This window comes from Onychostoma macrolepis, chromosome 21 (genome assembly GCF_012432095.1).
Source record: "Onychostoma macrolepis isolate SWU-2019 chromosome 21, ASM1243209v1, whole genome shotgun sequence".
Lineage (NCBI taxonomy): Eukaryota > Metazoa > Chordata > Actinopteri > Cypriniformes > Cyprinidae > Onychostoma > Onychostoma macrolepis.
This window is the reverse complement of record NC_081175.1, coordinates 28613105-28685193: the sequence shown is the minus strand read 5'-3', so window position 1 is coordinate 28685193 and position 72089 is coordinate 28613105. Positions and strand designations below refer to the sequence as shown.

Sequence of the window (72089 nt, the reverse complement as noted above, 5' to 3'; positions counted from 1 at the left end):
TCTGTGATCAACAGCCAGAGAAATGCCACGCGGAGCAGAAGGGATTATGGGTCCTGCGGTCATGATGCTCCACAGCTGACTGAGGCATGATGGGAAAGAATAACACCCACCCACTCACACACACACACACACATCTGAGCACTATTGATTATCTCCCAGGCTGATTCACACACACACACACACACACTGCACGTCACAGTATGGTGACTCAAGTTCTTTTCCATCGTTTCTAAATGTAAAACAAAAATAATTCTGCTCAGTAACCAGCAGCACTGCATTTCTCTCTTGCAATGTTTCATTTGTTTTACAGTATCGCCAGCAATCAAGTTGTGTATCCCATCTTTTCTGTCAGTTGTTAAGAATCAAAACATTTGAACTGATTCTTCGCAGCTGAGATTCTTTGAACAACAGACTTTATATGAAGTAGAATCTTTTGTAACATTATAAAATTTTGTTTTGTAACATTGACTTTATGCTGTTTTCTAACATTATAAATGACATCTTTTTTGTTTTGTAGCATTATAAATTACATTTTTTCATTCATGCATCTTTATTGAATATAAGTATCAGTTATTTAAAAAAAAAAAAAATTATTCTGCTTACAAGCAAATTTTTACATATTTACAATATGTCAACAATCAAGTTGTATTTCCTGTATCTTCTGTTATCCGTTTAGAATCTGTTTGATTCCTTAACGAATCACTCTTTTGAAGTGATTCTTTCAAGTGAATTGGTCAAACTGATTCTTTGAACAACAGCATTTATTTGAAATAGAATCTTTTGTAATATTATAAATGGTTAAAAAAAAAAAATTAATGTATTCTTACTAAATAAAAATATCAACTTTACAATCAGAACTATGTTTGATTCCTGAATGAATCATTCTTTTGAAGTGGTCAAACGGATTAGAAAGGGAGTCTGAATTGCTTTACAGTTTTTGTTTATGTCTGTCTGTTTATTTTATGTTAGGTTGGGCTTTTTCTTTCTTTCTGCTGCTTGGCCTTGTTGGTAATATTTTATTGTAATATATTATTTTAGATAGACTGTTATAGTTTTAGTTCATATTTTGAATTAGATTTGATTTGTCTAATTTTGTCTAGTTTCTTTTAATATATCTACATAGTTTTTATTCAATTAAAATTTTTAGTTTGTAGTTTTTTATATATTTAATTTTATTTCAGTTTTATAGTTAATGATAATAACCCAGAAACCCTGCTGATCATGTGTGAGTTTCCTCAGTGTGATTCATCTGATGTTTCTGAGTGTTTTTTTCAGCGTCTCACATTCGTGACTCACGGTTTCCCTCGACAAGACAGAAATTACCCTCAAACTGATGCTACGATCAATAACAACATGCCCACCAATCAAGAGCGCCGACCCGGGGTTAAGAACCAATCAGCAGCTCACACTCCTCCTGCTTCAAGAGTCTGAGCAAACGCAAACAAACCAGATGTTTACAGGTCAGAGGAGAGACTTTATACCGCTTTATACACACATGCAAACCAGACCTTATTCCCAGAGATTCAGTGAAGCTGTAAATGGATTTGAAATAAATATGATTCTGAGATTTATTTTTTTATGATTTTATTTACTTATAGCAAATGTATATGCTATAAATTAGATTTAAAAAATAGATATATGGCAGAACAACGGAAAATAGATCAGAAATGAATAATAGCTCAAATCAAGTCAGGCAATGAAGCCTATATATAAATATCCACTAGAGAATGACTGCTTATGCTATTAATAACATTGATGCAATGGTGTGATTTACAGCAGTGAGAATGAGGCCGTAAACACAAGATCCCACCGTCAGAAATGAAAGTGAATGTCTCTAACTGCCCGTGTGCAAAAGGTCACACTTGTTCCCGTGGAGACGGGCCTTTGGAATGCAGCTGTCAATCATAGCTGTTGCTACTGGAGACAGAAGAGAGCAATAGATCTAGAAAACAGAAGAAAGACACACTAGAGTGAGTCCAGTTTGGGCGGTGCTTGTTTTTCACTGCATTTAAAGCTGTAAGTCTCCTTTCCCAAAGTAAAATCACCAACACATGGCCTCAAAAGAGGCTTATTGCTTTCATAAAAATTGCACACAATATGCTTTTTTTTTTTTAACTGGATGAATGTAACTAGTTTTTTTTTTTGTTTTGTTTTTTCGTTATTTCGTGCTTTTGTCATCAAAGTTTAAATTATGACATTTCAATTAATTCATAATTATGGCATAAAACATTGAAGTTATGAAATAATGCATGATTGTATCGTGATTGTGATTCATGACAAAATCATGCCTTTTTAAACAAAAAATTTGCATAGAATTGGATAGTTGTAATCTTATCAGTTTTATAATTTCACATTTAAAGGCACTAATCTATGAATATTGGTTGTCATTGTCTTGTTTTTTTTGTTTTTGTTTTTTTGTTTTTTTTGTCAGACTTCACGGTTGTGTCATGATTTTGTTGTCAAATCTGAAATTACAAAATAAAAATATAACGAGATAAAAAGTCATGATTACAAGATAAGAAGTCATAATTATGGCATAAGAAGGATTATTATTATATATATAATTATGATTATATGACAATATGACAATTATAGCCTATGTTTTTTAAACTAAAAATTGCATTTTCACATATATATATTTATATATATATATATATATGATTTTTTTTTTGCTTTTGCTGTTGTTCAAAAGAAAAATGCCTAAATTTAATGAAAATAAAATAAATGAAAATTAAATTAAATTAATAAAAATTAACTTACTTTGTTTAAGCTATCATAGCAGCTTTTTTCATTTAGTTTAACTTTGGATGTACTAGAAATGAAAATACAAATGAATAAAAACTATAGCCTAATAGACATATTAAAAAAAAAAAAAAAAGACTAAAACTTCAACTTAATATATATATATATATATATATAAATCTAATTAAAAAACACTATACCGGTAATAGTATCTCAGTGCTGCCAGAATAACACTGAAGCAGATTTGCTCAGGCCTCTCTTTCTGTTTCTGAGCAGTAATAGAATCTCTTTGACTTTATCTCAGTTTTGTCCTGTAAAGAATAATAAGTTTCCTTTATGTCCACTTCATTTCTCTGTGTATCAGAGGTCTGATGGTTTTTACCTCATTTTCTTCCTAAGTGAATTCACCTTATTAGCGGCTGATCTCAGGAAATATGATTTGCTCTCTTGCACATGCTGCGATATTTCAGACCGGATCGGGCAGGTGGCTGTCAGACGGCGAAACTCGCAGATAGTTTGCCGTAAAATATGGGCCTCTTCACCGAGGACCCTAAACAAGGCAGGCACGCGCGGGCCGACCGGAGCAGCGAGGGGTTAATGAAACGCTGCTCCTTCTTTAATTGAAAAAAGAGAGCGAGGCGGTGTTATTGCCGGTAATAAGTGGCTCTCCGAGATGAACGGTTCACCTGCATGGAGGTTAATGAAGATCCACACGTGCTGCGCTCGGTCTGGACATGAGGGTTAACTATTTCCCCGCTACCTCTGCCCTGAACCCCGCCCCGTGTGATGAGGAGCGGCCCGTTCATCTCGGGAAGGACGGGACAGGACAAGATAAGGATGGACGGACTGGACTCCGGGTGACCAGCGGATTCTGGAACCGCGAGACTGTTAATGTCTCATGTTGTTATATTAACAATTAATGTCTCATGTTGTTATATGTTATATTAACATCTAAAATGAGTAAACATTTTTCTGAAACATTTACTTTATTGTAAATCTTTTTTCTGTTTTTTTTTTTTGGCCTGAACCTCATGCTGTTGACAGTCCAATTCAATTTTGGTGCACTGGTTCATTTGAATGGTTTGAATGAACAGATTCACTGGAATGAATCGAATAAACCAGAGGTCCCCAACCACCGGTTCGCGACCCACTACCGGGTCGCGAGAAAGTTCTTGGGAAAATGTGTATAGATATGACGCTCTGTTATTTATTGTGCATAAATGATTTTTCTAATTACTCTTTATTTTCGTTGTATGCGATTGATATCGAGTAGCAATTTGACGATGGTTAAATTAGTAAATAAAAGATTGCTCTGATCTGTCATAGGGCTTAAACGGAGTTGATCCGTGATATACTGACCAGGTCCAGACCCCACCGTTCGGCATGTGATTCGCAGATTAATATGCCAATTTACACGTTCAATCTATTTATAACCACAAGAAGAAACAAAACAGAACTCAATTCGTTACTTGCGCGCTGTACTCGCGCACACCCGAAGCATGCACAAGCTTAGAGACGTGTTTCAGACAGTGCTGCAAACCGAATTGATTCCTCTTTCATGTATTTATGTAGTTTATACAGTAGAAGCCGAGCCAATGGATATCACACAAGCAACGTGCAAACTTTGCGCAATAGTTATGCCGGTGAACGTCTTAACTTCAGTCATACAGAAAGTGAAAGTAAAAAAACTGACGGAGCATTAACAGCGCAGATTATCTCAGAGACAAGAGACGAATCTACTTCAACATGTGCTGATAACAGTATAAATGAATAGAGCTGTTTTAAAGACCCTATATTTACATTTACATTTATGCATTTGGCAGACGCTTTTATCCAAAGCGACTTACATTGCATTCAAGTTACAGTTTTTACATTTTATCAGCTCTTGCTTTCCCTGGGAATCGAACCCATGATCTTGGCGTTGCTAGCGCCATGCTCTACTATTTGAGCTACAGGAAAACTTTATATGATGAGTATCTTGTATTTTGCTTCAGTTCAGTTTGTATGGAGAGTACAGAGACAGATGTTCAGTACAGATTTCTTCCACTGATTGGTTTGTATTGTGGTCGGTTGCCAATCTCTGATGACTGTGTGCCAAAAATCTTTAATGTTTCCCTTTTATCCATTGGCATTGCAGCTGAATGAGATGCTTTACAGCCAAACAGATGCTGCAGCTCAAGACTTGAGGCCAAAAGAACAATCAAGTTTTTTGCTGAAAAAACAAGAAAAACACGTTTATTAATTAATTGCATTGGGATCGCCTGAAATGGAGCTGCTCCGAGACTCATTTGGGCGATTACGCCACACTCCCATTTATTTTTACTCATCTAAAAAGTTGATTTGATGGCGAGAGGAGGGAAAAAAGGTACTAATATCACACCATCCCATCTACTGGCATCATTTATTCATGGGCAGGAATGCACTCGAGACATTAGTAATTACGATGCGTGGGTCGTGCTTTATTTTCTGGCGTATAAAACCACTCCAGAGGAGGAAACACTTCCTCATTAGCCGCTGGCTCTATTTCCTCCGGTGGATTCCGCACACGATCATTTATTCATGCAGAAGCCCTCATCATCTCCTCATCAGCAGGACACACACCTTAAAACACTTCAGGGGGAGCGCAGAGGAGCTGCTGGTGATGAAGATGATGAGGAGGTGACAGAGAGATGGTGGGTGTGAAAACCACTCAGATGGACACCAGGGAAGGCCAGCACTTTAGTCCTGCTGCAGTGACACTATTGAAATGATAATGGAGAGGAGAATAGGGTTTATGAACCGACCTGAGACTGCTGTGTCTTTCTTAAAGGAATAGATCACCAGAAACGAGCATTATATATTCATACGTTCTGTCTTCCAGAAAATTCATGCTGTAATCTTTTGTACAGTGCAAGTGAATGGTGATCAGGTAGAAGGTAGAAGGTGTCCGACTTATATGTGATATTTACATGTATTCATTTAACAGATGCTTTTTTACCTGAAGCAACTTACAAATGAGGAACATCAAAAGAAATAATTGGTAAATTCTAATTTTGGATAAACAGCTTCTACATGTTTTCCATTAATTTGCCATTATTTGAATAAACTTCATGTGATGGTTTTTGATCAGCTTCAAACTTGACTGGACTTAAAAAAAAAAAGTCTTATTCTGTGGTTGGATTGGTTGTGACGTAAATAAATTGTATTATTATTATTATTATAGTTTATATAATGTTTTATAATATAATGTGGAGTATATAATTTTTTATTTGTTTATTTTAAAATTTATTCTGTGAGACTGCATCCAGGATGTGGATTATTCTTTGTCATTTTTTATTTTATTTTAATTATTACTATTATAGTTTATATAATGTCTTAAAATATGATCTGTAGTATGTCATTTTTATTTATTTTTTATTTTAAAATTCATTCTATGAGACTGCATGCAGAATGTGTTTACTTTATTACTGTATTACTTTTCGTTATTATTATTGTTATTATTGTTATAGAAGAAGAAGAAGATAATAACACAATTATCATATTTTATGTGTGTATTTATTTATTTAGAGACTACATGTAGGATGTGGATTATTTTTACTATTATTATATATTTTATTTATTTTATTTATTAATACTAGTGTAGTCTATGTGTTTTATAATATTATTTATTAATTTATTTCCTTCCTTTCTTGTGTATGTTGTGTTATGGCTGCTGTACTTGGAGTCCAAAGACACTTTCCCTGAGCAGGATGATAAAGTATAAAGTCAATAGATGGCGAATGACTTCTGTTGAGGTTTTTAAATCTCTCCGAGACTCGTATCATTATCCACCTGCGTTTCTTGATTTGAGGACAGACAGAAGCACCAGTGCGGTGATGTACAGCACACTATTAAAAGTGTTTGGGGGCTCTGGGTAGATCCTAACACTATCCTGCAGTTCCTCAGAGAGGAGAGAGAAACTAACAGGTTTTTATCTGACCTCATCTGGGATGAGCTTCTCAATTAAACATGAATGGAAGTGTGAAATTCCCCCGGTGTGTTGGAAGCGTGAGTGTTCTGGAAGACGGTTGCTGTTTTTGCCATTGAGTATCACACTTTTTCTATTAAGTGTTTTGTGTGTTTGTAGGTTAACGTTCACCCAGCCGAATCAACAGAGACGATCAGCGCCAACATGTGAACTCTTCCAGATCAGCAGAGGATCAGCTCAATCAGCTCAGTTTTCCTGATTAACAGTAAGGATCAGCTCATCACATTTTCATTTCTTTTCTAGATTGATTTTAAATGAACTTTACCAAAAATATGAAATTATGTCATACTAAGTCATCATTTTGAGATTAAATGACAAAATTATGAGATAAGAAGTCATAATGTTATAAAAAGTTAAATAATGACAAAAGGTCATTATGATATGAAAAATAAATCAATTATGAGTTTATAAAACACAAATTATGAGATAAAAGGTCAAATATTAAATAAAAAGTCAAATCATGACATAAATTCATAATTATGAGATTATATGTCAATTATGAGATAAGCCATAATTAGGATATAAAGTTGAAATAATTACAAAAAGTCAAGGTTTCGAGAGAAAGTCATTGTGACATTTAGAAAAGTAAATTATGAGACATTAAGTCATAGTTATATGAAAGTTAAATTATGAAATAAAAAGACAAAAATATAACATTATGAGATCCTTATGATCTGAGTGGTCTGTTAGGTTATATTCAATGAGCATATCTTCAATGTATTTAGGTCCTAGGCCATTGAGTGATTTATAAACGAGTAAAAGTACTTTAAAATCAATCCTAAATGTAACTGGAAGCCAGTGTAAGGACCTGAGGACTGGTGTGATATGCTCAGATTTTCTGGTTCTAGTCAGAATCCTGGCAGCAGCGTTCTGGATGAGCTGCAGCTGTCTAGTGGTCTTCTTTGGAAGGAGACCATTACAATAATCCACCCTGCTGGTGATAAAGGCATGAACAAGTTTCTCCAAGTCTTGACTGGAAACAAAACATCTAATTCTTGCAATGTTTTTGAGATGATAGTATGCTGATTTAGTTACTGCTTTGACATGAATACTAAAACTAAAACCCAAGAGTTTTGACTTGATTTTTAGTTGTTTGACCCCTAGAGTCAAGGTATGCATTCACCTTGAGAACTTCATCTTTGTTTCCAAATGCAATGACTTCAGTTTTCTCCTTGTTTAACTGAAGAAAGTTCTGGCACATTCAACTGTTAATTTCATCAGTGCATTGGCAGAGGGAGTCAATGGGGCTGTAGTCATTTGGAGATAAGGCTAGATAAATCTGGATATCATCAGCATAGCTGTGATAGGCAGTTTGGTTCTTTCTCATTATTTGACTTAGTGGGAGCATATACAGGCTAAACAAGAGCGGTTGTGGGACTCTGCATGTCATGGATGTCCATGTAGACTTATGCTGTCCTATACTCACATAATAACCTCTCCCTTCTAAGTATGAGCTGAACCATTCGAGTGCCATCCCAAAAAGCCCGACCCAGTTTTCCAGTCTCTAGAAGTATGTTATGATCAACAGTGTCAAACACAGCACTAAGATCTTGTAGTACCAGCACTGATATTTTGCCAGAATCAGAATTAAAGCGAATATCATTTATTATCTTTATGAGCGCTATCTCTGTGCTGTGATGCGGTCGGAAACCAGATTGAAAATTGTCCAGGTATCCTTTTGAGTTTAAGTAGTTGTTCAGCTGATTAAAAACAACCTTTTCAATAATCTTGCCTATAAAAGGAAGATTGATATTAGCCTATAGTTGCTCAATATGGTGTTATCAAGATTGCTCTTTTTCAGAAAGGGCTTAACAACTGCAGTTTTCAGGGATTTTGGAAACGTCCCAGAAAGAAGTGAGGCATTCACCACTTATAAGAGATCTGCTTCTAAACAGTTAAGCACAATTTTTAAAAAGATGTGGGAAGTGTGTCAAGAAAGCAGGTTGACGATTTAAGGTGCTGTACCATTTCTTCCAAAATTTTGCTATCAATTGCTTCAAAAACAGACATACTGTAGTAGCTTCTTTTTGAAATTGCGGTCAAATTTGTCTTACCTCTGCATAACTTGAGGATGTGCTAATCACCTTTCTGATATTATTGAACTTCTCAGAAAAGAAGGAAGAAAACTCATTGCATTTGCTGTCGGAAAGCATTTCACTGGGAATCTGACTTGGAGGGTTTGTCAGTCTCTCTCTCTCAGTTTAAGTTACTGTTTATAAGGTTTGAGAAGAAGGTCTGTCTAGCTGTGGCTAGTTCCATAATGAAAGCATGAAGGCTGTCTTTACAGATGCTATAGTGAATTTCAAGTTTCGTCTTCCGCCACATCCGCTCAGCTTTTCTGCATTGTCTTTTCATACTCTGTACTGCTGTTGATTTTCTCCAAGGTGATTTTTGTCTGCCGTTCTTCTTGCTGACTTTCACAGGAGCAATATCATCAATAACATTCTTAACTTTTGAGTTAAAGGAATCAAGGAGAAGATCAACAGAGTCTGCAGAAATGCTTTAAAAAAAATTAATAGAATTTAATAGAAAATTTTAGGGGGAAAAAAAGTGAGCATGACGGTTCACCCCTAAAACTAACAATTGTACAAAGATTGTACATTTACTAAACGTAAATATTTTACATAGTGGCATTTTTCGTATAAATTTGTATGCTGTGATTTGTATGAAAAAGTATGCATGAAGGTCCCTTAAACCTAACTATCAGTGGGGCATAAGCAGATCATGCAAAAACGTTCTAGTGAGATTCGTACAAATTGTCCACCAATTCGGCAAAACATAAAATAGTAGTGAATTGCCATAAGATTGTGTTGGGGTTTCAAATCTGCTTTTGTGTCATTCCAACTTGGGTTTGATCCTGCAACCTCTTATTTTGCTCTCTAGATTACTAGTTACTAATATACCAACAACCCTCACCACACTAGAATTACTTTGCCGTTGTTTCATTACAAACGTTAAATTTCTTACCACATCAGGTCAACATACACACGTGATTGGCTCATTATCTCATCCTCTATTCAAGCCTGCACTGAAATCTCTGTTTCTCTCATTTGGTAATGAGTCTTGAATAAATATATGACTGTTCAGTGCGTTTACTCTGCCGTGCCAGAGAGGAGCACCCGTTAACCTGGATAGTTAATAAGAAACCAGAGACTGAGATTACAGGATCAGAAAAGACTCTTCCTTAAACACGAGTTTATCAGCGTTACTGACACTCACAAACGAAGCATGACTTATTATCTGTAGAGTCTCCATGCCTGTCTGCTGCTGATACACAGGTTAAATGTATTTTCAAAGAAAAAAATTACCCAGCATTCCAGACCTCACTTATCTGATTGCTGTTTTCTTGCTGATGTCAGCCAAAGCAACGGATCCTCTCTGATGGTCTAGAAAGTTTTCATTAGTTGAGCTGATTGCCTGTACTTATCTTTGTCATAATTTTTATTGTTTACATAATTGACTTTTTATCTTTTATTTTGACTTGAATTCTCAAAATTATGACTTAGTATCTCATATTTTAGACTTTTCATAATAATGACTACATAATGAATATTTTGAGAAAATATTCTCAAAATTTTGAATTAGTACCTCACATTTTCAACTTTTCATCATAATGACTTTTTCTCTCATTACTTTTTGTTATTATTTTGACGTTATATCATAATTTCAACTTTTTATATAATAATTATGATTTCTTATTTCATCATTTTGGCATATAATCTTATAATTATGAATTTTTACCTCACAATTTTGACTCATGTCATATTTATGACTTTATCTCATAATTTGTCTTTTAGTCTTGAAATTATGACTTAAATGTCTCATAATTTACTTTTTAATGTCATAAGTTTTCCTCTCATAACTTTGACTTTTTTATTATGTGGACTGTCATTATGTGGAATTATATCTTAATTATAATTTTTATTTAATTTATGACTTGACTTATAATTATGACTTAATGTCTCATAATTTACTTTTTTATTGTTGTAACTTTTCATCTCATAACTTTTGACTTTTTGTCATTATTTTGACTTTTTATATCATCTTTATGACTTTTATCTCATAATTTGACTTTCATTCTCATAATTATGACTTAATGTCGCATCATTTACTTTTTTAATGTCATAATGAATTTTTCTCTCATAATTTTGACATTTGTATTATATTGACTTTTTATATCATAATTATGACTTTTTATTTAATATTTATGACATTTTATCTCATAATTTGACTTTTATTTTCATAATTATGACTTAATGTCTCAGGGAATGTGTGAAGAGGAATTTCTCTGGGAGGAATAGTATATTTGATTTGAAAACATCTACAGGGAATTTTACAGATCCACTAGCATGTTGTAAAGACATGGACTAAAAGCTACAAAAAAAGCACTGTATAATACAGGGCAAGTTACACACTGATGTTTATCACTAACCATAATTATGATCAGTAGTGATAGTGATGCTCAGCTAAACAAATACCACTAAAAATCTAAAAATATATCTTCGTTCCTGCATTAGAAATGTAATTTGATTGAAATGCATTTGACAAAAAACATTAGGAGAGATTGGTGTTTTATGGGAGGAGATTGTCTCTGAATGAGGTCTCGACCTGTTAATCTTCTTTCTGCTGGCCTTAGCTCAGACCATGTTGTTTAATTTATATTTCAGCTGCTAATTGCTCTGCAGAAGATTGCAATTACTACCTCTGACATCTACTGTCTGCCTGTCAAATATTTGTCAGGAACAAGTCAATATTTTATCATTTTTCCATTTTATTTGGTGTCAGGTCAAAAGCGTTAAAGAAATAGTTTCGCTTGATGAAGAGCTTCGTGAAATTTTTCTAAATATCTTCTTTGGTGTTCTACAGGAGAAAAGAAAATGATGATGGGGGGCGGGGGAGGTGACGTGAATTATTCCTTTTAAGACAGAAAGTTGTTTATCATTCATAGTCGTTTACATTGTACGTCATTTTGAATATTAATTACATCACAACAAACAGTATGAAGCGATCAGGATGTAAAATTCAACAAATGTGAGGCGAGCAGATCAGTGTTTAATGTTTCACAGTGGCAGAAAGCTGCTACAGACCCTCATTATTCTCACGTTATCTCAGTGTTATCTTAATGTTGCCGGCTGTCTTATCTGTGCTAATCATGTAAGTGCATGCTGATGACATCATTAAACTGATTTGCTTCTTGTGCTTCATCAATGAAGCTACACATAGGAAAGACAAATCTCAGATCTTTCTCCACAGTGAGGTCACATGTAGAAGTTTCTCAGATGTTTCTCCTAAGAAAAAGACAGCAGTATGTATCTCAAATGTGTCTTTAGGATTTCATAAGAAATCTTAATAATGTCTCAAACTTCACTTTGCCTTTCATAATAAGTCTGAAATATCAAAGTTCCCCAAACCTTTATCTCAGATGTTTCTCATAAAATACCTTCCAATAAATAAAATATGTCTCAAATGAGTCACTACTTTGGTATTTATTTTTCTGACATAAAAGCCAAAATGGTGATGTAAAAAGTCAAATTGAGATTAAAAGTCATAAATATGATAAAGATGAAACCATGACATAGGTCAAAAAATGTGAAATAAAAAGTCAAAACTGAAAAAAAAAAAAAAAAACTGTGACAAGCAAATTTGACATAAAAGTCATCATGATATAAAAAGTAAAAATTCTGACATCAAAATTTCTATTTTATTTATGTATCAGTTTTGCCAGATTTTCCTCCTAAAACACATTCAATGAAATATGACTCAAAAGAATCCCTATTTGTTATTTTTCTGACATAAGTCAAAATTGACGTGAAGTCAAAATTCTGAAAAAAAAGTCAAAATTGAGATTAAATCATGACATAAAAAGATGAAATCATGACGTAAGCCAAAATTATTAAATAAAAAGTCAAAATTGACAAACAATTAAGGCATAAAAAAGTTCAAATTGAGATGAAAAGTCATGATGATGACACAAAAAGATGAAATTCTGATGCTAAAAAATTGTTTTATTTGTGTATCAACTTTGTCTCAGAACTTTCGCCTAAAATACCTTCAAAGAAATAAAATATGGCTCTGATGACTGACTATTTGTAATTAATTTTTCTGACATAAAAGTCAAAATTGTGAGATAAAAATATGAAATTGATCAAAAGTCAAAACTTAAAATCCATAAATATGACAAAAAAAGATCAAATCAAGTCAAAATTATGAAATAAAAAGTCAAATTTAACAAACAACTATGACTTAAAATGTGACAAAAAATGGATAAAGATTCATTTCTGTAAAGGTCTGATGACATGTTTTCTTACAAGGAAGTATTTGTGATTGTCATGAGAAGTAGATAAAATGTGTCCAAAAAGAGTTTAAACTCAGAATATGAGCCGCACACTTTGTTTTATGTGCTGAAGGTTGAACATTTGCTGTCTGTGTGTTTGTCAAAGGTCTGAATGCTGTGTCATTTCTCCTGCCATTGTTTCCAGGTGTGTTTTAATGTTATCAGTGAAGCCATTAATGTGAAGACAGCAGCAGATCTTATCGGACACACACACACACACACACACACACACACAGAAGCAGCGCAGGAATGTGATAAGACATAAAACACACACAGAGCTGCTGAATCAATCATCTATTAGAGACTGTACACACACACACACACACACACAATAACAGTCTTTGTCCGGCTGGATTTGTCTGTGTCTACAGAGGTTATAAAAGATCATCAGTTTTAACATAAAACTAATATTTGTCCAGGAACATTTTGAGTTAATTTCAGAGAGGCGTGAGCTGCTTTCTCACTTTGCACTGTTTGATTATGCCATTAACTCATGGCTATTTTTTAGTTTGAATAATTTCTAAATATTTTAAAGTGATTAAAAATTACTATTTGCTTTAGAAATACTACATTCCTAATTTACATTAGATGTTTCTGCAGTCACGATTAACAGCAGCAATAAAGCCCTTAAAGGGACAGTTCATGCAAAAATAAAAATAGACATCATTTACTCTCCCCTAAATTTATAAGACACTATGTAATAATTATGAAATAAAAAGTCAAAATTGACAAAAGGTTATGACATAGGTCATTTACTCTGCCTCAAATTGAAACTCATTTCTGCCACATAAGATAAAGAAATATTGTTTGGTAAGGCATAATTTTGACATAAACATTCATAATTACACTGTAAAAAAAATAATTTAAAAAAGTAGTAAAATTAGTAAATTATTTGAGAAATCTTTTATGAAAAATTTTCTACTTCTGAATTTCTTGTTTAATTCAGTGTGTTACTTGCTGTAATTTTTGTGAAATTTACTAGTAATTTCTGAGTGAAATTTGTTTCCACACCAAATTTGGTAAGCGTATAGCATAAAAATCGAAATCATTAGATAAAAAGTCATAATTATACAAATAAAGAGTCAAAATGATACCAAGTCATAATAATAAAATGAAATGTTAAAATTGGCAAAATTATAAAGTAAAATGCCATTATGACATATGATTAATTCACACATAAAAATTTAGATTTTTTGTCATAATTATGAAATAAAATGTAAAAATTTACTTAAAAACATTAAATTAAAAAGTTTATCACATAAAAAGTCATAACTATGACAGAAAAATTAACAGAGGTCGAAGTTGAGAAGAACTGAGAAAGAAAAAAGACAAAATCGACATGAAAGTGATAATTCTGACAAAAACATTATGACAATAATAATTATTGCTTTGTAATAATTATGCTTTCATATCTGAATGATACTACTTAAATAGTTTTTAAAGATACATTAAAGATATGATTTGGGACATGCTTTATTCTTGTGCTTTTTAAGATTGATAATATGTGAGTTGGGAGCAGCACTGATCTTTGTGTTCACCAGTGAAGGGGTTTATGGGTAAAAAGTCCTGCTGTCATATACCTGTCCCTCTTTTTTATGTGAGAAAATGGATAATGTTGAAAGATGGATTTTAAGATATACCGTGTGTGTGTGTGTGTGTGTGTGTGTGTGTGTCAGTCAGTGTGATGCATGAGTACATGTCCACCAGGTTAGATGAGAGACAGAGATCAGAGAACAGATGCTGTATCACAGTTTCCACCAAAATATTCAGCAGCACAACTGTTTTCAACATTAATAATAATCAGAAATGTTTCTTGAGCAGCAAATCGGCATATTAGAATGATTTCTGAAGATCATGTGACACTGAAGACTGGAGCAATGATGCTGGAAATTCAGCTGCGCATCACAGAAATAAATTACAGTTTAAAAGATATTCACATAGAAAGCAGCTGTTTTCGATTATAATAATATTTCACTGTTTTTTTGTGTATTTTTGATCAAATAAATATAGCCTTGGCGAGCAGAAGAGACTTTAAAATTCTTACTGACCACAAATTATTGAATGATAGTGTAGTGTACATATACACATTGGTAGTTAAAGTCAAAGTAATACTTTTATTTCAGATTGTCAGAGTAAAAAAAGATTTGAAAACATCCTACTGCAGTTGAGCTGAACTCCACCACTAATGCATCGTTTCTCTTGGGCTGACAGCAGCACATGGATGAGTGTTTAGTGGGTGTTTAGCCACTGTTTCTGTGCTCTGATGAACGAGCGTGGCTGTGATTGACGCTGCTCATCTTCTGCACGTGGAAATTAATCCCAGGGAACGCGCTGGTCAGACTGTTGCTTAGCAACCGCATCCCTCCCTGGCCATCACACACACACACACACACACACACAGGTCTCACACCCGCTGACCTCTGAGCCATACATCAAACACACAGCGGCCGTCTCCACATATAATGTCCCCATTCATCTGACCCACGCTTCAGCCGTACAGTTCTGCTCATTTTCACCTCAACATCCCACAACCACGTCTGGACTTCCTCACTCTTCTCCTCTTTCTTTCACTTCAAACCTAAAATACACATTTTCTTCATTGTCTACTGACATTAAACAGTTGTCAACGTTTGCTAATTTTATATTATATAAATATAAAAAATATAAATATATTAAATATACATATATTGTTATATTTATGTTCATATTCACAAATATATTATATATGTGGCCTTGGACCACAAAACCAGTCATATGGGTCTTTTTTTTTCATCTGAAAGCTGAATAAATAAGCTTTCCATTAAAATATTGAGAAAATCACCTGTAAAGTTGTCCAAATGAAGTTCTTAGCAATGCATATTACTAATCAAAAATGAAGTTTTGATATATTTACGGTAGAAAATTTACAAAATATCTTCATGGAACATGATCTTTACTTAATATCCTAAAAATCTGTCATTTTGACCCGTACAGTGTATTGTTGGCTATTGCTACAAATATACCTGTGCTGCTTATGACTGCTTCTGTGCTCCAGGGTCATATACTGTATAATAATATATTCAATCGTTTATTGCTAATTCTATTCAGCTATTGTATTATAATGAATTGTGAATATATTGTTACATTTATATTTCACAAATATATGATGCAAATTTTTTTAAATTCACATATTGTTTTGTCTGTGTATATGTTGATGTACAGGATGTCAGAACAGGGTTATTATAATTGATGAAAAATAAAGCCAAACATTTTGCTGAATCTGAAATAAAACAAAAGTTACTTGCTGTGTGTAATTATTTGTGAAATTATTAGCACTTTTTGAGTGAAAATTGTTTCTACACTAAAAATGTTTTAGTGTATGGCATAAAAAGTTGAAATTAGGAGATAAAAATTCATAATTTTGAAATAAAAATTCTAAATTGACCAAAAAAGTTAAAAGTTACCATAAAAAGGTCATAATTGTGACAGTAAAAGATGTAATTATGACAAAAGTCATAACTATGACACAAGAAGTCATAATTCACATTTAAAAAATTCATATTTTTATGTCACAATTATGGAATAAAATGTAAAAAGTGACAAAACAAGACATTAATAAAGACATTAATCATATAAAAAGTAATAATTATGTTAAAAAAGTAATTAAAAAATAAAAATCAAACCTACGGCATAAAAAGTCAATTTTATTTATGTTGTAATTTTTTTTATTCACTGAAATTAAAACAATTATTAAAAAACTATATAAACATTAAAAAACACAACAGAAACTAATTCAAAATATTAATTAAAGTATTTAGAAGAGGGAACATTTATATGGTATATGTATATGACTTTGTATTATATATTGTGATAGACAAAAAACACACACACACACACACACAAATGGACTTGTAATCAAATATGAGTTTTACATGTTTTGTCTGTCATGTATCAGATTTCATATGGACAGAATGCGTTTCTACTGTGCAGTAAGAGTCGTTTGTCTGTTTGTTTTTGTGAATGTTGTTTTGCAGATGAAGTTCACTGTGATCTTTGATTTTTTTGGAAGATCATAACTCTCTCTGCTCCAGAAAGTCGTTTATTTTAAACTCGTTTGGTTTTGCTCCACTAAACTGATCTTTAATTCTCCCTGCTGCTGCTGAAATTGATGAGTTTTTCATAATTATTCCCTTTGCAGCCTTTTTAACTTTTCATGAGAGAAAGAGCAATTTCACAGCTTTTATTGTGTTCTGTAGAGAAGTGAGATATCAGATATTGATATTTGTGTGGTTTATATCCTGCGCTGCCTCTAATGTTTTATATAAAGTGCATTAGACATTCAGTGTGTTTACAAAAGGCCAGATTCATCACCGGCGTTCACTAATAGCTTTCTGTAGTTAAACTTTATACAGTTTAGTCTGTTTCTTTAGCAAGGGCCTGATTTGATCATAAAGGTTTGTGTGTTTGGTTGCATGCGTTATTTTAAAATGCTTTTTAAGTTTTGAGAACATGAGAGGCAGATATTGATGTTCATATTTCTAGTATATATTTTAATTTCCATAAATACAAACTCTCTATGAGTCATAAATCCCCCCAGTCTAAGTGAATGAGCTTTATTCTGTGTTCTGTCATAATAAAGCTCAGCATGATGTTGGGATTACAGTAATCTTTATCTCTGCAGATAACATCACTGCTCAGACATTGTGGGGGGCTGGGGTTTGCTGTTGTTTTTTTTTTGTTTTTGTACATTACGTTGGATGTTTGTTTTTTGTTTTTTTAGACTTTCTTGGTGTATATATTATTATATGACAACACAAATATAAAAATAATATTTTTTTATATTTAATATATATATATAAACATACTAACACTAGCTTTTCTAATCTTTTTGTATTCTATTTGTTTTCTTTTTATTTATTATACTGTTAACAAAAGTAAAAAAGGCCTCTAACACAGGCTTCTTTTTCTATTCTATCTGTTTTCTTTTTATTTATTATATAATAATAATAATAATAATAAAAACTTACTACATGTACTGCATTAAGCTAGCACTTGCATATCATTGCTCTTTTGTTAATTTTGATTGCTTCCGTTGTCCTCATTTGGATAAAAGAGTCTGCTAAATGACTAAATGTAAATATAATGATAAAAATAATCACACTGATGTAATTTAATGTTAATATTTTCATAAAATCGCAATATAAATGTATTTATTATATTAATTTAAAATTGTAAATTAACATGAGAACATAATATTGTGTGTTTTGTTATGAGGATATTGTAGGTGTGTGTGTGTGTGTGTGTGTGTGTGATCAGGATAATCCGAGTAACCCTTTCGTGTCCGCGGATCCTCCAGCGCTTCAGTCAGCGGCAGGGACTTGTTTAATTCTTGCATCTCTCTGAACAGGATCGAGTCTCCTTTAAATATCGCCTTCCGTTCCTGAACGCGAGCGGAGATGATGCTCCCCGTCGACTTTAGCCCGAGATCCGGCATGGCAGCGGCCGGTGCTGATGAGAGCCGCCGCGGACCCCTGCTCTTCCTCAGCATCAGCAGCATCATCATCGGCGTCTGACGCGGCGCGTCGCGTCCACCATGCTCGTTCTCCGTGTGTGAATCGCAGTGTTTCTGGGCTGAGATGGTTCGGGTCGTCAGTGTTCTGGGTCTGGTGATGTTCAGCGTCGCTTTGCTCATTTTATCGTTGATCAGTTACGTGTCCATCAAGAAAGACTTCATCTTCAGCGCTCCAAAATACGCCAACGCTGGCGGGCCGCGGATGTACATGTTCCACACGGGCTTTCGGTGAGTGAGTGATTTATCACTTACATTCATTAAATTGATCTCATAACGGGGGTGTTTATGTCTGGAATTCAAAAGGGGGGTGTTTCTAATGCGCATGTGTGCAGATATAGCCTACATGTAGATTAACAAAGCGTGTTTTAATCACATTTTGGAAAGGCCTCTCTTGTCCTTCTGTCATGATGCTCTGCGCGCATGCGCAGTTCGCTCCTGGATCATGAAGCTGGACTAACCTACATTCTCATATTTCGCAGAGTAGTGATTTCTGAACAGTCAGCTGCTGCATTCATATTCTATATGTGCATTCGATTCTAACAGACTTAAGAACTGAAGTTCTTGATTGGCATTTATATCCTTCAACATTCTTCATATCAAGATTTATTATTATAATTTTTTTTTTATAGGCAAATACGTTTATGGTCGATTTATTATACAACTGAAAGTAAAAATAACACCATAAAACAACTTTAAAAGAATGAAATTAAAATAAAATAAAATGTTAAACGTAGTTTAATTAATTTAGTTGCTAAGGAAACGTTTCTCATTTTGATATAGTTTAATAAAAAATAATAAAAACAATTTTTTTTTTCAAAAACTAATAAAAAATAACAAAAGCACAGCAAAATTAAATATAAAGATAAAAACCACAATAGTAATATCAATTTTACTACGCTTTTAACGCTAGTCTATGGCATTGCTGTGAAAACAGCATTTTAAAATCTTAATTTTTAAGAGTGATAAAATACTTATATACAGTATATACTGAATATGACCTATCAGAAAAGGGGACACAATATTGTGCATTTGATGGAATTAATTTAAAGGAATAGTTCACTCAGAAATGAACATTAGCTGTAAATGTACTCACTCAGGCCATTTGGAGAAATGTGTCACTGCATCAGTGTCTCAGCAAAGGATGCTCTGCAGTGAATGGGTGCCGTCAGAATAAGAGTCCAAACAGCTGATAAAAACATCACAATAATCCACAACCACTCCAGTCCATCAGTCAACATCTTCAGAAGACAAAAGCTGAAACAAATCCATCAGTAAAACATCCCTAATCCATAATAACACTTCATCCAGTCAAAAAGTCCATCTCCTGTTGTCTATCACATCAAAATCCAGCCACGTATTTGTTTAGAGCTGTTTTGGACTGTTTTATAACGCTTGATCTGTGAAGATTTCTCTCCTGATTCAGAGCAGACGATCTTATCACTGGAGAAAGTGTGATTGGATTATTATAAAATGTCTTGATGGATTTGTTTCTTGCAAACACACAGCTTTTGGCTTCTCAAGACACATTTTGCCAAAATGTGTTTGAAATGTAAACAGCTGCACAATTATTGTGGTTATCTCAAATATATAGTAGCATGAAGACTGTAAGGTGTAAGTACAGCGCTGTGTTTTATGTTGTTGTGGGTCTGTGAGACTGAAGGATGGTCTGAGACGGTGCCGCTGTCCTTGGTCCTGATTTACTCCTCTGGCAGTTTCATTTCCAGTCAGCAATCAGACGCTTCTGCTGCAGTCAAGGTTACATAGCAGGAGTCATTTTGATCCCGCACGTCTTGCGGAAGATATGACCATATGTTACTCAGCTTTACTGTGAGTCATTTGAACTTCAGCCAGTGAAGAGAGAGCCTACGCCAAGACTAGCAGAACTGCATTGAAATGTGTTGTTCCTGGTCAAAAATGAGCAGCCGTTTAAGAAAGTCCTTGTAAATTTCTCATTAGTCTTTATTATCACCAAATCTTGGATTCAATCTGTTCATCAACTTGTTTTCTTTTATTTAGAACAGGTTTTGTGTTTATTTTTGGATCTGACTGATTGTAGGCCTCGTTGATCTGAGCTCATGCGCCAAAATGGTCTATAAATAATGCTTTGAGCAAATAATGAGCTCAGATCAATGAAGCCTACAATCAGTCAGATCCAAAGAGAAATGCAAAACCTGTGCTAAATCAAAGAAAACAAGTTGATAAACACATTGAATACAATATTTGGTGATAATAAAGCATAATGAGAGATTTACAAGCCCATATTTTTGTAGGATGGTCGGTTTTGAATGGGAGCACCACAAATGTTAGGTGGGAAAAAATATAAAAAATGATGTTTTTGGGAAGTTGTCATATCTTGTCTGAGCAAAGTTGGTACATTTTGATTCAGTGCGATAAAATTAACTTGCATTTTCAGGAAACAGAAAATCCTCTCGGGGTCAAAATGACCAGAATACAACATGAGGGTAAAGTTCAAATCAAGTAATTAACTTTAATATCTATTGACATCTGTGGTTTTAGGTATTATTAATTTCACAGTATATACTTACAGTATAAAGCATATATTTTATTAACTGATGTACAGTAATGTTCATATACCAATCTACTGAAGTACTAAAATCAGTTTTGTGCATTTATAATAAAATGACAACCAACAAAGAAAGAAAGAAAGCCACATGAAGTTCGTCGCAAACTGTTTTTTTAATAATATTTTAAATATATGTATATTTATTATATATATTGAAAATATATATTTTAAAATCTGCTTCATTTCCATACAGTAGGAAAAATGAACTGAGTGCACAACATTTATTTTTCAATGATGAATATTTAAGCTAAAATGTGTAATTTTTGTGTAAAATATTGTAATGCCAAACAGAATTCGAACACTTCTGCTATTTTATGCATTAAGTTAATGCAAATTGGTTGAAATCGGTGTTAAATCTATAAAAATACATTTTTATAAAATTTAAAAAATATATATTATTTCAGTCTTTCTGCACTAAAAAAAGTATAGAAACCAATTTCACTTGGAATTGCTAGTAAATTTCACAATTAATTACAAAGAAATGGCAAGAAACACATTGAATTAAATGTGAAATTTTGAAGTAGACAAACCGAGATTCTATATTCTTGTAAAAAATCTTGTTGGATTTACAACAAAACGTTTTTTTATTTAGTTTACTTCAAAATTTCACATTTAATTCAATGTGTTACTTGCAATTCCTTTGTAATTAATTGTGAAATCTACTAGCAATTTCTAGTTTCTACACCAATTCTTTTGAAGCCGGTTTGATGTGTGACAGATGATGGGATATTGTGAGTGACTTGAGTCGTCCTGACCTCTGAGGCTGTAACCCAGACTCGAACAGCTCTGCTAATGAAACGGAACGAGCTTTAACAAACGAGAGTGAGCAAACGAGCAGGCGTGGAGTCTAAAAGCGGCTGTTTAATTAGAGCGGCCATCGACTGCCCCGGGCGCGAGCTGACTGACAGCGGCCTGGATGGCTCTCATTGATCCCAGCCGCGATCGGGCCGTCCTGTGAAGTGGAACAGAAACAGCGTTTCTCATTTCCTCTGTCTCTGCATCTCCTCATCAGATCCCAACTGGCCATGAAGTTCCTGGATCCCGCGTTCACGTCGCTGAATAATGCGCTCAACGAGAACCTGCAGGAGTCCAGCAGCTGGAGGTTCAACCAGAGCGCTTATTTACAGCAGAGGTGAACATCTCTCTCTCTCTCTCACGCACACACACACACACACACACACACACACACACACACTCTCCATAGGCGTAATGGTTTTTATACTGTACAAACCGTATTTTCTATTACCCTACACCAACCCTACACCTAAACCTACCCCTTACAGGAAACTTTCTGCATTTTTACTTTCTCAAAAAAAACTCACTCTGTTTGATTTATAAACCTTTTGAAATATGGGGACATGGGGAAATGTCCTCATAAGTCACCTTCTCCTTGTAATACCTGTCATACCCTTGTCATTATACAAATTTATGTCCTCGTTTGTCACAAAAACGCACATACTCTCACACGCACGCGCGCACACACAAACACACACACACACACACACACACTCTCTCTCACACACACACACAGTGGAGAGGATTTTAATATTACAGTTTTTTTAAACTGCTTACACACATTTTCAAAACTTTGCCTCTCTTTTTCAAAACTTTCAAAACACAAATCCAAGAATTGCACACACAAAATGCAAAATGCCTCACATCTCTTGCAAAATGAAGCACTGCATTCAAAATATCACAAACACATCTCAAAATCAAACATTTGTCTTATGTTGCAAACACTTTCGCCATAATATTATATTTTTGGATATATCATATACACACAGTTATTCAAAACATAAAGCTCTTCTTTCATGAGCTCCTGTGTACATTTCTGTACAAGATTGAAAGTAATTGGCAGAGAGATTAACAACTCCATGAAAAATTCATGGTAAACATGAACGTAAGATTGAAAACAAACTTTTTTTTTTAACTGTAAGCATTCGTGGTTCTGAATACAGTATTACACAGTAAGAAAGAAAGGAAATACATTGTTTGCATCCATTGTTCAAAACCTACAGCTTTTCTTCGTCACTTTGGTGCATTTATCGAATTATGCTTACTGTAATACTGGCAAAAAGAATGTGCATTTCTCAAAACAATTTGTGCAAACAGCACCACACACAATGGATTACCTGCAAAAGCCTGTCACTTACTCAAAATCTTTAGTTCATCTCTCAAAAGTATTTACGTCAATGAACATATTAGTGCCATCAGAACAAAAAGTCCTTGTTTCATTGTTCACAAACAAGATCATCAAACTGCTTAGTCATGTTGTCAATATAGCAGTGCTCTCTGTTAGTATTACCTGATGTAAACTATGGCAACAGTTTGGATGACAGTTACTGTATTGAAATGCAGAAGGCTGCACTTCTTATTATGCCATATATCCATTTCAAAAGTACAAATTTACACTACTGTATGTGTGATATTGATTGAAAGAGACTGGATCGAATTCACAGTTACACTTTTACTAGTGGTCTGACTTGCACAGAGTACTATAGAATACATTCTGAGCAACATGACATTAGCAACTGATAATGTAGGAAACCGCAGACAATCAGTTGCATGAATGTACCACAGCAGTCACAACTTGTTCAAAAGAATGAGAAACTGCTTTTATGATTTGCACAAGTGACTAGATGATTGAATAAAGGCTGAATAAAGTAGTTCTGAGAGTTTCATTTTTGATCTGAGAAATGCATCAAAGCGACGAAGCAAGAAAACCTGTATAACTTGACCTTGAACTAGGCCTATTCTGGTTTGGTGTTGATTGGTTGGTGTTAAATAAAGCAATGAGTGTTTGTGCGTGTGAGGAGTTAGTGTGAAGCACTGATGAATTAGTGTGGCATTTTAAATGGTTGTGTCTGAAAAAGGAAATCAAGATACTTCCTGTTAGATTTGTGTGTGTTACATAGAGAACTGTGTGTTGTGTTTTGCAAAAAAGTGTTTTCTGAAATTGAAAACTCAAAATTGAGTCAAATGTCGAGAATTAGTGTAAGGTTTTGCAGATTTGGTGTGTGCTTCTGCTTTTTGAGTGTCAGGTTTCAGAAATTGTGTGACAAGTAAAGATTTTGTGTGTAAGCAGTTGAAAAAAACTGTAAGGAATTCGGAATAATAATGATTATTAATCAATGTAGATGTCATATTTAATTTGACGCATATTTGTACAATATTTCTTAAAATATTAAAGTATGGAATCACATATTAGATGCATATGAAATATTAATATAAATGTTTTTAAATTCTTTTACATTTTTTTTTTTTTTTGTCTACAAATTAGAGAAGTTTGAATATTCAGTATATATATATATATATATATATATATATAAAGATTAGTGCTGGGCAACGATTAATCGCATCCAAAATAAAAGTTTTTGTGTACATAATATGTGTGTGTACTGTGTATATTTATAATGTATATATAAATACACACACGCATGTATATATCTAAGAAAAATATGTTGTTTATATTAATATATAACAATATGAATATACAGTGGGTACGGAAAGTATTCAGACCCCCTTAAATTTTTCACTCTTTGTTATATTGCAGCCATTTGCTAAAATCATTTAAGTTCATTTTTTTCCTCATTAATGTACACACAGCACCCCATATTGACAAAAAAAACACAGAATTGTTGACATTTTTGCAGATTTATTAAAAAAGAAAAACTGAAATATCACATGGTCCTAAGTATTCAGACCCTTTGCTGTGACACTCATATATTTAACTCAGGTGCTGTCCATTTCTTCTGATCATCCTTGAGATGGTTCTACACCTTCATTTGAGTCCAGCTGTGTTTGATTATACTGATTGGACTTGATTAGGAAAGCCACACACCTGTCTATATAAGACCTTACAGCTCACAGTGCATGTCAGAGCAAATGAGAATCATGAGGTCAAAGGAACTGCCTGAAGAGCTCAGAGACAGAATTGTGGCAAGGCACAGATCTGGCCAAGGTTACAAAAACATTTCTGCTGCACTTAAGGTTCCTAAGAGCACAGTGGCCTCCATAATCCTTAAATGGAAGACGTTTGGGACGACCAGAACCCTTCCTAGAGCTGGCCGTCCGGCCAAACTGAGCTATCGGGGGAGAAGAGCCTTGGTGAGAGAGGTAAAGAAGAACCCAAAGATCACTGTGGCTGAGCTCCAGAGATGCAGTCGGGAGATGGGAGAAAGTTGTAGAAAGTCAACCATCACTGCAGCCCTCCACCAGTCGGGGCTTTATGGCAGAGTGGCCCGGCGGAAGCCTCTCCTCAGTGCAAGACACATGAAAGCCCACATGGAGGACTCCAAGATGGTGAGAAATAAGATTCTCTGGTCTGATGAGACCAAGATAGAACTTTGGCCTTAATTCTAAGCGGTATGTGTGGAAAACCAGGCACTGCTCATCACCTGTCCAATACAGTCCCAACAGTGAAGCATGGTGGTGGCAGCATCATGCTGTGGGGTGTTTTCAGCTGCAGGGACAGGACGACTGGTTGCAATCGAGGGAAAGATGAATGCGGCCAAGTACAGGGATATCCTGGACGAAAACCTTCTCCAGAGTGCTTAGGACCTCAGACTGGGCTGAAGGTTTACCTTCCAACAAGACAATGACCCTAAGCACACAGCTAAAATAACGAAGGAGTGGCTTCACAACAACTCCGTGACTGTTCTTGAATGGCCCAGCCAGAGCCCTGACTTAAACCCAATTGAGCATCTCTGGAGAGACCTAAAATGGCTGTCCACCAACGTTTACCATCCAACCTGACAGAACTGGAGAGGATCTGCAAGGAGGAATGGCAGAGGATCCCCAAATCCAGGTGTGAAAAACGTGTTGCATCTTTCCCAAAAAGACTCCCGGCTGTATTAGATCAAAAGGGTGCTTCTACTAAATACTGAGCAAAGGGTCTGAATACTTAGGACCATGTGATATTTCAGTTTTCTTTTTAATAAATCTGCAAAAATGTCAACAATTCTGTGTTTTTCTGTCAATATGGGGTGCTGTGTGTACATTAATGAGGAAATTAAATGATTTTAGCAAATGGCTGCAATATAACAAAGAGTGAAAAATTTAAGGGGGTCTGAATACTTTCTGTACCCACTGTAAATGCATGTAAATACATATAAACATTTTCAAAATATATACTGTATGTGTGTACAGTAATTAATTTTAAAACTTCTTTGATCATATTTACCAAGGGTGCCGATATTTTTGGCCATGACTGTATATTATATAAACAAAAACTTTTATTTTGGACGCGATTAATCATTTTTCAGCAGTTGGCGTAATTCTTTTTTCTATATGATTCAGTCCATTTCATTCGCTGGATGTTGTTTTATCTGTTTTCCAGTAAAGAGATTGCCCAGTACATCAACGTCGCGCACAACTTCACACTGACCAAGAGCAGCGTCCGTGTGGGTCAGCTAATGCACTACGACTACTCCAGTCACAAATATGTCTTCTCCATCGGCGAGAACCTCAGGTCACTGCTGCCAGACTCGTCTCCTGTCCTCAACAAGCGCTTCAACAGCTGCGCCGTGGTGGGCAACAGCGGTATCCTCACCGGCAGCCGCTGCGGCGCGCAGATCGACAGCTACGACTTCGTCTTCCGCTGCAACTTTGCACCGACCGAGGTCTTCCGTCGCGACGTGGGCCGCCGGACAAACCTGACCACCTTCAACCCCAGCATCCTGGAGAAATACTACAACAACCTGCTGACCATCCAGGACAGGAACAACTTTTACCTGAGCCTGAAGAAGCTGGATGGAGCCATCCTCTGGATTCCCGCCTTCTTCTTTCACACATCGGCCACCGTCACGCGAACGCTCGTCGATTTCTTCGTAGAGCACAAGGGCCAGCTGAAGGTACAGTTAGCCTGGCCGGGAAACATTATGCAGTATGTCAACAGGTGAGATCTGAGAACTAAGCTACTAAAATATAATACTAAAATAAAGGTATAATAATTATGCGACACAGGACCACAAAACCAGTCATAAGGGTCATTTGAATAAATAATCTTTCCACTGATGTATGGTTTGTTAGGATCGGACAATATTTGGCTGAGATACAAATATTTGAAAATCTGGAATCTGAGGGTGCAAAAAATTTAAAATACTGAGAAAATCTCCTTTAAAGTTGTTCAAATGAAGTTCTTAGCAATGCATATTACTAATCAAAAATTAAGTTTTGATATATTTACGGTAAGAAATTTATAAAATATTCTTATGGAACATGATCTTTACTTAATTTCCTAATGATTTTTGGCATAAAAGAAAAATGGATAATTTTGACCCTTACAATGTATTGTTGGCTATTGCTACAAATATACCTGTGCTGCTTATGACTGCTTTTGTGCTCCAGGGTCACATATAAATAAAGGTTAAACAGTTAATCATGGTTATTTGGCTCCAAAAATATAATCTCAATTCGAAATAACATTTTTTGCACATAAGTACGAATCACGTCAACATGTGTGGTTTGCTCGCAGATTTAGTCACAGCAAACAATGCAAATGACTGCGTGAAATAGAAAAAAGACTTGCGTGTTTTTATAATTATAGTTTGTAATATTTTAAAACTAAAGTCTTTATGAAAAAAATAAGAACAATTAAAGAAAATAATTTGAAATTAAGGTTTTCTGTATTTATATTTATTTATAGTTAGTTTTAGAGTTTTATATTTTTTAACTTTTAAAGGGGTGGTTGATTAACGTTAGTTAGTGTGTAATGTTGCTGTTTGAGCATGAACGATATCTGCAAAGTTACGACACTGAAAGTTCAATGCAAACGGAGATATCGTCTTTTAAAATTATGGCAGTTTAATGCCTATAAAAATGGCTCGTAGGGACTACAACAAGCTACTTCCCGGGTTTGTGACATCACAAACCCAGTCAAACCCCGCCCCCCCGGGAATATGCAGCAAAGGGGGCAGGGCCATGTTGCACCGCTTTAGAGAAGAGGAAGAGAAAACTAGGGGTGCACTAAAAAATCTATTCATATATGAATCGCGATTCTGTCTTCTAATGATTCTAATGCATTCACAAGTTTGTTCATTGTTCCAAAGCAGCGGTTCTTAATCCTGTTCCTCGCGCTCTGCTCTGCATCTCTCTCTCTCTGATTCAGATCATCAGCTCGTCAGCTCCAACAATGAACTGTGGTCCAGTTATACACTTTATGTGTATAGACAGACAGATATTTTAAAAATGCTATGAGAAGCATTAAACATGGACGCACATGGACGCAGTGCTGTATTAAAGCTTTAATCAGGATAAAACTGTATATTAAAAGCTAACATAAGCAGTAGCATTTACAAATAACAGCATATATAAAAGTATGAGACAACAACTAACAAAAAACATACAATTCTGAAAAGTCCTAAGAGCCATGCTTGAACAGGTTCTGTGCGATCATCTTCACTAATATTTATGACGCAATATTGATGATGCCATTGTTTACAATACAACGCCGGAGCACTGAGGAAAGGGGCGTGACGTTTCTGGACAAGGACTAGGTAATTTAGCCAATCACAACACACTAGGCCAGCCAACCTATCTGAGCCCATCACGTATTTCTGAGGGAGTGGCTTCATAAAACCAGGAAATCATCAGAGCATTCAAAAGAGAAGGGACAGAGCGGTGTAGAATAAAGGTAAATTATGTGAAAAATAATGTGTTTTTTTTTTTTAAACAAAGCATTAACACATGTTAGACTGCACCCCATAAACACAATCGAGCCTAGAAAAAAAAAACCAGTCAACCACCCCTTTAAGAATTTCTTACACTCTTTCAAAACTGTTTAATAAATAAATAAATAATAGAAAATGGTTGCATACTGATTAAAACTGCAAACGGTTTTTAAACAGTTTCAGCCTGATGTTAATAAACTTTATTAATAATATTTTGAAAACTAAAGTTATTTTAAATAATAATAGAAAATTATTACTAAGTGATTAAGAGTTGTTTATTATTATTATTTTTTATTTTATAATTTCAGCCTGGCATTAATAATATTTTAAAACTAAAGACTTTATAAATAAGTACATAAATAAGTATAGAAATAATACAAAATAGAAAAATAGAAAGCTTTAGTTTTATATTTTGTAATTTTAAAAAATATATTACTAACAAATATTAATAATTAATTAATTATAGAACATTGTTACTAACTGATTCAGTTTTTTTTTTTAAGAATTTAAGGTTATTATTTAAAATAATTTCTTAAAATCTTAAAATAACAATAACAGAAAATGATTGCAAAGTCATTAAAGCGTGTTATTGCAAACCACAACCATGAAGCCTTGTAACCAATGCAAATATCTCTTCATAAATTGAGAGAAGCAGAAATCATGATCAGGTGTGGCCTTACCAAGTGCTATCATGATGGTTTTTGGACGTGGTACCCGAGTAGAAGATGAGATTATCAGGATGTCTGTAAGTGAGAGTTACCCGGTTTAACCCTCATTCACTGACTGAGCTGCTGTCCTGTAATCTACTGCAATCCCATTAAACAGAGTCGAAGTGATTTCACTCTGGAAGACGCTCACAAGAGGATTCATAGATGCTGGGTTTAACAGTCTGTGATTGCATATACATCGGAGAGTTCATGATTTAATTATAACTTTTATTTAATATTTTCTAAATATTTTGACATTTTATTTAAATAGACACAATTGTTTGTTGTTATTGAGAATTTTGCAAGATAGAGACAGGTGGCATTTAGCGTTGACTCACGCGAGAGCCCACGCTGAAGTGCAATAAACTGCATGTGGATATGGCGAAGAATATATTAAAATTAAAAGTAAATAAATACATTTTTTTATATTTTAAGAATTTGTAAAATCTCAAATAAATAAATAACAACAATAGAAAGTTATTAGAAACTGATTAAAAGTTTGTTTGTTTTTTAGCTCACAAATAAGTAAATAAATAAATAACATTAGAAAATTATTGCAAAATCATTACAAGCTCAGAATGGTTAAAGCCCCTCGACATGTTCAGAATGATTTTAATTGAGAAATTGAAAGCATGTTCATCATAGAAGAGCTGTATGAATTAAAATCTTTAATGTTACGGAATAAATGGACCTATAAACACAAATGCACACATTGTCCCAGCAGTTGAGTGTTGTGTTCAGTGTCTCTGTGACTGTATTAGAGATGCTGGCTGAACTAACCTTGCTCTGAGCGAAACCTCTGAACACACACACACACACACACACACATACACAGGAGCCACTGACCTTCATGGATGTGTTGTCACTGTTTTCCTGCAGACACATGTGCCACTTTGGGTAAAACACATTAGTTTTGTTTCCTGGGGGTTTCTGGGTAAACGCTGTTCAGTGTGCACTGGTCCACTGCCATCAACTCTTTATGAAGATATTTGACTTAATTCACACTGAAGTTCTGTGTTGGAAGAGTTTGGGTTTTGCAGGTAAAGCGATGGTGAATTTGAGCCAAAGTGCAGAATGTACTGAGATCAGCCCTTATGGAAACACTTTAATGTTTGTGTTAATTACATAATTAATATTTTTTTTTGCTATTTGATATTATTCCAGAGTTGTTGATTTTTATTCTGATTTACAAAAAAAAAAAAAAAAAAAAAAATATATATATATATATATATATATATATAATAAATAGACAGATAGACTGTGATAGACTGTAGACTAGATTATAAAGGATTTATAATTAATTTTCACATTATTGTTGATATTATTATTAACGTAATTATTTTTTTTTTAAATCACTGGTTTTATGTATAATAAATAAATTAGTTGGTTGATGAATGTAAAATGTATCATAATACAGTATATAATATAATTTTATGAATAATATAATTTTATAAAGGACATTAAAACTTTTTTAAATTTTAATGAAATTTTATATTCATTATATTTTTATAAAATACATTTTATAGGGCATTAGAATTATTATTATTTTTTTATTATTGTTGATGTCATAATTAGCATAATACAAAAAAGAAAAAAGAAAAGAAAAATCAGGTTTTACGAATTAAAATGATTTTATAATCATTGCAGAATAAATACGATTTTACTAATATAATAATATCATTTAATGAAGGGCATTAGAATGATATTTCACATTATGATCAATTCCATAGTGCAAAAAAATAATAATAAGCACAGATTTTGCAAGATACACCCAAATGCTCATCAAACCTACAAACAGAATTAAACACTTACTTTTACTTACTTTTAGTCATTTAGCAGACGCTTTTATCCAAAGCGACTTACAAATAAGAAAAAGTAACTAAAACTAAAAGTTAAAACTCTATAAATACTATATATACACATTTAAGAAAATAAAGAAATTAAATAAAAATGACAAATGCATACAACAACATTTCAAAACTACACATTTAAATGAAAACAAAAAATAAAGCTAAAAATAATTCAAAATACTAAAACAACAAATATATAATGTATTATATAGAGTATATATAGAGTATAATAATGATTCTAACATAACACTAAGCCAAACACCAAAAAACAACTACATATGTGTATGTACAGCCACACACATATACATGTATACACTTTACAATAAGGTGTCATTTATTAACATTAGTTAATGTATTAACTAACATGAACAAACAATGCATTTATTACACTATTTATTAATCTTTTTTAATGTTAGTTAATGAAAATACAGTTGTTCATTGTTAGTTCATGTTAGTTCACAGTACATTAACTAATGTTAACAAACACAACTTGTGATTTTAATAATGCATTAGTAAATGCTAAATTAACATTAACTAAGATTAATAAATGTTGTAGAAGTATTGTTCATTCTTAGTTCATGTTTACCAATGTTGTTAACTAATGTTAACTAATGAACCTTATTGTAAAGTGTTACCATAAATTCAATATATATATTATTTCATTTCCATTTAGTATGTTGAAGTACTAAAATAACTCTAATAATTAAATCAAACTAAAACTTAATAAAAAACCTATGCAGACATAATAAAAAAGAAACTAATAAAATGACAACATTACTACAACTGTAACTAAAACTAAAATAGATAACAAATACAAATCAAACTGCATTAGTTTATCAGTAATCCTAAAAAATAGCACTGAGACAAACACACATGCTAAATAAAACAGCAATAACTTACTTACACATAGTAAGAAATGGTTATTAAAACTGAAATAGAAGTGAAACAAGTATAGGAAAGAGGATACTTATTAAAGCTCAGCTAATACAGACTGATTTTGTTAATCCTATTTCCAGTTTACAACATCTCAAAATATCCAAAAACAGATTTATTTAGAAATGCCTATATATACTGTATATGTCTAAATGTGACCCTGGAGCACAAAAGCAGTCATAAGTAGCACAGGTATATTTGTAGCAATAGCCAACAATACATTATCCATTTTTCTTTTATGCCAAAAATCATTAGGATATTAAGTAAAGATCAGATTTTCAAATAGTTGTATCTCAGACAAATGTTGTCCTATCCTAACAAACCATACATCAATGGAAAGATGATTTATTCAGCTTTCAGATGATGTATAAATCTAAATTTCACAAAATTGACCCTTATGACTGGCTTTGTGGTCCAGGGTCATAAATGACATAAACAGAAGTGTCCGCTCTTGCTGTCTGCAGGTATTGGAAAACGAAGCAGCTTTCCCCAAAGCGTCTGAGCACAGGGATCCTGATGTTCACGCTGGCCTCGTCTCTGTGTGAACAGGTGCACCTGTACGGATTCTGGCCCTTCGGCTGGGACCCCAACACGGGCAAAGAGCTGCCCTACCATTACTATGACAAGAAGGGCACCAAGTTCACCACCAAGTGGCAGGAGTCGCACCAGCTGCCCACCGAGTTCAAACTGCTCTTCAAGATGCATGCAGACGGCGTCCTCAAACTCAGCCTGTCCCACTGCGCCTGAGCTCAGAGGTCAGGGTCAGAGGTCAGAGGTCAGCGGTCAGGATGCTGGGTCGTTCGGTCTCGCTAATGGACGCTTGTCGTGATTGCTCTGGATTTTATTTCTGAATCTATCCACACTGAGCTCAGCAGTGTTATTGATAACTAATGATATCAGTGTTAGAATTGGCGCCATTAGTGATAGAAAGGAAGGCTGGTGACACTTTACAATAAGGTGACATTAGTTAATGCATTAACTAATATCAGCTAACACTTTTTCTGCAGTATTATTAAGATTTAGCTCACCCGTATGGCAAAACGATAAAATATTTTAAATATATTTTAAAAATGCAAAAATTTACCAAAAAATTATAATTTCAAAATATGTTTGTAAATATATTTTCTTCCAATATATTTTTTTGGCCATAACGTTGTCATTGTTATTGTTATTTATTAAAAATACAACTGCTTATTAATAGCTCATGTTAGTTCACCCATACGACAACAAATTAAATTAAATTAAATTAAATTAAATTAAATTGAATTGAATTGAATTGAATTGGATTGGATTGAATTGAATTGAATTGAATTGAATTGAATTGAATTGAATTGAATTGAATTGAATTGAATTGAATTGAATTGAATTGAATTGAATCGAATCGAATCGAATTGAATTGAATATATTTTACAATGTACCAAAAACAGCCCAAAAATTTAAATAATTTCTAAATATATTTTCAACCAATATATTTTTGGCCATTTTTTTTGTTAAATATAACTTTTGTTATTGTTAGTTGATAAAAATACAGTTGTTCGTTGTTAATATGTTAGCTTACCCATACAGCAAATAAATAAATAAATGAGTAAAATATATTTTAAAATATACAAAAAAGGCCAAAATAATAATCATTTCAAAATATATTTATGTAAATATATTTTCCACCAATATATTTATTGGCCATTTTTCGAAAATATATTTTAAAAATATAAATATATATTTTTAAAACAATTTTAAAAAGTGATTCCCTCCATATATTTCAATCCACTAATGTTACATTTGAAGAAAAACTAAATGTTGTCTATAAGATGTGTGAATATTTGCATGTAGCAAAAGGAAATATATTTGAAAATGTATTTTATTGCACCTAAAATACATTTTTAAATATATTTTGGTATATGAAAGTTAAAAATAAATAATATTTCAATTTGAAAAAATATATTTCATTGAGCTTCACTCTTTACAACATATATTTAGCCAGTTTTTATTTTTATTTTTTTGCTGCATGGGCATATCTGTTTTTAATATTATTATTATTAATTTGATTTTTTTATCAAATGCTTTAGATGTTTTTTCATTGTTAGTTCATTTAACTAATAGAATTAACTAATGTTAACTAATGGAATCTTATTGTAAAGTTGTATCTGCTCAAAGCTTTTAACAGTTCATTTTATCAAATGGACAATAAAACAGCGTCATGATACAATATAATAAATATAATGCAAATATAAAGCACATCAAAGAAATGCTTTAAGGTTTCTTTTGAGTAATTATCTACAGACCAGATGGACTCGAGTAAGTAACCACATAGCAACCAATGACGACACCCTAGCAACCGCTTAGAAACACCCTGCCAACGACCCACAAAACAATCAAACACCATGCACATTTTCTTCAGAAAGTCTCGTTTTGTAAATAGTCAGAGAAGGGCAAGGATGACGCTTATATTCTGCATGGATTACTAGGTTATGTTGTTGAATTATTATATAGACACAGTTAAGTCTAATCAAAGCGTTTAATTCGACACAGCCTGTGTCAATCAATCAGATTGCACCAGTGTGAAGCCACTGGGCAGGGCTTCCTCAAGGAGAGGCTGCGATTGGCTCGTGAGAGCTACAGAAATATAAATGTTTACTTTACATATAATATAATTTATGATTATGAATGATGTCAGTTTATGTCTTCATGAATGTTTAATATTTCTGTGTGTGCTGAAAACCTGGTGTCACGTCGTCTTAAACATTTATTCCTCTCTTTTTAATATACAGAATTTTGTTTTATAGATGATAATATAAAAGGGTATGTATTGCTAAAGATTATGCTAGAGTTGTTTGTTTCTGGCTTTTCTGAACCCATACGGCAAAAAATATAATTTTTAATATATTTTTAAATATATTTCAAAATATGTAAAAAAATAAATAAATACATAGAAAATGGCCAAAAAATATATTTGTTCAAATATGTTTCAAAATATATTTACCTAAATATATTTTCTACCAATATATTTTTTAGCCATTTTTTGTATATTTCTGAAGATGTACATTAAAAATATAAATATATTTTTAAAGCATTTTAAAAATATATTTTGCCCTCCATATATTTCAATCCAAGAAAACACATACACATATGTCACATTTAACAAAAAACCTATAACGCATATGAACATATTATACATTTAAATAAAAATAAATAATGAATAAAGCCTAAATGTTGGTTACTGGAAATGTATTTTCCTGCCTCTGAAATACATTTTAAAATATTTTGGGATATGAAAGTTGAAAGTAAATATATTTTAAATTTCTAAAATATATTTCATTGAGCTTCACTGTTTACAGCATATATTTAAAATATATTTTAGGCAGAAAAAAATATATTTTTTGCCGTATAGGTAAGAATGAACCAAATGCAGTGACAAAACTGTTTTCATATGAAACTTAATTTAATGAAATGCAGCAGAAGTATTTTCATAATCGTTATTTGTATATGTGTTTAATGTTTTATAGTTATCCAGCATAAATTCTACACTATATTGGCCGAACGTGTGGTTATTTAGTCTGACAGTGATTTGCTAAAATGGTTTTCACATGCAAATTACAAATTGCATGAACAAGTGGATTAACAAACAAATTGATTGGCTGAGATGATTAACAAGTGATGTGATTGGCCGAGACAGTTCTGGCCTGATCATATGAAGTTTCTCTGAACTCGTGTGTCAGTTTGATTACGCTCATTTGTCTGTTTATCAGTAATGTTGTTGAGTCATTTTATTTTCAATGTACGATGCATATACTATATAAACATCTAAAATCGTCATGTTTTAGCGAAAAAAGAAAACGAATGTTAAAAGCCTTTAACACCCAGAATGAATCTGAACAACATAATGACGTCTACCAAAGAGCTTCACACGCAAAAGTCTGTCAGGAGACGTCTGAACGTCTCGTGGGATCATGATTTATTTTTCTGATGCAAGGAGTTTTTGTTTTGTTTGTAAAATTGTTTTAAAAGTATGCAAAACACTATAAAAGTGTTCACATCTAAACTTAATTGTGATATTATTCCTCACACTAATTTTATCGTTCCAGATTTTGTTGCTACAATGTGATGTTTTGATATTTTGGGTTTTATATATATATATATATATATATATATACAGTATATTAGTGCTGGGTAACAATTAATCGCGATTAATCGCATTCAAAATAAAAGTTTTTGTTTGCATAATATATGAGTGTGTACTGTGTATATTTATTATGTATTTATAAATACACACACATGCATGTATATATTTAAGAAGAATATGTTATGTTTATATATTAAATATTTATAAATAATAAAAATCATGTGAATATAAATATATGCATGTTAATACATGTAAATATTTTCTAAATATATACTGTACGTGTGTGTCTTTATATATACATAATAAATATACACAGTATACACAAACATATTATATAAACAAAAACTTTTATTTTGGATGCGATTAATCACGATTAATTGATGCCCAGCACTAATATATATATATATATATATATATATATATATATAAAATATATAAATAATGTGTGTGTGTGTATGTATGTTTACACACACACACACACACATATATATATAAAGTTTGGGGTCAGAAACATTTTTTTTTAAAGAAATTAATACTTTTATTCATCAAGGATGCATTAAAATGATCAAAAGTGACAGTAAAGACATTAATAATGTTACAAAAGATTCTGAAAAAAAAATCCTGAAAAATAAAATGTATCACCGTTTCCACAAAAATATGAAGCGGCACAACTGTTTTCAACATTGATAATAATCAGAAATTTTTCTTGAGCAGCAAATAAGCATCTTAGAATGATTTCTGAAGATCATGTGACACTGAAGACTGGAGTAATGATGCTGGAAATTCAACTGAGCATCACAGAAATAAATTACAGTTTAAAAGATATTCACATAGAAAGCAGCTGTTTGAAATAGTAATCATATTTCACAATTTTTACAGTATTTGCTGTATTTTTGATCAAATAAATGCAGCCCATGAGAAGTAACTGTATAAAAACAACCTACAGTATAGACATTTTCTGCATTTTATTTATTTTTTTTCATTGATGTTGATGTTTAGTTTACTTCAGCTATTGGGAATCTTTTCTTCACTCTTTCATTCTGCACCGTACAGACATCATCTGTATATAATTTCGCTACGTGATATTGAGCTCTTCAGATTGAACCCAACTCTCCCAGAGAATGCTTCTGGGCTCTTTTTGAATGTTGAATGCAGTTCTTTTGATAACACCGACTTGTTTTGATTGTATCTGTCTTTGTTTTCCATCTTCTGAATGTGTTTCGATTGTGAGACGAAGAATCAGAAGAATCATTTCAGTGAATTTTAAGCCAAACCAATTAAGAGTAGAGAAGCGAACACTGAGTGCGTGAATGTTATTTTCTTCTTCTTTTAATGTGTGATCAGTTTGATTATAAACAGAGATGTTTCCATGATGGTGATGGTTTCAGACGAACAAACAAATAAACTTCCGTTTCAGACATCAAACATGTCTCACATGTGCCAGTTATTATATTTTTACAAATGCCATTTTTTGAACACTATGATTTATTTAGTCTGTTTTCAGTTTGCTGTCCAGCGCTTAAAACAGATTTACCTGCGGATGCTGCTTAAGCAGTCATTTTAGCCGTGTTTTGTTTACAGTTATCATAAATCAGGTTATATCTGTGAGGAAAGTTCAATACTTCACCATTAAAGAACGTCACGTGACGATGTTTAAGTAGAAATGTCCTCCTGATTTAAAACACAAACGTCAATCAAGAAGTGATATGTTATTGATAATCCATGTGCTGAGGAAGAGAAAACATTGATCACCGTTAGAGAAAAAACATCCTTTTTTATATTCTAATGTCATAATGGCATATCCCATCATGCACTTCATGCTTACATAAAACTGCTTTGCCATTAAAATGCAGCAACACAAAGGACAAAAAACAAGCAGCTTACACAAAATAACATATATTCACCAGTTTTTTTCTGTCGAAATACATACACATTGTTTTTATGTCAAATATAAATACACACACACGTTGTCGTTTATGTTAAAGTTAGTTTGTTTTATGTGTCCTGCTGTCAGAGCGCTTGGCTCGCGTGTCTTCTTTGACCTTTGACCTTTGTTCCTAAAAAGAGAGGTCAAAGTTTAAACAGAATGATGTAACAGCCCATCAGCTTTGTCTCTTTAGATCAGCAGTGTCCACACTTTTTAGTATGAAGGTCCACGTTTGATTCAGGGCCGTGGGCCAATCTTAAATGTTGCTTTATATCCAATATTGTATTAAAATGCGTCACATTTTTTAAAACTTAAATAATTCAACAAAAATGTAATTACATTTTTAAATCATTTTTAATCAAATTTAATTATATTACTTTTTAATTTTTTACATTTTAATGGTAAAAATAAAGAAATGTCATCATGGGCCCTGTTTTGGGCATCTGTGCTTAAGATCTTTCACTTACTGTTTGCACAAATGTAGAGTTTTTTACAGGTATGTTTAGGTTATTGACTGTTTTTGGTGTTTTTTGATTGACATTTTCTAATGTTGTTGATAAAACAAATACAATTGTGTTTCTAGCTATAAATAGATTCAAATTTACTTTGTGGTATCATCTAAATTTTCAAGTAAAAAACTTGTTTGATATGACTGTATTTGGTTTCTCTGCTGAAAGTAATTTTTAAGATGTTAAAAGTGAATAGGGTAAAAATGTTAACTAATAAACATCACCATACTTCCCCAGTTAACTGATTGCATTAAGAATAGCAAATACTTTTTGTATTAGAATTTTTCTGAAATGTTATGTTTAAGCATGCAAATGAGCCATTGTCTAATTAAACGTGCACTAATTTGCCCAATTGTCCGGAACAGAAATCTAGACATTGAATAAAGCCAGGTTCATTTGATTTTGTTTTCATATTAGAGTTAAAAGTTTTTCTGGAGGGGGTTTTGGATTTCACATTTTATCACTCCATAAATCAGAAAAAAAAAAAACTGTCAACAGACAGTAAAATATATATTTTCAACACGTTTTCAGGATTAAAATGTTATATAAATCAGTGTAAGTGATATAGGAACAAACCCCACTGTAAAAATCTTCAGAATATAGATAGGAATAAAACTCTAAGTTCTGGTGAATTGGAGAAAAAACTCTCTAAAGAAATGTATTGAAATTGAAATTTACAGATGCAAATAGATAAAAGTGCAATAAAACAACCCTTTAAATGTGTATTCACTAGTCTGAAAAAAAATGGATTATGAAAAGCTCAACAGCCCAAAATCTCAAAATTGACCAGTGCATGGAAAAACTAGTGTTCTGCCTTTAGAATCAGATCAGAAACAGTTCTTTCAGGTCAAAACTGCAGTGATTTTTCTACAGTGTTTACAGCATTCATCGGTCTTTTCTCTTCATTTCACTACAGAGCTGCAGACAGACAGACATCCTCTTACAGTACAGCTTCTTTGTCTAAGTCTTGTGTTAATGTGGAGGCTTTGTTTAGTATAATTTCATTTGTGCGCTGCACATTTCTGCCGTTTTGTGTTTCTTGTGTCGGTGATTCATAGAAAATCAATTTGGGAGGAAAAAGGAAAAGCAGCACATTTGCCTTCCTTTCTCTGCTCCTGAAGATTTTGCACATTTTCTTCTTTTATGATTCATGGTGTTTTTAAACTTAAAACCATAGCCTGTAAATTAATGCTGCTATAATAATATTTAGAATAATGTCAAACATAGGCCTATCGGCTTTTGCTGTAAGATATGTGCAATGGAAAGGATTTTATATAACACATCTATTATTCTTATACTGTAAGTGAAAGAATCTGAATAATGAGAGTCGTCTGCTGGTTGCATGGAACAAAAACAGATTTTTGTTTATTAGAAACTGTTTAGTTTAGGCTTTAGGTTTACTCAGTAAATGAATATGGTTTGGTTTGTCATCTCAGACGGTCTGATGTTCATCAGCAGTGACATATACATGATTGTACAGAACACTGTTTCTGTGGTTCTGAGCAAAAGATAGAAATGCAAACCAGCTTCAGATAATCAATACACACACACACACACACACACACACACAGGCCTGCTGAGAGAGCCGGGAAAAGTGCTCATTTCTCCTGCAGAGTGTCAGAAAAGCACAAGAATAGGACAGACAGATGTGTGTGCGGTCATTACAATAGTAACTGTTTTATAATAGTGTTTATCCTGGAATGTTTTCATTTGAATTTCAGTAAAACACAGCATGATCTGTTCCATATTTTCAAGTATTTTAGATGATTAAACTGTTTAACTACAATTTAAATTATATGCATTTTTGACACCCACACAAAACAAAAAATGCATAATTTAAATAGAACTACAATTAATTTTGTTTATATATATATATATATATATATATATATATATATATATATATATATATAGTTTACACACACACACACACACACTAAAGGAATATGTTATTTTGTTATTTTGTTATTATTTTTATTTAGTCCATTTTGAATTATTGGTTATGTTTTATATTTAAGTTTTAATATATGTCTTATTAGTTACATTAAGGCTTTAAAGTCTTATTTTTATTTTGTTTTATTTTTGTAGTGAGATTAATTACAATAATTTAAAAATGTCAAAATAATTCAAATAGTTCCAAATGTAAGTTTTCAACTAATATTTTTTTTTTTTTGTATATGCATTGTTGTCATATATTTATTAAATTAAAAATGTATTTATATGGAATATGCTGTTTAGTTTCAGCCCCAATTATTTTCATTTAGTCCATTTTGGATTATTGGTTATATGTTAAATTTTTATATTAATATCCCCTCCCCCATATGACTTATTAGTAAGCAAGGCTTTATAATGTGGTCTTATTTTTATTTTATTTTATTTATATAGAAAATATCAAAATTCAGAAGCTAAACAAAGTATTCTTACAGAAATACCTCAGATATTTTAGATTACTGTATAGTTTTTTTTAAGTGCATTAGTTCATTTACACACAGATTTGATTATATTCCATTTATTTGGTTTTATGCATATAAGAGGAGGGTTTCAGCGTGAGGTATCAGTGGCGTCGTCCACGCGTGTTTGCTCATCTCTTTCATGGACACAATGAGGTGAACGTGTCAAGGGTTAAAGGTCACGGCGCCTGAAACACAGCAAGCAAAATACAGCCTTTCAGCAACAGAACACGAGACACGATGAAGATATCATGGAGGAATATGCAACAGAGACCACACTGAAGCATTCTTCTGGAGAAAACACGATCATTAAAGCACTTCCATGTTAAACTGCTCACACATGCAAAGCAAGAGCAGTTATTAATTAACCCTGAACACTCAAAACAATCAATATGATCATCAGAGACACTCAACAAACCCTCTCTGCACCAGCACACACACTTTCACACAGACCTCAGTTTAACTCTTTTTTAGGGACCATACATTTTTGTTTTGGGATAAACGTATATAGCCTATAACATAAAAATGTTTTTTTTTTTTCATTGTATTTATTGAGTCCATTTTGGATTTTTGGTTATCCTTTAAATAACTGTAGTGAATTATTTAATTTTAGCCCCCTTTCTTTTTCTTTGCATTGTTTGACATCCTTGTTCCAATGATCAGGTTATTCTGAGAGGTCAAATGTCACGGGTCACCTGATCTCCTGTGACCTTTCAAATCTGCATCCTTAAAATCCCTCAAAAATCTCAATGTAAAATGCGTTTAACAGAGCATTAAACCTGAAATCTTCATTCCCAAAGAATGACCAGAAATATTTTGTCGCAAAACGAGGTCAATATTCTAACAACAAAATTAAGTTAACAACTTTATTTAATCACGTGACAAAAAATAAACGGCTACTCATGTCGTGTGAACGTCAGGAAGAATAAGACCACGGACAAAAGGTAATGTTATGTCAGATATTAACGTCGTGTTGTGTTTCTAAACCCTTTGTAAGCTTACATTAAGTCTTCAAAATAATATAGTTTCAAATGTAATTTTTAAACTAGGCCTATTTAAGGTTCACTAACCAAAATGAGTGTTTGTTTTGAAATTGCTCATCAAAAGAAATCATAACCCTTTTGTAAATGCGACAGAATTTTAAGTCATTTAAAAATTTAAATAGGGAATAAATGATCATCGTGTCAAATTTTAAAATTATGCATGACTAATTTTAGTCTGATTTTTCAGGTTAAAAACAAAAAACGCGAAAATTGTATGAATTAATGCCGCATTCTAAACACAGATCTCTCACTAATGTATTACATTATTCAAAACATTATTGTCATGTGAGATATGAGTCGTGCACACAGATTTACACGCCTGTGGAACTTCGTGACTTCAGTCGAACTTAATTAGAGAATAAAAAAAAATCTCTGAGCACCTGTTAAAGCATTTCATGCACGACAAGATCCGAACAACAGACTCAAACCAACTGCCTTCAGTGTGTGTGTGTGTGTGTGTGTTTTCTGAAAGTCTTGTGACGTGTAAACTCACCACAGATTTTCAAATCTCTTATTTTAACCTTTAAAAAGTGAATTTGTTTAGTTTTGTCGTATAGGTACAGATCTCAAGGCCCCTTGAGAGACAGGACGTGTATTTCAGTTCGTCGCATTAAAATCATCTTCATTTCCAGTAAAATATAATAATGCATAATATTAATAATAGGCCTATAACTAGCTACAATAAAATAACAACAAACTATAAAACAATAATAATACACTTAGATCTGATAGTTATTGTATTGCTTGACATCAGAATTATATTGATATTTTATGTAAATAAAATTCACAGAATGAGAATATTTGCAGCCAACAAAATGACATGACATGCCTCTCGTCTGAACATGTTTCTTAACGCGGTATATTCAAATTAAATTACATTTGAAATCACTGAGAATATCAGAAAACAAACCTCATCTTTGTAAAAGTTAAAAAGTCCAACCAAAAGTGTTTTGTAACAGCAGGTTAACATGTTATGTTCGCCGAGCATAAAGACTGTAAAAAATATTAAAACACTGGTTGAATTTTTCCGTTCGTCTCGAGACTAATTCAGACGGAGCTCGTGGACGTTTCTCTGTAATGTGATGTGCGCCGCGCAGGTTCGGATAAAAGCGCATTTACGAGCAAAAGAAGCGCATTTCAGCCGCGTTCAATGCTGGAGGAAGGTCGGAGACTTACCGAGAGCCGCCGGATCTCTGTACGCGCCCCGAACAGATGCAGCGCAGGACGGTAACGGCAGCATCATGGGGTCCGAGGCGCATTGATTCTGATCAATAGTGCTGCACTTACACAGCAGATGGCCAGAGAGCGACAGAAATGAGGAAAGACAGGGCGAGAAAAAAAAATAAAAAATCACTGTCCCAATCGAAGAGTCACTCGGGCTTCTTCAGCTTTTAGTTTGAAAGAAGAAATGATGCATCATAATAACAAACTGAAGTGTGTTTCATTTACACTCAATCCATTTAGATGAACGCAAGATGAGTTAATCTCATCACATCTGAACGTTCGTACAGTTTTGTTACTGTAAATCTTTATAGCCTACATTATTGTTTTTTTGTTTTTTAAATGCATACATTAATCAGAGTATTTATCGGTTTGATGTTGCAATCAGATGCATATAAAAAAATCTCACAGAAAACAAGAATTGTTTTGCATTTAAAAAATAAAAAAAACTAAACTAAATGGATTTAAATAGTGTCAAATCTTTATTAATCCCCCGGTTTCACAGACAAGGCTTAAACCTAGTCCTAGACTAAAATGTAAATCTGAGCTGTTTCAACTGAAATAAACTTGCACCGACTGATCTTAAAATATAGCAGTGCCGTTGTTTTGTCTCAGGATGCTCACTAGTAATGTTTTTTTCTAAGGCATGTTTTATAAAAAATTACTTAAATGTCCTAATTGAACCATGGCCTAATCCTGGTTTAGTCCCAGCCCTGTCTGTGAAACCAGGTCTTTGACTTTTAACTGTTTTATGTAGTATTGTAGGTGTATGTTGATTTTTAAAATTATATTTGTCTTATTCTGAGAGGCTATTTGGGAATTTTAGGTTTTTCTGCATATATGCCCACTTGACTATTAAGAAAAAAAAAATGTTTATCATCATTATGTCATCTGTTTCCAGCCATTTAATGAAACATATTTGTAATCATTTCTACTCCATTATCTATTTTTTAAGTCAAGTTAAAGTGGCCCACAAAGTGTAAATTAAATTTGCAAATTTTGGCATTTTTCTATATTTATTTATTTATTATTATGATTATTTAGAAAATTAGAAACAATTTATAAAACATGCAACAGTTTTGTCAATGCATAATAGGCATATTTTCTGTTTTCGTGTGTTTTGGTGATTTCACTGTTGTGAATGTTGTAAAAAGTGTTTTTAGGTTCTATAAAAGCCTGTTAAATAGACTAATGTATAATAAAAATACTAACTGTTCTAAATGGAACTAATATCATAAAAATCGCTCTTTTTTTAAGAGTGAACGTTTGTTAATTTGCGGTTGTTGAGTGTAAAGCTGGTAAAGTGCGTTTGGCGTTGGTCTTTTATACGCAAAGAAAACAACGTCCACGTTGGAGACTCTCTCTCTCTCTCTCTTTCAAATATCGATTTTCTTTGACATGAATAAGGGCCTTTTTCAGTCAGTGATTCTTCGCATTATAGGTGGAGCGCGCCAAAGCCAAGCAGCACAAAAGCTCTCGCAGAACATCAGAGCAGGAATCAAGCTCGTGTGTGTCCGTCACTGCATCTCCTGCAGCAGGTATACAGACACTTTTCCTCCAATTTGTGGCAGCTGAAAGGCTCGAGGAGGACACTGGGCCCCCTGCACCTCCTGCTCCTCCTCTGACAGCTGATCAAAAGAAAAATAGGTCACGCTTTTCAGACTTCTGTCGCTCATCCTTAATTACAGTCGCTTTAAACAAAAGCAACATCTGCGCATCCTCCAAACAAAATAGCAACCGGCATTCGAGAAATCTGTTACTTCTGAATCACTGCAAGCCGGATCAGACCATAATGCGCGTAAAAGAAGTTACTGAGCGAGTGGATTGATCGATTTAGACTGAAGAACTCTAACGCGAGAAGGATATGATTTGAGGTTTAAAACAAACACGCAGAGCTTACAAAGTACACTTCTTTTGTTTGTCTAAAAGTCACGCACTGCAAATTTGGATTCTTTTTTAGACATAGAATTTAACGCGGTGTAAAATTGTGTATGGAAACAGAATAAAGCCTTAAAACAACCCTTGCAAAATTTTATAAAAACAAACAAGAGAATGATCGGCTCCTGTTTACAGTGTGTGCATTTATATTTACAGAGCCCAAAATTAATATGCATAATTAATCTTGTAAATATGCATGTAACGCATGTAATGAGGAAGAATTAAATTAATGGTTCATTCGCAGAAAACACGGGAAAAAAGACAACATTTAAACGTATAGTATGTGCAGGTGTTCTGTGTTTAAATTCAATGGAGATAGATAGATAGATAGATAGATAGATAGATAGATAGATAGATAGATAGATAGATAGATAGATAGATAGATAGATAGATAGATAGATAGATAGATAGATAGATATTGATCCATCGAAGTAAAAACAGAAAAAAACAAATAATTAGTAATTTGCTCAATATGCACGACGATGCACAAAATAAAGCCTATAGAATTTCCTTGTTTTTTTTCTTCAAAAAGTACTAATGTGTACACTAAAAGTGTAACTTTAAGGTACTAATATGTGCCCTTTGGGGGTAAATAAGTTACAAAGATGTGCCTTTTACCCCTAGTAGCTTTTAACCTGAGAGTGTACAGTTATATTACAGGATTTTGAATAGACTTGTTCATGTGATTATATTTTTGTGTTGTTTCGTAGAGGATGAACCGGATAAACGATGCGTTTGCAATGACAGCGGAGCGCCCGTCTGACGCGCGATTCCAGATGCAAAGCCAGCGACTCCGAACCGCTTCGTGAAAGCGTCAGCGATTGGCCAGAGGCGCGCTGGCGAGGAACGCGATTGGACCGCTGGCGCGTCAATCAAGGCCAAATCTCCTCCCCTTTCAGCAGGGTCGGGTGCGCGCGGAGCAAGCCCACCCCAAACACCTACAGCTGCCCAAACAGAAGACGCAGGAGGAGTAGAGGGCTCGGACATGGGGAGAAATCAGCACTGGCCCGTCTGATAGAGATCGGTGTTTTTTATTTATTAAAAAAGGAGGAAAAACCCGAGAGGCCTTAGGAGAGCAAGAGAGAGAGAGGACGAAAAAAAGCAAAACAAATACGGAGAGAAACCCATCCCTGGCACAAAGCTGGACATAAATCAATGGACTGAATGAAGACTGCCTATAACGCCTATCGATGCCTGGCCAAGGATTTGGATGCGTACGCCATGAACCCGGAGATGACAATGGACATTGGCAGCCTAAGCCATGAGCAGGACTTGATGAGCAGCCACAGCCCCCATCACAACCGCAATCCGGGGGCTTCCTTGCGGATACACCAGGATCTGACCGTGGCGCCGTCGCGCTCCGCGATGGTCTCCAGCATGGCTTCGATTCTGGACGGCGGCGGCGGCGGCGCAGGAGGAGAGTACCGTCCCGAGCTTTCGCTGCCGCTCCATCACGCCATGAGCATGCCCTGCGACACCTCCCCATCCGGGATGAGCGGCACCTACACCACCCTGACCCCTCTACAGCCCCTGCCGCCGATTTCCACCGTGTCCGACAAATTCCACCATCCGCACCATCACCACCATCACCACCAGCGTTTCTCTGGGAACGTGAGCGGCAGCTTCACCCTCATGCGGGACGAGAGGACTCTACCAGCCATGAACAACCTCTACAGCCCCTACCACAAAGACATGAGCGGGATGGGGCAGAGCTTGTCCCCTCTGGGCAACGGCTTGGGCTCCATCCACAACGCGCAGCAGACGCTCCACAACTACGGCGCGCACAGCCACGATAAGATGCTGAGCTCCAACTTCGACGCGCACACTGCCATGCTGGCCAGAAGTGACCAGCACCTCTCCAGAGGCCTCGGTGGCCCCGCGGCGGGCATGATCCCGCCGCACCTCAACGGGATGCACGGGCATCCGGGCCACCCTCAATCCCACGGGCCCGTGTTGGCTTCCAACCGGGACAGACCGCTCTCCTCCTCCTCCTCCTCCGGAGCGCCGGGCTCCGGCTCGGGGCAGCTGGAAGAGATCAACACCAAGGAAGTGGCGCAGCGCATCACGGCCGAGCTCAAGCGCTACAGCATCCCGCAGGCCATCTTCGCGCAGCGGGTGCTGTGCCGCTCGCAGGGCACGCTCTCCGACCTGCTACGGAACCCCAAACCCTGGAGTAAACTCAAGTCCGGCCGCGAAACGTTTCGCCGCATGTGGAAGTGGTTACAGGAGCCCGAGTTTCAGAGGATGTCGGCCCTTCGGCTTGCAGGTAAGACAAGGTATCTGCTTTTGAACATCTCCTGTGGCGATTTCTAGGCTTTGGCGCGAGCGTTTGTTGTGTACAACGTTTCACTGACTCGCAGACGCGCGGCGCTTTTCTTTTATTTCGAACGTCAGGAGTGAAACAATGTATCGCTCCGCTTACGTTTTTAGTTTTTCCGGTCTTTATTTACTTTTGAAATGTTGCAAGTGCATGCTTTGGAAGAGCCGCTTCGGTCTCTTTTCTCTCTCTCAGTCAAAGAAAAGCTTTCAGAGAGGTGCTGAATAGGGATGTGTTGGTAATTACTGGTCTGTTATTCCCCTCCTGCCCCTCTACATCAGGCGTGTTGCCCCCTCTAGCGATGGGCGGTGCAGGACCCCCTTTTCCTTTGTTCGGATGAAGAAAAAGCAAGACTTGAATTTTGTAGTTTGGCGTGCGAGGTGTCCGAGACGGTGTCTTGTTGTTGAAGAGCATCCTATCAGTGCATTAAAATAAAAGCTTGGTGCATATTGATTTTTAATTTGTAGGGTGATGCACAATTATTCACTGAAATAATGGACAGCTCTGATGCCTCATGCATTGTGCAACACAAGTGAGCGAGCCTGTACATTAACTTCAGCTGAGAAAAACAGACAAACTGTGCATCTCTCCCTTAAAGAACAATGCATTTAAGTGTCAACAAAAGGATCGGAGAAGGAGTGCGTGTTTGAGCTGTTAAATCACATACCAAAACACGAGCATCTTTGTCAAAACATGCCATCATTGATTCTTTGCATATAATGATTCTGTTCAGCTAATGAAATGCACTATGTGATCGGCCACAGAAGGCCATTGTTTTGTCAAGCGAACAAATGCATTTTCTTTCATCAAGAATGCAATTTTAAGCAGAACTGTGCTTTGAGATGTTGGCGTAGGCGCTTTAATGCTGTTTCCCTGCAGGGCTCTGGTCTCACAGATGGCTTTGGGTTGGGGGGAAGGTATTATGTGATCTGCAGGGGAATTGAAAAGAAGAACAGAGGCTGCAGCGGCTCGATGAATTATTGATAGAAATCTCTGCGTGACCCTCAGCTCAACGCACAAAACGTCACCTTGTCTTGGGTTAAACAGGCAGAGATGTGCAGCCCGGCACCTGCCTTTTGTTCGGTGTTTTGGAGGAGAGAGGAGACGCAAATAATGAAGCAAAAATAGGCTGTTAGAGGAGTTGCACGTCATGACATCAGAAATGTCTGACCCAGAGAGAATTGCTGGCCGCTTTGTTTTCATGCATGTAAATGTTGACTCAGAGCTACACTCTTAAAATGAAGGTTTCACAGAGGGTTTTCACAGCGATGCCATAGAAGAGCCGTTTTTGGTTCCTCAAAGAACCGTCTCAAATAGTGTGAAGAACATTTTAAAATTCTAAAGAACATTTAAGATTCCATTGATTTAGAGGTTCTTCATGGAACCATTAATGCCAATAAAGAACCTTTATAGTTTTGAGTTAAATTTGTAACTTCTTGCATATTAATCAGCGTAATATAATGCTAAACAGTTGATAACTGACTTTAGATTAAAATACTTAGAAATTATTTTCATATTAGGGTTACAGTGAGGTCCAAAAATCACCAAAGACAACAGTAAATTTAAACAAAACATTAAAATATTCTATTTAACAATATTTAAACTGCAAATAAATGAAGTTTTGTGGAAAATTTCAAACAAAAAGTAGTTATTTATTTAGGTGACTAATCGAATGTAAGTAAATGAGTGTCGTTCATGTGAGTCTTTGTACAGACGGTCCGATTTCCTCGCATTGATTGAAGACGTTCATGATCTTCAGGTTTTGCACTTTTAGAGTCCAACTTGTCATTAAAGTCATTTAATTAAATGTTGTTTAAATAATGTAGAAAATGTAAAAACAACAAAAAACATTTTTGAACCCCATTATATACTCTCACTTGAAGGTACACGATTTGATGACTTATTGGTCTTCTTTAAGCATAGCGGTGCAGGTGCCTGATGTCACTGGAGAAAACAAGCCTGTCTTTGCACTATTAATTTAGTCAAATCAAACGTGACGTCTGACTGGACCTCATTCCAGTAACACGGCGCAGGCAATCAGCTATCGAGACGAACCTCGGCCTGGGCCGTCCGCCACGGACAAACAACTTTATTAAGTAAATGATCAAAGGGGACAAGCGCTGTTATACGAGTCAGGACAGAGGAGATTGAAAAAGTGCTGCCAGTGCTGGAGAAACACGGGGTCTCAGCCCGTAAATAAGAGCTCTGGAGATGGATAAATATACCTCCAGCCCATGCCAGACTGCATTCGGAGAGACGTCTCTCCTGATTTGGGCTTCTGCAAATGACTATTTTGCTTTCCAATTGAAGAGAGACAGGGAATATATAAAATATCTGAAAGTCTGAGAGCACTTGCATTTTTGTCATTTAATACAGAATGTTTATTTACAAAAGTATATTAACAGAATACCAATTTGAGTGAAAGTTGAAATGAAAAATTAATTGCATTAGTGCATTGGAGCAACAAAACTTGATCATGTTCTCCATCATGAAAGAGCATCTTCAGGAAATCTGACCATCTGTACAAAGAGTCACATGATCGATGACACTCATTTACTGTGACATTTGATCCTTATGTTGCAACAACTCCAATATTTTTTTCATTTTCACATCATTTGCATTTTTTTTTTTTTAAATATCCAGAAAGCGTTTATTTATAGGATTGCATGAAAAAAAGCCCAGATTTTCAATTTGGTCTCAAATAATTGGACACCATTGTAAATTATTATTTAATGCCATATTTGCATGGAAAAATCCAACATTTTCAATGTGGTTTCAAACATCTGAACACTACTGTATATAATCATTTATTTATGCATTTGCATGGGAACAAATTGTACATTTTAGATATTTGGTCACCTTTTTTATTTATTTTCAAGTTTGCATGTCAAAAATCCCAAATATTTGATGTGGTCTGAGACATTTTTACGCCACTGTAAATTATTGTTTATTTGCATGTTTGCATAAAAAACCCCTGAATTTTCAATGTGGTCTTAGACATTTGGGCACCACTGTATATTATATAGTAATGGTTGACCGATATGGTTCTTTAATGGCAAATGCAATACCGATATCTACAGAAGAGGTTGGTCGATAAAGCTGATTTACATAACCGATAATAGTATTTTAACTATTTAAATCACTATGAAACTATACATTTTTCTTACATATGAAATTCTCTTAAACATTATGAGTTTTGTAGTGCTTAGTAGACCCCAAATGACCTGGCCGATATATCGGCAAGTGACTGGTTAGAATATCCAGTTGGAATATGTATACTGTCACAATGAGGTTGCGTCAGATGTATGAATTTGTAAGATTTGAATATAAAGTGAAAGCAAAGATGCAAAGCAAAGGCTATATAATCAGCAATATTTTGAATGCTGGGCCAATCGGGCATCATTGTTGTTAGTGTGTTGTTTTCTGGACTTCTCAAAGGGCAGAACCAGGACAAAGAGATCAAAATCCCAGGCCAGCGCTGCTGTTTATTTTCGTCCTGTCGTTCAGTAATGTGTGCTAGTTATGTCACTTTCTCAAACAAATATGTGTTGCTGAACGATGGCGGATCGATGCGGGTAATCTCTTAAAGATTAAAAGGGCATTAATGCTGGCAACAATAACATAAACGTGTGCACCCAGTTCGCATTGATCTGGAACCCGATCCGGACTTGTTCCAGTAAAGCTGACGCTGGAAGAACGTTCCCAGCAAGCCGACTGACTCTGTGCTAAAAAGACTCCTGGCGGGCTATTCTGAGCCGTGCTTGTTTAAAAGGATCATTAAAGCTGATGAAGCCACCCGGATGAGACGCGAAATCAACGCATAACCGAGCGTAGATGTTTTCCAGAGGATGTTTAATCACTCTGGCTCTGTGTGGAGGAGGCCGGCGTTAAAACGATGCGCCCGGTGACCTTCACACAAAGACCGGGGCGACGCGCCTCGTGGCTCCAGAGAGGACGGCGTCTGATAATTATAATGGCTTTGCGGTGCTTTGAGGGACCTTTTAGTGATGAGATTCTCTTCTCAACCCAATAAGTGTGTAACACGGGCCAAGAGAGTGAAATAATCCCGGCAGAAATATGATTGGGCCCGACTGGTTTATCAGATACTCTTGTTATTGTGGTCAAGCTGCTTTTGATACAGAAAGCAGACTAATCCAATCTCATGGAAGATGTCTTAACATTATTTTATGAAGAAAGAAAAAAAACACAGCATTGCCCGTTGTATTATTACGATTATGCAGTAACACTTTACAATAAGGTTTCATTAGTTAACATGAACTAATAATGAACAATACTTCAATTGCACTTAATTTCAACATTTACAAATACTTTTTTAAAAATCTGTGAACTAACAAAAAAAATTATTTTTATTAACTAACATTAAGAAAGAGTAATAAATGTTGTTAAAGATGATTGCTCACTGTGTGACCTTATTGCGAAGTGTTACCGATTGCTTTCTTTAATATTTTAGACAAAGTAAATTCATTTAAATTTAATCATGATAATTTAGTACTGAAATTTCAGTTAGAGGCCTTTGAATATGCTTAAATGTGGTTGACAAACTCACACGCATCTGTGTTTCACTTATATATTCCAGAGACACATTGATATGGTTTCATGTTTATATATATATATATATATGTATGTATTTTACTCATCTATAGCTGTCTGAACAGTTCAGATATTTAAAAAAAAAAAAAGCTGTAAGATAAACTGTATAGTGGGATCTAAAAATCAGAAAATTATTTCAACATTTGTCATTGCAAATGATACCAGCATAGTAATTTTTAATGAAAAGTTGAAAATGCTTGGGAAAAAGCTCAGAACTGCTTTGTTTTAAAATGTTCAAAATCCTAAAACTGTATTTCCATGTTTAAATCCCAGATGTTTCTGACTTGTGCGTCTCACAGTAGGTATTTTCCAGCAGATTTCTGAAGCGTGCGTTCATGCAGTAGCAGGTTGTTTTTTTTAGTTTTGAGGTGAAGTGATGTGATTATCTCTGTGTCAGGCTGAAATGTCTTGTGATTGGGAGATCGCCGTCAGCAACGGCCTGAGCAAAGGGCAAAGTTTTTGGTCTCTCAGCCCCACAAAACGGCCCGTGATGCTGCTGTCGGTAAACGAACAGTGAGCCAAAACATGTTTTTATGGAGCGAGTCTTTGGGGGATTCATTTGTCTGTCAGTTTTTCTTTTTATTTGGGTTTTTTTCTTGCGTTCCAGCAGTTTTCATGTTGATGATCCGTAGATGAATGATGTAAATGAACTTGTGTGGGCAGAATGATAAAGTTTATTTAATTTAAAACATGTAAAAGTTTTTTTTCTTCAGTTTATACACCGTCATGTCTCTTACTCTGCTGTGGCCTGCTGAAAAGAATAGGCAACTTTTAACTTCAGCTATGAGGAAAGAGAAAGGTTCATGTTTGCTTTTCTAGAAGCTGATAAGAGTTTACGTAATAAAACATGGCCATTTATTTACAGTTGGGTCTTATGTTCTTTTAAATAGAGCTTTTGTTAGAGAAATAGATAACAAATTCTGCCATCATTTATTCACCTACATGTCGTTCCAAACCCTTTTTATTAATTTGTTCATTTATGTTTATTCATTTGGCAGGTCATTGCATTGCATTCCTTAGGAATGTAACCCATGACTTTGGCGTTGCAAAAATACTTGCAAAATAATACTAATAATAAAAACTTTAGGAATATATTCCTTTTAATGCAAAAAGAGAAATCCTGCATCTTTATGCCACCCTTTTGCATACAACAGTTCATGGTCATGTCTTTCAAGCTCCAGAAAACCATACTGTAAAACATTAATATGCCGTAGTACGAATTAATGATATGATTTAGTGTTCTTTTTATTGTTGGAGCTGCTAAATGGAGACAGTAGCTAAATGTTTTAAATGTGTCTTTTTGTATGGAAATAAGCTGCATGAATATCTGTTTTATCTTTTAAGGATGGAAAAAGTCTTTGGGTTTGGATCAACTCTTTTGAAGAGATTTTTAACAGAGTTAAGCCAAATCCAGCCATATATTTCTCACCATGCAAATAGCCACAGAAGCTGGAATTGCATTAAACACAAACAAACATGGGTTTGGATCTGCATGAAGGTTGTATGAAGGATGACAGAGTTTTTAGTTTAGGATGTGATGCAATTCAGATTTGTGTACTTTTAAGACGGGTTGCTTCTTGCCAAACAAAGATACGGATAACAAAAATACCTAAGTAATCAGTGTTGCTTATTTACCTGTGGCACTTTTGTGCATTTGTAAGCATTCAGTGTGTTTGTGAAGCTGATTGGATCATTGACTGATGTTGTTGACGAGTGTTACTCATCAGCATTGTTTCAACACACCGTTTGTGAACGTTCTGATTGGCTCTATCAGTGTGCTGATGTTTCTGTCCTTTGTACCGCTGATGTCATCATTTCAGACCCAGATGAACTCTGACCTTTTATTCACTTGATCCGAGAACATTTGTTCTGTTCCTCATGGAGATCAAGAGATACAGTGACCCTGAAAGTATCTGTACAATTGTGTCTCACTTAAGGATACTTCAGGCAAAAGCACTGTTTTTGTTTCATGCATTGGTCAAGATTTTGGGCTGTTTTTCTTCCATGAAACGTCTTTCAGACAATTGGAAAGAAAACATCCAAAATACACATTTCAAAAAAATTCATTTTATTACACTTTACCTATTTGCGTCTGTAGATTTCAGTTTCAGTACGTATGTTAAAAGTTTTTTCTCCACTTCAGCAGAACTTGCATGCACCAAACTTTGCAGTTTTATTCCTCTCTATATTCTGAAGATTTTTACTGAGGGGTTTGTTTTTATATCATTCACACTGATTTCTATAACATTTTATTCCTAAAAACATGGCAAAAATCCATATTTTTAAAGGCTTAGAGTTTCTGTCTCCACTTCAGCAGAACTTACATGCACCAAACTTTGCAGTTTTATTCCTCTCTATATTCTGAAGATTTGTACTGAGGGGTTTGTTCATATATCATTTGCTTTGATTTCTGTAACATTTTATTCTTAAAAACATGGACAATTTTTTTTTTCTGACTGTTGACAGTATTTTCTGATTTCTTGAGTGAAAAAAGGAGATATCCAAAATTCCCTCTATAAAAACCTTCACCTCTAATGTATCAGCAAAATAAAACAAGAATGTTGTACCTGGCTTTATCCAATGTTCTGAATAATTTTCTGGAATTTCATGCAAATGATTGCATATTTAATTACATAAGGCTTCTCTTGCATATTTGAACATGTCAAAAACTTGTACTACAAAACAATTGTCTTAATGTACTGTGATTAATCAACTGGGGAAGTATGTATTATCTATTTGTTAGAATTTTTACCCTATTGCCTTAAAATTGTCTGAATGTCACTGCATTAGATATCAAATATCACAGCAAGTGTTGTTTATTTGTTAAGAAAGATACACAAACACTAAACAGTAACAGTATACACAAACAGTATAGTTTTAAATGATAGAACTATTTCCAAATAATCACCAAAAAACACCAGTTGATATAAAGACATTCATTGCAGAAAAGATCCTGCAGTATTTCAGACATGCACATACTTGATATCTAAATGTGATGCATTTGAACAAATAATTTTGGGGTTATGAATTTAGTTCTGGCTCAAGCAAGATGATCCACTGCAGAGAAGAGAACACATGACTCTGTCTCTCTCTCAGTTTCTCTTTCCTTCCCCTCCTCCATCTCTCGGCGAGGTGTCCGGCCTACACATTAAGGATATCCGCACATGCACAGAATGACACAGCTAAGTGCAAGACTACAGCATAATGCATTTAGCAAGTCCTCTCGCTCTAACACACACTCACACACACAGGCCACTTCCAGAAGAGCGTATGCTTAGAAAATGGTTGATGTTGAGATCGGAAGCATTTGAGCGGCCCGGCGTTCGCATGAGAGATCGCACGGCTGTGAGAGTATGAAACACTAGCCGAATTAAAAAAAGAATGATTTTCTCTCATCTGTTATGGGGAGGTTTCAGCGAACAAGTGAAAACATCATTACTGATCGTGTTTTGTGGCGAAATATTGATCCGATGTCACCCCCCCCACCCGCCCCTGGCTCTCATTCTCTCGCTTTCTTTGAACTGTATCTCTTGCTTTTTCTCCCTCATGTAAATCTGATGACTTTAAGATGCATGTGACTGGACATTTAAAGATTATGGCATTACAAGTGCTTTAGCTAGCAAAATTGAGTAGGGAATGTTTTATTTAAACTAGTTTTAGTCATTTGCATTTACTTGTTTTAGACGAGCAAACTTTGACTTATAATTAGTGATAGAGCAATATTAACCAGGCTGATTAATTGACTTATTTTCATTTTTTATTTCATTAGATTATTGATTCTATTAATTCTATTTAGGCTACATGTCATATCAGTGTTGTTACAGCATAGCATATACAGCAACATAGTATATTTGAGATGCTATTATCATTTTATTAATATTTTAATTGTTTTCATTTAGTTTTTATTTTTATGTTTGTTTTCCTTTTGTTTTTCCTTAAAGTTTTAGTAATGTTATTTTTGTGTTAAGTTTTATGTTTATTTTATTTTTTATTTTTCAGTGAATGTTTATTTCAAGTAACAAAATTGCTTTAATGGTTTAATTTTAGTTAACTATAATAACCCTGATATATAAAATCTACTGACAGTCTAATTCAATACATTTTATGTAAATATTGTAAAGTAAGTGTTTAAATCGCTCTAGATATCTGCACCCATTTTGGCTGATCACTAATTCTCAGTTTTGATTTGTCTTGCATTTTTAAGATCATACGAAGCATCAGATCTCAAGGTTTTCTGCTTCTGTCTTCAGAAACGAGCTTCAGCTGCATCTGCATGTATAATTCAGTAGTGATCAGACAGCGGTTTGTTTTTGTGAAGTCATGGACATAATGTACCGAGAGAACTGGCAGAGTAAAACTACTGCGTCTGATGTGAAGACTGCAGTCAACATGAAATTTACCTTAATGCATGTTCATGGTTTTATAGGGAATGATTCATCGGTGCATCTTATTGCAGTAAAATGTAATGGTTTGCTCTAACTCTGAAAAGACGTTCCTTATCCGCTGACGTCATGTAGGCCGTGTGGGCTGTTGCTTAATGTTAATGTTTGATGTGTTTTGCATTTGTTTTTGTTGTGCTTTTTTTTTTTTTTTTTTTTTTTTTTTAGGTGATAGAAAATAATGTGCAGAGAAATGGAGTCGGAGTTAGGCACATTAAACAGAGATGTAAAAATGTGGCACTGATTTTTGATTATGTGAATATATAAAGTGAAAATGAATACATTTAAAGGTCTAAAAATCCTTCAGGAATGATAATGGAATATGGATTCAGTCCTAAAATGACAAATAAGATTTACTGTGTTTATCAGTATACAATATATTGATATGTATTATAATAACAAATAATAATTGTTAAAAATTCACACTTTTTTTTTTGTTTGTTTGTTTTATGAAAAAAATTTTTGGCTAATGCCAATAGCCTTGATATGGCCATATACCATCTAATACATATACATATACATATGCACATATGTATAATATTGCAGATGCTTTTATCCAAAGCGACTTACAAATGAGGACAAATTAATTTATTCTCTAAATTTCTGAAGATCTTAGACAGCACTTTTTTTTTTTACGGTTTTGCTTCCAAATTATGATACATATTCCATTAGCAATCCTTTGCACAGTTATAGTTTATTTATTACTGTTTTTGTTGTTTTTTCAATGCATTTCCATGCATTTTGCTTGATGTTTTTCATAACAAACAGAAATTACATTTTTAATTTTTTCTCCCCAAATTTCAGTCCATCCAGTTGAATTGAAAATAATTTGAGTAAATTTGTATTTGATTTATGTTGTAGTGTTTCCAAATTTTTCCATTAACCATCAGTAGCATTCCTTTAGGATTTTTCTATACTTCAAATTAAATTATATAGGCTGATGAAACCGGCTGGTCTTTGGGTTCCTCGTTAATTACTGAAGGTGTAAGCTGATGCTCAATACAGGCAAGAACTGATCGATTTCATATGGCCGGGTCTTTCAAGGCATCGCGGAAAGCGTTCGGATCCGAGCGAACGACGCCGATGTGGTTAGGACCGTTCCACTGGACGTTTCCTCTCACACACATTGATTTACATTTGCCAGCGAGGAAAGATAAACCAGAGGTGTGAGACCTGCTTTTACCCGTTTGATGAAAGGCCAGGGAAACCTGAGGTATTGATCGGATTGATTGAACTCTACCCCTTTTAGAAAAGCCCAAAGTTGACACCCCTCTCCCACCACGGGAATGGTAAATCCTTTTGAATAATATAATTGCTTTTTTGATCGCACTGTAAAGCGCCATGAGAGCCCGTCCTGATGGAGTCAGTGTTGCGTGGATGCCCATTGACGGCTGAGATTGCGTCTCCGTGTGAGTGTGTGTGTGTGTGTGTGAGTGATTCTTTCGGCCGCAGTAAGCAGAATACCAAATGATGACGGGGAAATTCACTGCTCCACAAAAGCTGCAGTCTGGAGCTTTTATCCAGAGCAGCACTGAACAGAAAGCCATCAGGGCCTCATAAAGAGAGCTCGGTTTAGGAAGTAAACATTGATCCTTTATTTTACTAGAGCGAACAAAAGGAGAAAGTACAGCTGCCTCGTGCACAACAAAGACAACTGACCCAGCTCACAAAAGAGAAGAGTGTTATGAAAATGTTACATCTGAATGTTTAAAATGTCCAGTTTTTTTAAATGTTTCAAAATGTGTTTTCTTGATTATGCAAATGTTCCATATTTCATTCTATTAGCTGGAAACTTTAAGGGAATGTTACATTTGAATGTTCTCTAAACTTCCTGAAACAAGTAATTACATTTAAAAAATGTTAATTGAACATCCAACAAAAACGTTTAAAAACATTCTTTGAATGCTTTTGCATTCTAGGAATGGTTTGTGCTAACATTTCGAGAAAATTATTATTAAAATGATTTTTATTATGTATTATAGGAAAATGTTTTTCTAAATGTTCTCTGAACATTCAAAATGTCTTTTTTTAAAAACATATTTTTGATTATGCGAACATTGAGGTAACATTCCATTTGAACCTTTTGCAAACATTATGGGATTAATGAAATGTTTGTGCTAACATTTTCAGAAAATGATCAAATATGTTTTAAGAACGTTTTGCATTGTTACGAAAACGTTATTTGTGAAATGTGCAAAATGTCAATTTTTTGTTTTCTTGGTTATGCGAACGTTGAGGGAACATTCCATTTTATTTTGTAATATTATGAAAATTTTACTTTTGAATAATCTCTGAACATTTAGTTATATTTAAAAAAATATTAGTCAAACGTCCAACTGAAACGTAAAAAAAATTCAGTGAACTGTGTGTAATGTTTTTGTGCTGACATATTCTGAGAATGTTCTGCTAATATTCCTATTAAGCTATGAAAATATGAACATTTTCTCGGTTATGCAAATACTGAGGAATGTTTCAATTTATCATTTTGCAAAAATTATGGTAATATTTATTTTGAATGTTCTCTTAACGTTACATAAGCATAAAATTAGTTGCATTTAAAAAATATTAGTTAAACATCCAATGTAAATGCTTCAGAAATTTTTTTTCTAATATTTTAAGAAAATTATTAAATGTGTTCTAAGAATGTTTTGCTAATGTTCACATTAAGTTATGAAGACTTTATTTCTGAATGTTCCAACCATTTTAGTTACATTTTAAAAATGTTAGTCAAACATCCAACTGAAATGTTTCAGAAATAAAATGTTAGCACAAAAGCACTATTGATTATTGAGAACATTAGTCTACTAATGTTACTGGAGGAACGTTTACTCATAACTTTGAGAGAACCTTTCCAGAACGTTCCCTGTTAGCTGGGGGAAATATTCCCTAAATTCAGATGATTCAGCATTTAGGATATTAGGTGAAGGGAATGCTTATAGATTTTTTCCTATCATAAATTGAAACCAGTCCTAAAGGATAGAAATCCTATATTAATTAGAGAATCATTTGACTGCTGATAGAATCTTGTATCATTATCCTAAAGCATCCTAATCCTAAACAGGATTTTACGGAAGAAAAAGGGTTCAGTTTATCCAGTAGGATCTTATTTGCTTCTTATAGGATTTTTATTGACCTCATTATAGGATCCTTTAGGATTTGCTACAAATTATGAATTCCAATTCCTCGAATTCTGTATGTATTCCTTCAGGATTTTTCGGACTAAATCCCAATGTTAGATTCCAAAATTGCTTTCTATTTATGAGAATGAACATGCATTAGTCCGATAATCCTGCAGTTATTATGGATTTGGGCCTAGTAATGGTGTATAACCAGCAGAAATGATGGCACACCTTTGGAAAATGCTAAAGATTGAGACCCTGCAACTAAATTTAGTAAGATTTTGTGCGTTTTGCAGATGAAACGGCTGATGTTTTGACAGAGGAGCATCAGTAATATGGAGGCTTTGAGTGGAATGGCGCTCACTGCTCGTGTTACTGTGGGTCTGATGGGTGAACAGCGCCATCAACTGCTGATCAAACACGCTGCACATCAACTCTGTGTGTCTGTGCTGGACTCGCATGATTTCAACACAAGCTGACATCTTAAACATCAAAATTATATGCATCGGCGATTGTCTAGATGATGATGTGCCTCTGTGGCAACAGATGATTCTTACAATAATGCATCATTCCATTTAGCTGCATAACAAATGAATTAGTCAGAATCGTAGTAAGTAATCTGTGGCGGTAGTCTTATTAGATGTTTGCATTTTCTGATGAAAATGTGATTGGTGCTTGCACAAAAGAGCCTATCTTGTAGCACAAATAATGTTGGATAAGTATGACCAATAGTGATGCCTGACTAAAGCAAACACCTCTAATTAACATTTTTGTGTGTAAACTTGCTTTGGAACAAATACTGTAATCATATACTGTATATTGTAATATATTTGAATGTATTTTGTTTTATGTGTAACTAAATGTGCTGCCTATCTTGGCCAGGACCCTCTTGTAAATTGAAATGGTTTTTAATTCCTGGTTAAATGAAGGTTTAATAATAATAATATTAAATGGAATTAAATTGGCAAATTAAATTTTCTAAAACGTTTCAGTTGGACATTTATTTAATGTTTTTTGAATGCTATGACTAGTTGTTTTCAGAGCATTATCAGAGAACATTTGTTTAAAGTATATTCTTTAATAATGTTATTTATAGGGCCTACATTGTTCACAGAACGTTTTTTTCTGAAATGATTTAGTCGAACATTCATGTAACTTTTTTGTTGTTGTTACTTGTTTCAGAACATTTAGAAACATTTGTTTGAAGTTGTTTGTTCTTTAATAATGTTATTTATACATCGTTTACAGAATGTTTTTTGCTGAAATGTTTTAGTTGGGCATTCATCTAATGTTTTTAAAATGTTATTACTTCTTGTTTAAATTACAAACAAATGTTCTTCCAGTAACATTAATAGAACGTTTGTTCAAAGTCCATAATAACATTTATTTATGTTCTCAAAACGTTCAGAAGTAACATTTCTGTAATGTTTGCAAAATGATCAAATGGAATGTTCCCTTAAAGTTTACAAACAACATTTTAAAAATCGGATGTTTCAAACGTTCAAAGAACTAAATGTTTTCATAACTTAAGAATGTTGATGAAACGTTCTTAGAACATATTGTTCCAAGCTGGGACGGCCGATGGACTGCATTCCTCATTCATTTTTACACGCATAGCTATGTGTGGGTGTGGGTCTGTGTACATTTTTTGTGTAAAAAAATACATAATGAGAAGTTTAGTCCTTCGTGCTGTCAAACAATAAAAGCTTTTGTTTACATAATATATGTGTGTGTACTTTATATATTTATTATGAAGACACACATACAGCATATATTTTGAAAATATTTACATGTATTTACATGTAAATATTTATATTGAATTGTATTTATATTTATAACCGTGATTGAATGATAGGGGAGGAGATATTTATTCATAGAAATATTGTAAAGCGTGATATTACGATGCCATATTGAGATAAAGGTTTAAAAATAAAAATGTTGCCACATTCAGATAAAGATTTTAAAATGCAGGCTAAGTAACACTAATTAAACAAGTATATGTTCAGCTAATTGCCAGCCTCTTACACGTGTGCTTCTCGTAAACAATTAGTCAATATGCATATAAACAGCCTTTTAATTAACAGAGTAGAATAATCATGACTGATAGTAAGATATGCAAACGTGTAAATATGCAAAAATTGGAACTCAAGAACAGCTGTTGCTTCTGAAAACAAGGATATAATCAAAGGAAAATTTGGAGATGCATAACCTCCAAAACCAAAGGTGATACGTGAAATGTTTACGTTCTGAGGCAGATTGCCGGCAACAGCTATTTTTTGATAGTATGTGGCTTGGTCTTAGTGACTTAGGACTCCTCTTCACTGCTCCTAACATTTCACAGATTTAGGAGTTACTTTTAGCGCTAAAGCACTTTGTGAAATACTCTAAGAGCAAACATTTAGGAGTAGGCTACAAAATTTAGGACCGACACACCCATTATTTTTAAGATTTTCTCCTAAATTGGCAAGTTATGAGCTACTTTTAGCCTTTAAGATGTTTTGTGAATACGGGCCCTGGACTTTAATGGGTTAATGGAAGTTGAGAATAAAGCACTGAATGAGTTTTAGATCCCTAAACACTCACTTCTGCGTTTCTGCTGCCATTGTTTCTGCATCAATTATACATGCAAAGTGTGGAAAACTGCTGTGCATTTGTCTTTATCAAATATTTAGTTTAAGCGTGCTGTGATAGGGGCCGGCGAGGGCTTTGTCGTTTTTACGCATGCGAGTCTCTTGGACGTCTGTCTGCAGCGCTCAGCAACTTCTTCTGCCTGAGTGCAAGAGCTGCGCTTTCTCACACTCCTTACACTTGGCCTGCTGCCGCCTTAATTTTATGACAAATTGGTCTGCGCTGCGTGTGCGTGTGTGTGAAAGAGAAAGCAAGTCTGGTAATGAGGGTGTGAATGCAGCAGAAATGAAAACACACACACACACTGTGTAAAACCACACTGGCGTGTGTGTCTGCCTTTATTTACACCGTCGTTTCCTCTTACATAATAGTTTTGTACTCAATTGAGCTCTTAACCTGATTTCTATTGATCTGGCCCAGGCTCAGTTGTGCATACTTAATTCGGAGAAGTAATCAAATCAAATCTTGACACACACACACACACACACACACACACACGTGTAGTCCTGGTAGAAACAGTAGCGTTTATGTTGTTTGCAGATGAAAATATGTTTTAGTTCATTATTAGTGCTGATATGTATTTTGAGTTGTTGCATGTGATTCTTCAGTGCAGATTTGTGGCAGAAGTGATGTGATTATGGTCGAGCATTCAGGATTTTTATTCATCTTTGGATAAAATGGAAATTAAAAAATAATTTAATAGATGTTACATTTATTTTAAAAAAAAAACTATTCAAATATATATTTAAATACATTTAAATATATATATTTTAAAATATATATTTAAAATATTTTAATATAAAAGTAAATATATTTAAATAATTTGTGATTTTATGGATTGAACTTAATTTTTTTAAATAAACAAAAATGATTTAAAATAAAAATTCAAATACTAAAATTAAGTACTAAAATCTGTTTAGTACCTTTTTTATAATATACTGACAACCACCATAATAAATACAAAATAAAAAAGAGAAGGAGTAGCTTTTCCACAAGTCTATGAACGTATTTATATATAGAAGGTGCACAAAACACCATCATGGCAACACACACAACCCTAAAATAATGCAATAAACATTTAACAACACAAGATGTAACAAAACTCTAATTTACATAGATAATTATAAAAAAACTAAAAAGAAACGTAATTATGAAAAAATATCACAAAGGAAATTTCTGATTTTTCACTGTAAATTATAAAAGTATTTTACAGTAAAATAGCATGAAATGTCCCATTAGATTATACATTCTTTTACTTACTGTTGGTTAACTTACTGTTTACCTATTTTTAGAGATGTATTTAATTAATTCAGATCTGATAAAGACTTTTGTTGGACTGTAAGACAAAAATATTTGTCTTTTTTAAAGGTGAATGATTTCTAGACACACCTGAGTTGTGAGTTGGACAGTCTGCTGTTATATTTATAGTTTTTCATCATAGTTTTCTTGTCTTCTCGATGTGTTTTGCGTGAAATCTATGTGAAGTGCTTCAGCTTTAGCAGCGTTTACCGAGATCAGCAACAAACTCACACACAGGTCAGCAAAATCCACAATCATTAAAACTGTAGAAACACTTTCATGCACATTAATAAGAAATTCTGCCCTGAGGCCGTGATGAACTGTATCCTACAGATATACTGTAAGCAAAGCTGTTTTAAATTGATTGACTTCTTTAGCTATACTGTAAAGTGCTTTGCAAAATTATAAACCACCACAAATTATAAAGCCAGATGCTACACATAAGTCATGTTTTAATTGCTGGACGGTTTGTGTATTTACCATCGAGTCTGTGTCTAGAATGAAATACTAGCAGAGCACTTACTGTATAATTATTGTGCACTATATGTGCCTGTTATTTATAGAAACAGCATGTGAAACAGTATAAGAGATAATGACATGAGTGGTATGCATTTATTTTAGAAATCCATTATATTTAAGATAATTTGTTTTGCATTTTAATTCAGTTTTGTGCAAAAAAATAAAATAAAAAAAGTTTTAGTTGTCTATTTAAAGTGTCAAACAAGTCATTTTAATTCATAATTTTTAATGCATCATTTTTATTTTATTTTATTGCATTTTAATGAGTGTCAAGGAAGAGATCTCTGGTTAATTTGTTGTTTTTAATGCATAAATTTCAATGCGTCAATTTATTTTATTTTATTGTCTTGCACTTTAATTCAGTTTTGTGTAAAAAAACAAACAAAAGAAACATTTAACCGTCTAATTAAAGACGTGTCAAGGAAGAGATCTGATTAATTTATCATTTTATTTCATATTTATTTAATTTTTTGTCTTTTTTTTTTAAATTGGTGCAATCATTTCTGCTTGTCAAATGTTAAAATTGGGCCCAAACACACATTAACTGCAGATTAACAAATAAATAACAGAATAATGCATGTTTATTCTCGTATCTTGAGAGCAATTTTGTTTCATAATGACAAATATAAAGCAGCTGCATTAGAATTTAGTTAAAATATTATATCCTGAAGGAATAAGTACAGGATTCAAGGAATTAGAAATGCAAGATAAAATTGAATGGATTGCATTGTGGGATATGCTTTGTGTGCTTTTGTATACTGTACATTTTGCCAAATGTTGCCGGTCATTCGTATCTATCAAGTTTTACATACTGCAGAAAGAGTGCTAGTGTGTACTGTATGTAATCCCTCGCCCCTCTCTCTCTCTCTATCTGTTGATTTGTTGATACTGTCGGTGTAGATCAGACTGGTTCTCGCTCTGGTTTATCTGGTAATTATCAGGTGATCATGTGTTTTTGGTCTCTGGAGTCTATCGTGATAAAAGACCCTAAAAATAAAGCCAGCAGCTCCGGGTGAACAGGAGTGAATTACTCTGGGAATCGTGGTGGTCGCAGAAGCAATTACCTGGAGAGGATCTTTAGCTTCCTCAAATCATCTACAGCTTTCCTGTGAGACGCACTGATCACAGAGCAGATGTTACGCTGTTCGAGTCCTGATTTCTGAACGAGAATCTGTTAAAACGCATCTCGGGAGGTTTGTTCTAATGCAGTGTCGTTATACTTTACTAAAAACTAAACTAAAACTATTAAAAAAATATGAATTTTAGATGAAAACCTTAAACATTTGAAATATTTTGGAAACTCTCTGAAATAAAATAAGTTTAAGAACTAACATTGCTAAAGCAAAAACTGAAATAAAAGTAAATTAAAGCTAAAAATAATGACAAATGCACATACAATACTGAAATAAAAAATAAACACAAGCTAAGTATAAATATTTAAAAAAACAAAAAAACTAATTCAAATTACAAAAACAAATAACAAAATGACAAACTGAAATTAAAACTAATAAAAATGACTTAAGTACATAACAAAATTAAAATAAAATAAAATAAATTAAAGCTAAATAGAAATAAAAAAAACAATAAAAATGACAAAAGCAAATAACAAAATGATTAAAACTGAGATAAAAATAAATTCAAGATAAATAGAAATAAAACTAAAAATATAAATGAAATATAAACCTAACAAAAATGATACTTTTTTGCACATAAAGTAACTAAAACTAAAAATGATATAAAATTTAAATTTAAGCTAGAAATCTTAAAAAATAAACAAAAGTTACAAAAGCACATATCACAATTACTAAGCCTGAAAATGACATAAAATAACTTTTTAAAAATGACAAAAACTAATAAAAATGACAAAAGCACATAACAAAATTACTAAAACTAAAAGTAAATTAAAGCTAAATAGAAATAAAAAAAAGAAAAGAAAAACAACAAAAGCACGTTAAAAAAATACTAAAACTTAAAATGAAAATGTAAAAAAAAAATTCTATTTCAAAATACAATATAACAACACTAGTAATAATCATAAATAACAGTCTAATTGTTTTGGTATTTTCTCTTTTATGTTATTCTAATCTGATAACACAAAGGTTGTAGGTTGGAACCCTGCATTAAGTGTTTGCTAAATGCATGAATATAAGTGTGATTGATTCTAACGTGTTTCTCCTCTGTCTTTTGTGTCTCCTTTCTAACAAACGAAACCCCCGAAGCGTGCAAAAGAAAAGAGCAGGACCCGAGCAAAGACAGAAGCAATACACCAAAGAAATCGCGGCTGGTTTTCACAGACCTGCAGCGGCGAACACTTCTGGCCATCTTTAAGGAGAACAAGCGTCCGTCCAAAGAGATGCAGCTGACCATCTCGCAGCAGCTGGGTCTGGAACTGAACACTGTCAGCAACTTCTTCATGAACGCCCGCAGACGCAGCCTGGACAAATGGCTGGACGAGGGGAGTCCGGGCAACACGTCGTCCACCTCCAGCACTTGTACCAAAGCGTGATCCCGCACGGGGGATGGCGGTCAGTTTTTTTTAAGAGGAGAAAATCATTCCGAAGGGCAACGAGAGGAGAGAAGCTGCTTACCGGCTCGAGTCGCAGTCAAAAACACACCGATCTGTTCATCCAAAGAGCTAAACGTCAGGAAAAACGCTGAAGAGAAAACCAAAGGGTCTGCATTTCACATCTGCATTCACTTGAATTAGCTTTGCTTTTCATTTCCTGAAGTGTGTGTGTGTGGAGATACTTTAAGCTATAGGGATGAATCTCACAAAAACACATCCAAGTCACATTTCATGCAATATTTTACACTGCTAACAGAGTATTGTGTAGTATGTCTTGTTTTCAAGTACAAATAGTATTTACTTGAGAAACAAAGAAAAATATTAAGATTTTATCTGACAAAGCTATCAAAATTAAGTGAGTTTTGCTTTAAAAGAAATTGCCAACAGGGTCAGAAAAATAAACTGAATTCAAAGGGAAAACAATTATTTGAAATGTAATTATAAAACATACAAATGTATTATATTAATCTACAATAATATTTATTATTTTACACAAAACTCCTCAGAAAATAAGCATTTTTAGATATTTGAACTGGAAAACCAAAAATAGTTTTTTTGCTGTGTAATTGGCTTATAGGCTTTTTAAACAACAACAACAACAGCAACAATAATAATAATGTTTATTATTATTGATAAAATAATAACAATTCCCAAAAATTCCCATTGTCAATTGTTGCTCCTATTATTGTTACTGTAATAGTCATTTTTATTACAGTAATCAGGATTTTATGGTAATGCATTTTCATTCAAACTAAATATTAATGCATTTTGGAGTGAAATATGACTTGCATGTTCCTCTTTGTGAGATTCACCAATCACAGACAAACAGCAGCGTAAATAACCACACAGGTTTAAGATGGCATTGGGTCGCAGGTTTTTCTAACACACTGAACCTGGTGCGTTAGAAAAACCCCCATCAGAAGCACAAAGCACAACAAACGTGAAGGACACGCCGACCGCAGATCTCTCACACCGTTATTGGCCGGCCGGGTTTGTGAGCACAATCCTGAAGCACATTAAATTTGCAATAGAACAGGGGCTGGACCACACCAATTGTTCTTCTATGGTTAAAAAACAACTCAGGATGATACAACCGAAGAACAAGCATCTCACGAGCTCAACACACTCAATGAATTACATCACAATATACACACACACACACACACATGCATTGCTGTATGTTGTCATGACTGTAACTGTATTAAGCTAAGAAACCAAACACAAGTGAACTGGCATTGGTGATCAGGGCCTTTACAAGAGTTTAAGAGGACAATCTCCACACCGATGCCTACCAATTTAGCTTTCCCAAAGTGTGCATGACTCCTTCCCTCGTAGCTTTAGCTCACTTTACTAGCTCTTTCATACACTCATCTCAAATTCCATCCCTCGTCCTCATTTATTATTGAACCGATGGACAAACAGAGCCGGTAAGCACTTCTCTCCCGGGTTACGCTTGGATCACTCAAAACGGACACTAAAGACTTTTTCTATTTATTGACAAATCGACACCAAAGAAACTTTTTCTGCACCTAACTGTTCTGCAAACAAAAACCGTTCAAAGGAAAAAAATAACCAAAAAAAAAAAAAAGGAAAAAAAAGCGACGGCAACAAAGCGCTGAGCCTTTGTTGTGCTCGGATCGGTGGAGACTTTGGAAGCAGAATGGGATCGGAAGGGTTTTCAAATGCGACGGAGCTGTTCCCACGGCAACGGAGAATGATGCGTCTCTCAAAACAAAACAAGATTGTCTTTTAATGTGTGCCTATGCAGTTTTTTCAGCCAAAATGGAAAGAACAACAAAAACCTCATCAGCTACAATACCAAAGATTCAGAGTTACTCCCGCCGCAATTCCCTTCAGTTTCCCATCCCGCCTGTTCAGGCGCACCGGCGCGGCGTGGAGGGGATCGCAGCGGCACTTCTCTCCAAACATGGGACGTCTAGGGTTCAGCGTTTGGCTTATTTCATCCGTTTTGCAGCTAAAACTAAAGGTGTAACTCAGCCTGATGGGCATACCAAAGATAAACACCTTTAAGCACATGCAACCTCACTTTTTCCCATGCCGAACGACTCATTACCTTGTAGTTCTGTGCTCACATCCCATCGTAGTCCAACGACGGATCAGTTCCACCAATGCAGACGTCATCCATCCATCATTTCCCAACATATGCACGTTTGTTTCCAAGCGCTGAATCCCAAGTCCCATGTTTGAGAGAGCCGCTGCAGCCGGTTCCATCACTTACTATATTCCAACTAAAAAGCCAATAATCTGCCAAAAAAGCTCACTTAATCTGTAGAGAGGAAACTGCTGACTGTAGGTCGAATAGCTTTATCCTTTAGGTTTCTCTCTTTAAAAGCTTCTAGTCCAAAGATTCTCCAACGCCACTTGGTTGGAGCTTCATCTGCTCTTCACGACAGTCAGGTCTCTAGGAACATGGGCCAAAGAGCTTTCCTTTGCTTGTTTTAGTACTTATATTTTGCTAATGCCTCTGTACAATATCTTACCCAGGTTTTGCAATATGTGATTTATTTATGTAATTTATATTTGTTATGATTGAACTTAATTTAAATTGCCAAAAACCTCCCCTTTTATCCTAAATAGCTTGCCAAAGTTTACATTTACTTCTTTTGCATGTTGGACACCATCAGACGTATTTATTTATGACTAGTATGCATAGGTTATTGTTTTGTTTCTTAATTATTTAATGTTATTTAATTAGATGTAATTGACTATTTAAGACTACTAGTGCATCAAAGATGCAGTGCTCTCTTAATTTATTAGTTAGCTTTACTTTAAAAAGCAACACAAAGGGTGTATTTAATTTTTCTTAGAAAGATAATTCTGGAAATGTGTTAGCGATCAGGTTTTAGTTGTAATTTATGTGTATGTATGTCAAGATTTTATGGAAATCATTTAGGTTTTGTTTGTCCTTTTCTTTCAAATGAAAACAATCTGTCTGAAGGGGCATTTGCGATCGATTACAGCGTTCTGTCGAAGGACGAGCAGCGAATTTCAGCCGGATGGTATACGGGGCCACACGTTAACGGAGATCAACGCAGAACTCACCAAAGATAAATCCCACGGATGCTGAGAGGCCGTTTGTTCATTGCTTCACTCGTAGAAGGACATAGAGGAATCCCTTAAAAACTAGAAAAAGCTGCTTCCAAGACTGACTTGTGTGTGTGTATAAAAGTCTTTCTATCTCTATAGTGAGAACCACAGAGGCTACCTCACTGAATTTTCCATTTGTAATTTTAATCGTGTTGATGAAACCAAAGATACCAAAGATTTCTTTTTCTCGAGTACGGTCTGCGCTTGACACCATGCTTTGGATATTTTGATAATGCCACTCTCTTTTTCCTCTTCTTCCTCTTTCAGACACGAGTTCCTCCTCTCCTCGGAAAATAAGTGCAATGGAGCGGATGGGACTCGCGTCGAGCTGTAGATTTTAGTGCTGTGTGCTTCTGATCGCCTTGTACCGGTCAGAATGTAAAAGAATGCAAAAACCTAACAAAGACCTATCCTGCACAGAAACATGAACATTAGTCATATTCTTTAATCAATTAATGGAAATGTTCAGATATTTTGTTCAGATATCAAAGTAACTCTAATGCCAAATTAACAACGCAAAGGTGGCACAGAAGCGCCTCTGAAGTGGCATTTAGGTGACTTTACACAGACTGTTTAATGCTGCTTAGAAGTGGCATAAATGCATTTACACAGAAATTACAACTGTATACAGGCATAAGCCTGGCTTTTGTGCAGCAAATTATAAGCAGGCTTAGAGAAGCCGTAACTTCAAATGCTGCGGTATGATGCATGCACTGGGCTTTAATACTGCAAATTTACTTTGAAAAAGTGGCACAGAAGCACCTCTGAAGTGGCATTTAGGTGTCGTTACACAGACTGCATTTACGTGGTAATTGCAGCTGTATACTGTATCCAGGCATAATTTATCCTTTCTTTTGTGTCTTTACATTAAACTTTATGCAGGCTTAGAGCAGCCTTAACTCAGCTGTCTTTACACAGACTGTTTAATGCTGCTTAGAGGAGGCATAAATGCATTTACACAGCAATTGCAACTGTATACAGGTATAATTTTGTCTGTTTTTATGCAGCATTGTGTCTTTTAAAGTTTAGGTAGGCTTAGAGCAGGCTTAACTCAGCTGTGTAAAGACAGCACATCAAATGCTGCTGAACAATGCATGCACTGAACTTTAATACTTATGCCAAATTTATACTGCTAAGGTGGCACAGAAGTACTTTTGAAGTAGCATTTATAGGTCACAGACTCTTTGATGCTGCTCAGAGGTGGCATAAATGCATTTATGTCATATGCTGCATTGCATTTTGCAGAGATTTCCAACTGCCTACAATTATAGCATCTTTACACAGCTGAGTTAAAGCTGCTTTATGCCTGCTCAGAAATTCAGTAATGCTGCATTAAAGCCAGACTTAGACCTAATATCAAATAATAATAATAATTAATCATTCATTACATTTATATAGCGCTTTTCATGAAAGGGGGGGGGGGGATCTCCTCATCCACCACCAGTGTGCAGCATTCACCTGGATGATGCGACGGCAGCCATAGTGCGCCAGAACGCACACCACACACTAGCTTATTGGTGGAGAGGAGACCGAGTGATGAAGCCAATCAGTGTATGGGGAAGATTAGGAGGCCATGATGGTCAGAGGCCAATGGGCAAATTTGGCCAGGATGCCGGGGTTACACCCCTACTCTTTTTCGAAGGACATCATGGGATTTTTAATGACCACAGAGAGTCAGGACCTCGGTTTAATGTCTCATCCAAAAGACAAATATACAGTTGCAATTGCTGTGTAAATGCATGTATGCCACTTCTAAGCAGTATTAAACAGTCCGTGTAAAGATGCCTAAATGCCACCTCAGAAGCGCTTCTGTGTCACCTTTACTGTGTAAATTTGGCATTAAAGAAATGTGGTGTACAAACAATATTTACTGAGTAATTGAAGTTACAAAGAAACTA

General features: G+C 34.4%; 2 protein-coding genes across 4 annotated transcripts; both read left to right on the top strand.

Moving 5' to 3' along the window:
* Positions 1 to 18422: 18422 nt before the first annotated feature.
* st8sia3 (ST8 alpha-N-acetyl-neuraminide alpha-2,8-sialyltransferase 3) lies at positions 18423 to 33624 on the top strand. Its single transcript, XM_058757313.1, has 4 exons — positions 18423 to 18861; positions 22230 to 22349; positions 26556 to 27113; positions 32842 to 33624. The coding sequence occupies exons 1-4, from the start codon at positions 18698 to 18700 to the stop codon at positions 33122 to 33124; spliced, it is 1125 nt and encodes a 374-aa protein (XP_058613296.1). The 5' UTR covers positions 18423 to 18697; the 3' UTR covers positions 33125 to 33624.
* Positions 33625 to 42224: 8600 nt separating this feature from the next.
* onecut2 (one cut homeobox 2) lies at positions 42225 to 67327 on the top strand. Of its 3 annotated transcripts, none has more exons than XM_058758830.1 (3): positions 42225 to 42327; positions 46296 to 47851; positions 66737 to 67327. In XM_058758830.1, exons 2-3 carry the CDS (start codon positions 46750 to 46752, stop codon positions 67021 to 67023), a joined length of 1389 nt encoding a protein of 462 aa, XP_058614813.1. In that variant the 5' UTR covers positions 42225 to 42327; positions 46296 to 46749; the 3' UTR covers positions 67024 to 67327. The 3 variants fall into 3 exon arrangements, with proteins under 3 accessions (XP_058614813.1, XP_058614815.1, XP_058614814.1); XM_058758832.1 differs by having other exon boundaries at positions 46296 to 47861; positions 66737 to 66979; XM_058758831.1 differs by lacking the exon at positions 42225 to 42327 and adding an exon at positions 45078 to 45185.
* The last annotated feature ends 4762 nt before the right edge of the window (positions 67328 to 72089 follow it).

What these genes read in the sequence shown, in the direction of transcription:
- st8sia3 (XM_058757313.1), top strand. Translation starts at nt 18,698, where the DNA reads ATGGTTCGGGTCGTCAGTGTTCTGGGTCTGGTGATGTTCAGCGTCGCT. An exon ending in ATGTTCCACACGGGCTTTCG is followed by an intron (nt 18,862 to 22,229) that starts GTGAGTGAGTGA and finishes TCTCCTCATCAG; the next exon opens with ATCCCAACTGGCCATGAAGT. An exon ending in AGCGCTTATTTACAGCAGAG is followed by an intron (nt 22,350 to 26,555) that starts GTGAACATCTCT and finishes TCTGTTTTCCAG; the next exon opens with TAAAGAGATTGCCCAGTACA.
- onecut2 (XM_058758830.1), top strand. Translation starts at nt 46,750, where the DNA reads ATGAAGACTGCCTATAACGCCTATCGATGCCTGGCCAAGGATTTGGAT. An exon ending in GTCGGCCCTTCGGCTTGCAG is followed by an intron (nt 47,852 to 66,736) that starts GTAAGACAAGGT and finishes AAACCCCCGAAG; the next exon opens with CGTGCAAAAGAAAAGAGCAG.